At 35.1% G+C, this 72,089-nt stretch overlaps 1 protein-coding gene and 2 long non-coding RNA genes across 3 annotated transcripts; 2 read left to right on the top strand and 1 right to left on the bottom strand.

The window, feature by feature from the left end:
• The first annotated feature begins 11,879 nt into the window (after positions 1-11,879).
• Positions 11,880-32,467, top strand: LOC121036119 (uncharacterized). The gene is made up of 3 exons (XR_005793248.1): positions 11,880-12,199; positions 12,415-12,477; positions 32,422-32,467. It is a non-coding gene; the product is annotated as an uncharacterized LOC121036119 (long non-coding RNA).
• Positions 32,468-44,441: 11,974 nt separating this feature from the next.
• On the top strand, positions 44,442-51,357 carry LOC121036118 (uncharacterized). The gene is made up of 2 exons (XR_005793247.1): positions 44,442-45,572; positions 51,105-51,357. It is a non-coding gene; the product is annotated as an uncharacterized LOC121036118 (long non-coding RNA).
• Positions 51,358-57,540: 6,183 nt separating this feature from the next.
• CSNK2A2IP (casein kinase 2 subunit alpha' interacting protein) lies at positions 57,541-60,880 on the bottom strand. Its single transcript, XM_040484239.1, has one exon. The coding sequence runs from the start codon at positions 60,443-60,445 to the stop codon at positions 58,253-58,255; it is 2,193 nt and encodes a 730-aa protein (XP_040340173.1). The 5' UTR covers positions 60,446-60,880; the 3' UTR covers positions 57,541-58,252.
• Positions 60,881-72,089: the final 11,209 nt, after the last annotated feature.

Here is a 72,089-nt window from a genome sequence, read left to right as displayed (position 1 = left end):
AGACTAAGAAAAAAAAACTCAAGTAAAATCAGAAATGAACTAGAAGATATTACAACTGATACCACAGAAAAACAAAGAATCATATGAGAATACTATGAACAATTATATACCCAAAAATGTGGTAACCTAGAAGAAATAAAGAAATTCCTAGAAACATATAACCTACAAAACTGAATCATGGAGAACTAGAAAATCTGAACAGACAAATAACTAGTAAGGAGAATGAATTAGTAATGAAAAATCTCTCAACAAGGAAAAGTCCAGGCCCAGATGGCTTCACTGGTGAAGTCACCCAAACATTTAAAGAATTAATACCAATCCTTCTCAAATGCTTCCAAAACAAACTGAGGAGGAAGGAACACTTCCAATCTAATTTTATGAGGTCTGCATTATTCTGATACCAAAGCCAGACACAGAAACTACAAGAAAAGAAAATCACAGGCCAATATCCTTGATGAACAGAGATGCAAAAATATTTAACAAAATAGCAAATTAAATTCAAATGCACATTAGAACAAATCATATGCTATTATTAAGTAGGATTTATCACTGGAATGCAAGGATAGTTGAACCTATGCAAATCAATAAACAGGATTCATTCACCACATTAACAAAATGAAGGATAAAATTATTATCATATCAATAGATGCAGAAAAATCATTTGACAAAATTGACAATCTTTTCATGATAAAAACTCAACAAACTGGGTATAAAGGGAACATAACTCTACTTAAAAAGGCCATATGTGACCAACCCACAGCTGACAGCATATTCAATGATTAAAAGCTGAAAGCTTTTCCTCTAAGATCAAAAACAAAAAAAGGATGTTCACTCACCATTTTTATCCAACATAGCACTGGAAGTCCTAAGCAGAAAACAGTTAATCAAGAAAAATAAAATAAAAGGCATTCCAACTGAAAAGGAAGAAGTAGAATCATTTCTGTTTGCTAATGACATGATCTTGTATATAGAAAATCCTAAGGACTCCACCAAAAACTATCAGACCTAATAAACAAATTAAAGAAAGTTTCCAGTTACAAAACCAATATACAAATATGGGTTGCATTTCTATACCCTAACAATGAATTACTGGAAAGAGAAATTAAGAAAAAAAAAACAATCCCATTTACAATAGCATCAAAAAGAATAAAATACCAAGGAATAAATTTAACCATGGAGATAAAATACATGTATACTGAAAACCATAGACATTGATTAAGGAAACTGAAGAAAACACAAATGAATGAAAATATATTCTGTCCACACATTGAGAAGAATTACTGTTGTTAAAATGTTTATACTACCCAAAATAATCTACAGATTCACTGTAAAATAAACACTACAGCCCACTAATTCTGCTCCCACATTATACTTTAACATTTTTTTGTCTGCCTTGTTGAGTAGACAGAGAAAGAATGAGCTTTGCTGCATTATTTGAGTAGTGAAGAGCTGGGATTAGAACAGAGAAGTGTTTATATAAATGTGGGACTTACATATATAAAAACTTGTAAGACAATAAAATAAGAATATATAAGAATAACTATTCATCAGTCTGGAGGAATTTGAAAAACCTAATAATGAAGGAAAAAGATACCGAATATTTAGAATTTATATAAATTTTATTAGGGAGAGAGAAAAATGAGTCCAAAAGTAAAACAAAATAAAAACACAAAAGGAGTAATGTATAGTTAACAGTGTTTCATAAGCTAACCTTTTTCTCATTAATCCTTCTAGAAATATATTGCTCAATATATCATCAGATGATATTTCATATGTTTTGTGACCTTTTTTTTTAGACATCTTATGGATAGCTTCCTCTAACTGAACATAGAGTACCATAGCATTTTTGGTGGGAAGGTATATTGTAATCAATTATATAGATGAATCAAAACTTATTTAATAAATCACCATAATGGTATAAATTGAAATTATTTCAAATTTGTTCCTATTTAAAATAATTGTACTATGACTATTTTATATTTTTGCAAAAATGGTTATAATTTCCCTACTTACATAATTTTAACTGTAGAATCAATGCCTAAACACTGAATTACTGAGTTGAGGATTATGTGAATTTTAATTTTGGAAGACATTACCAAATTCTTCCTTTGGTTTTACATTAAACTCAGAAAGACCTTTCCATTTCAAATTTTTAAACAAAACATTCTATTTTTAACACATTTATGGTTTCTTTTTTATATTTAAATCGCTGAACCATCTGGAATTTATCCTAGCATAAAAAGAAAAGTAGGGATATAGTTTTACTCGGTTAACCAGTGGCTCCAATCCTAGGTATTAAAAAAAAAAAAATCAACATTTTCCCACATTTACTATTAGCCATATCTTTCTTTTTTTAAGTTTATTTATTCATTTTGAGAGGGAGAGGGAGGGAGTCACGAGTGGGGCAGGGGCAGAGAAACAGGGGGAGGGAGAAAATCCCAAGCAGCAGGCTCTGCACTGAGCCCCATGCAGGGCTCAATCCCATGAATATGAGATCATGACCTAAGCCAAAATCAAGAGTCGGACGCTCAACTGACTGAGCCACCCAGGTGCACCCCACATCTTTCTCTCGATTTAAGTCTCTCATTGAACATCCTTTCTTTTCCCCTGACAACACAAAATTTACTACAGCTTTAAACTGTGTTTTTAAATGTGATTGTTCTACTTCCCTCTCAAATATTAATTTGAGTAGTTTACCTTGATATTTTCTTATAGTGGTTTTTCTAGATGAATATAATGTAATTTTATCACATTTGAAAAAAATGTGTTATATTTTTTCTGTGGATTACGTTCCACTAATCCATTACTATATGAAAAATTGAAACTCTAAAAATACTGAGTATTTTTATATAAGAACAATACATATCCTAAATATAATAAGTCTTATTTTACATCCAGGAACATCTATAAAATTTCTTCATATAAATGTTTTAAATTTCTCATCAAGTTTATTATTATATCTTTTATCTATAAACTACTTCAGTATATGACATTGTTCTAAAATATTATTGATTTTTTTTTCATGGCAAAGCATAACCTCTTTGACATCAGCTGTAGCAACTTCTTCCTAGATTTGTCTCCTGAGGGAAGAGAAACAAAAGCAAAAATACACTACTGGGACTTCATCAAAATTAAAAGCTTCTGCACAGCAAAGGAAACTATCATCAAAACTAACAGGCAACCAATGGAATGGGAGAAGATATTTGCAAATGACATATCCAAAAAGGGGTTAGTATCCAAAATATATAAAGGACTTATAACACTCAACACTCAAAACACAAATAATACAGTTAAGAAATGAGCAGAAGACATGAATAGGCATTTTTCCAAAAAAGACATACAATGGCTAGTAGACACATGAAAAGATGCTCAACATCACTCATCATCAGGGAAATACAAATCAAAAGTCCAACGAGATATCACCTCACACCAGTCAGAATGGCTAAAATCAACATGGCAGGAAACAGCAGGTGTTGTTGAGGATGCAGAAAAAGAAGAACTCTCTTACACTGTTGATGGGAATGCAAACTGGTGAAGCCACTCTGGAAAACAGTATGGAGGTTCCTCAAAAAGTTAAAAATCCAATTACTGGATCATACCCTATGATCCAGTAATTGCACTACTAGGTATTTACCCAAAATATACAAAAATATTAATCTGAAGGGATACATGCACCCCAATGTTTATAGAAGCATTATCAATAATAGCCAAATTATGAAAAGAGCCCAAATGCCCATTGATTGATGAATGGATAAAGAAGTGGTATATAGAGAATGGCGGCTTAGGGGGAAGTTGGGCTCACTGCATCCTGCTGATCGCTTAGATTCCATCCACATCTGCCTAAATAACCCAGAAAACTGCCAGAAGACTAGCAGAATGGACTCTCCAGAGCGAAGTGTAGACAAGAGGTCCACGGAAGAAGGTAGAAAGGGCAAAGAGGCGGTGCGCACTACATGGACTGGAGGGAGGGAGCCGGGGAGGTGGCGGGGCAGCCCGTCCAGCAAGGCAGAACCCCCGAATCTGGCTTGCAAAAGTGGAGGGGCCAGACTGTATGAGTTCTGACAGCCAGCAGGACTTACATCTGGAATGTTAAAAGTCAACAGCTTTGCTCTCAGAGAACGGGATGGGCGAGAGGACACAGGGAGGGAGAGTTGTTGAGCCCCGGGACACGGCTCAGCTTGGCAGGGGAACAAAGGCACTGGCAAGCGCCATCTCCCTCTCCCATTCCCCAGCTGAAATTCCAAAGAGAACCAGTTCCCCTCACCCAACGTGCTTGCACCACACAAACACCCAACACTGTGCTTCTGTGGATCCATCCCTCTGATGTGTCTGCCTCCCTCCCAGTGCTGCAGGGCCCCTCATACAGGGGACCACTGCTGGCAAAGCAAGCTGAGCCTGCACCTCCCCCCTCCCCCCCCACCCCCCCAACCCCCCATGCACCTTGTGGATCGACCCTGGCTAATAGGACAGATCCCAATGAAGCAGCACCACAAGCCTAGCAGTGTGCAAATAGCCCAGACAGGGGCGACACCACTCCACACTGTGTCCTGCCCCAGGGATAAGGGAAGATAAGGTATACAATAGTCTGACAGTGGCCCCAGCGGTGGGCCGGGGCAGACATCTGGTCTGACTGCAGCCCCACCCACCAACACAAGTTACTCCTGACAGTACAGGTGTCCTGCAGTTTGGAGCCACCCCAGGGAATACCCAAAATGACAAGATGGAAGAATTCTCTTCAAAAGAAACTCCAGGAAGTAGCAACAGCTAACGAATTGATCTAAAATGATTTAAGTAATATAACGGAACAAGAATTTAGAATAATAGTCATAACATTAATCGCTGGGCTTGAAAAAAGTATAGAGAACAGCAGAGAATCTATTGCTACAGAGATCAAGGGACTAAGAAATAGTTGTGAGGAACTAAAAATGCTATAAATGAGGTGCAAAATAAAATGGAGGCAACCACAGCACGGATTGAAGATGCAGAGGAGAGAATACGTAAGTTAGAAGATAAAATTTTGGAAAAAGAAGAAGCTGAGAAAAAGAGAAATAAAAAAATTCAGGAGTATGAAGGGAGAATTAGAGAACTAAGTGATGCAACCAAACGGAACAATATCCATATAATAGGAATTCCAGGAGAGGAAGACAGAGAGAAAGGGGCTGAAGGTGTCTTGAACAAATCATAGCTGAGAACTTCCCCGATCTGGGGAAGGAAACAGGCATTGAAATCCAAGAGGCACAGAGAACTCCCTTCATGCGTAACTTGAATTGATCTTCTGCATGACATATCATAGTGAAACTGGCAAAATACAAGATAAAGAGAAAATTCTGAAAGCAGCGAGGGATAAACAGGTTCTAACCTACAAAGGGAGACCCATTAGACTAGTGGCAGACCTATCTACTGAAACTTGGCAGGCCAGAAAGGGATGGCAGGAAATCTTCAATGTGATGAACAGGAAAAATATGCAGCTGAGAATCCTTTATCCAGAAAGTCTGTCATTCAGAATAGAAGGAGAAATAAAGGTCTTCCCAAACAAACAAAAACTGAAGGAATTTGTCACCACTAAACCAGCCCTACAAGAGATCGTAAAGGGGGTTCTGTGAGTGAAATGTTGCAAGGACCACAAAGTACCAGAGACATCACTACAAGCATGAAACCTACAGACATCACAATGACTCTAAACCCATATCTTTCAATAATAACACTAAATGTAAATGGACTAAGTGCTCCAACCAAAAGACATAGGGTATCAGAATGGATAAAAAAAAACAAGACCCATCTATTTGCTGTCTACAAGAGACTCATTTTAGACCCGAGGACACCTTCAGATTGAAAGTGAGGGGATGGAGAACTGTCTATCATGCTACTGGAAGTCAAAAGAAAGCTGGAGTAGCCATATTTATATCAAACAAACTAGACTTTAAATTAAAGGTTGTAACAACAGATGAAGAAGGGCATTATATAATAATGAAAGGGACTATCCATCAGTAAGAGCTAACAATTATAAATGTCTATGCGCCAAATACGGGAGCCCCCAAATATATGAAACAATTAATCACAAAAATAAGCAACCTTATTGATAAGAATGTGGTAATTTCAGGGGACTTTACCCCACTTACAATGGATAGATCATCTAGACACAGGATCAATAAAGAAACAAAGGCCCTGAATGATACATTGGATCAGATGGACTTGACAGATATATTTAGAACTCTGCATCCCAAAGCAACAGAATATAATTTCTTCTCGAGTGCACATGGAACATTCTCCAACATAGATCACATACTGGGTCACAAAACAGCCCTTCATAAGTATAAAAGAATTGAGATCATACCATGCACACTTTCAGACCACAATGCTATGAAACTTGAAATCAACCACAGGAAAAGGTCTGGAAAACCTCCAAAAGCACGGAGGTTAAAGAACACCTGACTAAAGAATGAATGGGTAAATCAGGCAATTAGAGAAGAAATTTGAAAATATACAGAAACAAATGAAAATGAAAGTACAACAATCCAAATGCTTTGGGATGCAGTGAAGGCAGTCCTAAGAGGAAAATACATTGCAATGCAGGCCTATCTCAAGAAACAAGAAAGATCCCAAATACAACATCTAACAGCACACCTAAAGAAAATAGAAGCAGAACAGCAAAGACATCCCAAACCCATCAGAAGAGAAACAATAAAGATCAGAGCAGAAATAATATAGAACCTAAAAAAAACTGTAGAGCAGATAAATGAAACCAAGAGTTGTTTTTTTGAAAAAAATAAACAAAATTGATAAACCTCTAGCCAAGCGTCTCAAAAAGAAAAGGGAGATGACCCAAACAGATAAAATCATGATTGAAAATGGAATTATTACAACCAATCCTTCATAAATACAAACAATTATCATGAAATACTATAAAAAACTATATGCCAATAAACTGGACAACCTGGAAGGAATGGAAAAATTCCTAAGCACCCATACACTTCCAAAACTCAAACAGGAAGAAATAGAAAACTTGAACAGACCCATAACCCGAGAGAAATTGAATCAGTTATCAAAAATCTCCCAACAAATAAGAGTCCAGGACCAGATGGCTTCCCTGGGGAATTCTACCAGACATTTAAAGCAGAGATAATACCTATCCTTCTCAAGCTGTTCCAAAAAATAGAAAGGGAAGTAAAACTTCCAGACTCATTCTATGAAGCCAGCATTACTTTGATTCCTAAACCAGACAGAGACACAGCAAAAAAAGAGAACTACAGGTCAATATCCCTGATGAATGTGGATGCAAAAATTCTCAACAAGATAATAGCAAATCGAATTCAACAGCATATAAAAAGAATTATTCACCATGATCAAGTGGGATTCATTCCTCAGATGTAGGGCTGGTTTAATATTGACAAATCAATGTGATACATCACATTAATAATAGAAAAGATAAGAACCATATGATCCTGTCAATCGATGCAGAAAAAGCATTTGACAAATTCAGCATCCTTTCTTTAAAAAAATCCTCAAGAAGGTCGGGATAGAAGGAACATACTTAAACATCATAAAAGCCATTTATGAAAAGCCCATAGCTAATATCATCCTGAATGGGGAAACTGAAAGCTTTCCCCCTGAGATTAGGAACACAACAGGGATGTCCACTCTCACTGCTGTTGTTTAACATAGTGTTGGAAGTTCTAGCATCAGCAATCAGACAACAAAAGGAAATCAAAGGCATCAAAATTGGCAAAGATGAAGTCAAGCTTTCACTTTTTGCTGATGACATGATATTATACACGGAAAACCCGATAGACTCCACCAAAAGTCTACTAGAACTTACACATGAATTCAGCAATGTCGCAGGATACAAAATTCAATGTACAGAAATCAGTTGCATTCTTATACACTAATAATGAATCAACAGAAGGACAAATAAAGAAACTTATTCCATTCAAAATTGCACCAAGAATCATAAAATACCTAGGAATAAACCTAACCAAAGATGTAAAAGATCTGAATGGTGGAAACTATAGAAAGCATATGAAGGAAATTGAAGAAGACACAAAGCAATGGAAAAACATTCCATGCTCATGGATTGGAAGAATAAATATTGTTAAAATGTCAATACTACCCAATGCTATCTACACATTCAAAATTGCACCAGCATTCTTCTCGAAGCTAGAACAAGCAATGCGAGAATTTGTGTGGAACCACAAAAGACTCTGAATAGCCAAAGCAATATTGAAGAAGACCAAAGTGGCAGGCATCACAATCCCAGACTTTAGCCTCTACTACAAAGCTGTCATCATCAAGACAGCATGGTATTGGCACAAAAACAGACACATAGACCAATGGAATAGAGTAGAGACTCCAGAATTGGACCCACAAAAGTATGGTCAACTAGTCTTAGACAAAGCAGGAAAGAATATCCAATGGAAAAAAAGACAATCTCTTTAACAAATGGTGCCGGGAGAACTGAACAGCAACATGCAGAAGAATGAAACTAGACCACTCTTACACCATTCACAAAAGTAAACTCAAAATGGATAAAGGACCTGAATGTGAGACAGGAAACCATCAAAACCCTAGAGGAGAAAGCAGGAAAAGACCTCTCTGACCTCAATTTCTTACTTGACACATCTCCAAAGCCAAGGGAATTAAAAGCAAAAATGAACTATTGGGACCTCATGAAGATAAAAAAACTTCTGCACTGAAAAGGAAACAATCAACAAAACTAAAAGGCAACCGATGGAATGGGAAAAGATATTTGCAAATGACATATTGGACAAAGGGCTAATATCCAAAATCTATAAAGAACTCACCAAACTCCACACCCAAAAAACAAATAATCCAGTGAGGAAATGGGCAGAAAACATGAATAGACACTTCTCTAAAGAAGACATCCGGATGGCCAACAGGCACATGAAAAGATGTTCAATGTCGCTCCTTATCAGGGAAATACAAATCAAAACCACACTCAGATACCACCTCATGCCTGTCAGAGTGGCCAAAATGAACAAATCAGGAGACTATAGATGCTGGCGAGGATGTGGAGAAACGGGAACCCTCTTGCACTGTTGGTGGGAATGCAAATTGGTGCAGCCACTCTGGAAAACAGTGTGGAGATTCCTCAGAAAATTAAAAAAAGACCTACCCTATGACCCAGGAGCAGCACTGCTAGGAATTTACCCAAGGGATACAGGAGTACTGATGCATAGGGGCACTTGTACCCCAATGTTTATAGCAGCACTCTCAACAATAGCCAAATTATGGAAAAAGCCTAAATGTCCATCAACTGATGAATGGATAAAGAAATTGCGGTTTATATACACAACGAATACCAGGTGGCAATGAGAAAGAATGAAACATGGCCTTTTGTAGTAACATGGATGGAACTGGAGAGTGTTATGCTAAGTGAAACAAGTCATACAGAGAAAGACAGATACCATATGGTTTCACTCTTATGTGGATCCTGAGAAACTTAACAGAAGGCCATGGGGGAGGGGAAAGAAAAAAAAATGGTTAGAGAGGGAGGGAGCCAAAACATAAAAGACTCTTAAAAACAGAACAATCTGAGGGTTGATGGGGGGGGGGGGTGGGAGGGAGGGGAGGGTGGGTGATGGGTATTGAGGAGGGCACCTGTTGGGATGAGCACTGCGTGTTATATGGAAAACAATTTGACAATAAATTTCTTTTTTTTTTTAATTTTTTTTAACGTTTATTTATTTTTTTGAGACAGAGAGAGACAGAGCATGAACGGGGGAGGGTCAGAGAGAGGGCGACACAGAATCTGAAACAGGCTCCAGGCTCTGAGCTGTCAGCACAGAGCCCGACGTGGGGCTTGAGCACACGGACTGCGAGATCATGACCTGAGCCGAAGTCGGCGGCTTAACCAACTGAGCCACCCAGGCGCCCCTACAATAAATTTCTTAAAAAATAAATAAATAAATAAATAAAATATAAAACCTAAAAAAAAAAAAAAAAAGAAGTGTGGTGTGGTACACACACACAATGGAATATTACTTAGCCATAAAAAATGAAATCTTGCCATTTGCAATGACGTAGATCTAGAGAGTATTATGCTAAGTAAAATAAGTCAGTCAAAGAAAGAGAAATACCATATGATTTCACTCATATGTGGAATTTAAGAAACAAAGCAAATGAACATGGGGGGGGGAAGGAAGGCAAATCAAGAAACAGACTCTTAACCAAAGAGAACAATCTGAGGGTTACTGGAGGGGAGATGGGAGGGGGAGATGGGTTCAGTGGGTGATGGATATTAAGGAGGGCACTTGCTGTGATAGTACCAGGTGTTGTGTGTAACTGATGAATCACTAAATCTACACCTGAAACTAATATCACACTGTATTTTAAGTATCTCCAATTTAAATAAAAACTCGGAGAAAAAAAATGAAATAAAGCTAACACAAAGCTAACGAATTTTGTATATTAATTTTGAGAACAAGTAGTTTAGCAAATACTTATCATTTCTCTTGAATTTTCCAATCGCAAATTATACCATATTTAATAAGAATGATAATTGTGCATGCCCCTTCCCATTCTAATATGTATTCTTTCTGTTGACAATTTTTATTGGCAAGAATTTTTAAAACAATATTAAGTAATAATGCTGACATGACAGTATTCCAGTTATTTGTTGCTATGTAACAGACCACCCCACACTTTAGTGACTTAAAAAAAAAAAACACCATTTATTTTCTCTTACAATTCTTCAGGTTTTCTGAACTTCCCTGGGAAGTTCTTCTGCTGGTCTTATTTGATGTTTCTCAGGCAGTAGCCCTCAGACACCAGCTGGAGTAAGAGTCATCTGTAAACCTGATTGGGACACTAACAGCGTGGCTTGTCTTGTTTTCATGTATTCTCAGATCTTCCAACATATTCTCTTCTGCACTATAATTATGCTTCTTAAATGCAAGTTCAGAACTCCCCAAAAGTGCAGAAGTGAAAGAAATAAAGATCTGCTTAAGTCTTAAACCTGCAACTAGCTCAGAATTACTTGCCACCTGCTATTGCTTAAGCAGTCACAGAGACAACCCAGATTCAAGGGATAATGAAAATACTTCACTTCTCAATGGAGAAATGAAGAATATGCTGTCATCTTTCATTTCTCACAGCCTTCGTTTGGCCCTCAAACTATTTATACTCCTCTTCCATTTAAAGTACCCTAACACCCTTCCAGGACTCAAACAAATTTCATCCTAAATTTTAAATTCAAGGAATCATCTAAATCAGGTCCAAATGTGGTTCAATTTCCTTAGGAGTAATACTTTTTAACTAAAAATCTTAGAATTAAGAAACAAGTTTTACTTGCACATACTCAGCCTACAATGATAAGATAAGGTAACCTAAACCTATGCTTTCATTCATAAGATTAGGCAAAACAAAAGGCACATAGTAGTCACTAATCCATAGTAATTCTGAAATGTAAGTAGGTGCATGTAACCAATCCCTTGATTACAACCTAATCTTACTCCTTAGGTAGGAGTGGTTCTCTGTTACTAATAGTTCTAATATCAGGACTCTTGGCTTTATTCTAGAGTTTTCCTTTATTTTTACAAGAAATGGCCCAGGGTGTCTGGTGGCTCAGTTGGTTAAGCATCTGACTTTGGCCCAGGTCATAATCTCACAGTTCATGAGTTTGAATCCCACATCAGGGCTGTGCCTCTGACAGGACAGAGCCGGCTTGGGATTCTCTCCCTCTCTCTGCCACTCCTCTGTGCTCTCTCTTTCAAAATAAGTAAGTAATCACAAGAGAGAGAGAGAGAGAGAGAGAGAGAGAGAGAGAGAGAAAGAAAGAAAGAAAGAAAGAAAGAAAGAAAGAAAGAAAGAAAGAAAGAAAGAAAGAAAGAAAAAGAAGTGGCTCATGTAAGCAACTGGCTAGCTTAGTTTTACAGTCTGCTTCCTGCTTGTAAGAAATTTTTGGTCCAAATGCCTCTTTTGTTTTTGTCCCCTTCAGAGCATACAATTAAAATTCCCTTAAAAACTATGCAGGTTTCCTGTGTATCAGTTAAAATCTACTCCAATAGATTAAAGTGACACCCACATATCTTTTCAATTCAGGCCCCTCTCTAACCTTGGACTGAGAACCAAAGGACTATGCAACGATACCTTTAAGAACCTTAGAATCCTGTAGTCTAGCAAAGAGGGTCTAGGAGGCAACATCTTAAATCCATCTGACATCTTAACAGAGAATCTTATAGCTGTAAGTTTCGATATCTTGATCCTCAAGTCATATATACATGTTTTGCAGCATTGTGGATTCAATCTTTATCCTGAGACTATTCCTTACATCAAGAATCTTTTTGTGCCTAGAGAACCTGGGAATAAGAAACAGTATTATTTTCCAAAAAGCAAACCCTAGGTTTAAAATATTTCTTTAAGGTCTGCCTAAAAACTATTTTTCTTTATTATACCTAGGTAAATGAATTAGTCACTACTGACATTCTATCTGGAAATCTCCTTATTCCAGCCCACAGATAGGTATGTACATATAAATCAATTTTCATTATTTGCAGTACTTATGTTCAATAAAGTGCCCATGAATACTGAATTAGCAAATACTGAATCATTGCCTCTAAAGGAAATACAGGGTAGATTCCTATGAGCCTCTGATCACATTTCCATCAGCAGATCAGTCCATAAATTTGATGTATGTATGTTTCTATTTAAGTACAATTTACTATACATTATAATGCATTAACATTGAACTTGCAGCCAACAGTCCTATAACTCATGTCTGAACTAAGTTTATCTAATATACATTTTCCCCATAAAGCATACTGCACGCTTCTTCCACCTAAGGACACTAGGCAACGTGGGAATATAATGCTTCTGACCATTTTAAAATGGTAAAATCACCAACAAGCAAGCAAAAAAATGTGGAAATAGTGGTACTAAATAGACGGCAAAAAGGACACCTGTTTACAATACGAGAGCTGAAACAAAAAGGCAGAATGTTGCTGTGTTCTAACTTCAGTTGGGACCATGTCTGTCCTGGGTGATTCAAAATTTGCACTACTCTGGGTAGGTTCACAAATGATTGCAAAACTGTCATGCTATTTTATATGTAATATATTAAAATACATGCCTAATTTTTCACATTACATTGGGAGATCCCAATGCCAAACTTTCCAGAACTCATATCACAGTTTGCCTTTTCCCAGTTTCCAATGACAATTGTTTCTTTGTCCTTTCCAGCCTTTACTAACAGTCTCCTTGAGACCCTTCTGATTTCTGCTCATGACCAGGGCCCAAAGCCAATGCAACATGTGTTTTTTGTTACAAGAGCAACTTCTAAGTACCAATTGTTTGTCAGCTGTTTTTTGCTGAAAACAGTAGAAGCAGAGTCTAACAACCTACTTCAAATCATAAAGGCTTAAAACAAAGACCATCTTCTATATCTTACATATCTGTCAGTTGCCATGGATCAACTCAGCAGTTCATCTACTGGTTTTGCCAAGGGTCTCTCCTGTAATTGCAGTTAAGATGGCAACAGTGGAGACTGTAGTCATTTGGAGTCTTGCCTGGGATGCTGGGATAATGCCTCCACGCAGTCTCAAAGCCTTTCCTCCAAGTTTCTCCACTTAATCTCTTTATGTGATCTCTTCAGCAGGTTGGTCATATTCTCACAGGACTGCACTTCGCAGCCCAAAAAAGTACAAAACAGAAATTGCCAGACCTTTTTGAAGCCTTATAGTGGAACTAGCATACTGTCACCTCACAGTCTTCTATTAACTAAACAGTCACAGAGCTGGTCCAGAAAAAAAAGAAATAAGCTTTACCTCTTAATGGTGGAGTGAAGAAGAACAAAAATGCAACAATCTTTAATCCAACAAAGAGCATATCCCTGCTTTATTTCTCACTTCAGTAGAAATCTGTTTTTTCAGTATTAAGCAGAATGTTTTCTTTGTTTTGAGTTAAAGAGGTTTTTTTTCTTTTAATCGTGTTAAGAATTATCCAAAGGGAATTATCACATTTTAAAAATAATATATATTTAAATAATATCTTTTCTCTTTTGATGTATTAGAATGGTAAGTTTATAAATGGATGCCCTTAATCTGAACCATCCTTGCATTTCTAGAGTAAAATTCTTATGATTAATAAATAAAATTATTTGGGGTATTATGGATTTTAAAATTGCTTACTTAAGATTTCTAATCAATACCTGAACATGAGGTCACTCTGTAGGTGTGCTGTGGACATGAGTGATCTTTCTCAAGTTTTGGTAGAACTGTTATTCTAGATTTGTGCAAAGTATTTTGGAAAACTTCCTTATTTTTTCCCTCTGATCTCAAAGAATTTAAATTACATTCTGATTATTCCTTGGAATTGTGAAAGAGATCGTCTGTGAACCCATCTGGGCCTGCCTAGTATTTTTTACATACTTAACTGTCAAAAATTTCTCGTTTCATCCCATAGTTCTCTCTCTGACTGGTTTTTTTAATTTGCACTGGATCGATTTGCTCATTTTTATGAAAATATACATATAAACATTAAAAAGTTTATTAAAATGTTTATAGGACTGAGCAAAATTCTTCTAATCTCTCTGCCTTAATAAATTTACCCATTCTAAGCTATAATTTTGTGTATTTTGGCATTCTCCCAATTTTTATTAGATTAGGAAACAATTTATAGGAGAATCTCATCATTTGTGATTTTATAAGGTAAAAATCTGGAATAGGAAATTTTACCCTGGAAAAAGCTTTTGGGAATGTTTCACTGGAAGCCCAATATATCATTTCCCAATAAATACAAGAGATCAAATTTTCCTCAAGCATTGGAAGAAATTTCTTTTCTTTTTTTTTTTTTTTTTTTTTAGTACAAGATGAAATATTGGCTTATATTTAGAGGTCACGCAGTATGGAAAGTGAGTATGTTTAAATCCTAGAATCATAATTACATGCAGTGGACCAAGATGCTCACATTATAAAAGGTAGAAGAGAGGTGTGATTAAGTGAACAAAATTCTTCTAACCCATCCCATGCTCACATCAAGGCATATTCGTGGGCCAGAGTGGAGAAATAGAAACTGTAAACCTTCAAGATTTTGGACTTACAAAAAAGTTTTAGCCTAAGATCCAAAGAGAAGACTGTTTATTCTGGATATTTTTTCTCATTTTGGCTCAAATTTCATGTACTTGGCACATACCCTTCATAGTTTAGGATCAGAGGTTATAGATACTTCTTTGTTTCATTGAAGACTACTCTGTTACTTTTATTTGTTTTCTACTGTCTTTTATGAGTTTTGGAAGACAAAAAATCAAGTTAAAATGCTTTATTCCTTCACATTCAGTCAAGTTTATCATTCAATTTTATTTTTGTTTTAAGATTATCTAACATCTTATTTTACTCTAAAGTATATGGTATTAGTAAATTCAACCTATTGAGGTATAACTCTAGCTCCCTACTGTCCTAATATTAATTTTCCAACTGTTCTTTTACATTTGATTTTTAAAGTTTAATTTATTTCAACTTTAGATATCTGCAATTTAATGAAATTTTGGCTTTTAAAATGTTGGTATATCAAAATAATGAACAAAGTAAATTTCAACTTTACTGTTTTATTTCAAAAATATTAACAATATTTAAAGCATTTAATGCAATACTTGCTAAAACAAGCATGATGATTTAACTACATTAATTAAATAAGAAAAATATGAGAAACCCAGAGTTCAAATACATACATCTGTTCTCAAGTCTATAATCATGCCAAAATCTATTGCTGGTTTTATTTAAATTACTATGGTAGAAACTCTTCCTTCTGTCATATGCAGTCACCCTAACTTAGTTTTCCAATTAATTTCTATATTTACTCATGTTTGTAATGAGGACAAGGATTTGAATATAAAAGAGGAGGACTTATAAAAATACTTTCTTAAAGGTATGTTTATTTGTCATTTAACATTTTCCCTTAGTTTCTTAGAATACTTTTCATTTCTTTATTCATTCAGCTCTTTATGTGTAAATGAGAACTTAGCTTGCGCTAAAATCTGTGCTCATTTGCTGTAAATACAATGTAGAGCAAAATGAATACAGTCTGTCCCTGTAAGGAAATTAAAATATAGTAAGAAAGTTATAATAAGCTAAACTTAAAATTATAATGTAGTTTGATAAAGGGTGTAATAGAGGAAGCACAGTTTCTAAGACATATAGAAAGAGCCTCTACCCAGAGTTGGGGAGTCAGAGACAATAAAAAATAAGGAATAGTTTATGAACAAATTATTTTGTTCATAAGGAATTATTTTAGGTTTTTCTTTTCCATATAGTTCTAAGAATTTAGTGCAATTTCTGTCCTGCCTGGGCAAAGCTTATGCTTTAATTGTGAACCCTGATGAATTGTGAATTTACTGAGTAGCAAACTCTCTATTTCTTTTATTCCCATTATTTTTGTACCTTAAAACAATTGTTTCCTCATAAAACAAAGTTAATGTAAGAGATAAAGCATTAGAATCAGCCAAAGTTGAATGAAGAAACCACAACATTATTAAATATGAAATCACTGTTTCTCCAAATGGGATCCCAGTTTTAAGGTCCATGTCTGTACTCATGGGAATCCACTAGTTTTTTATTTTTTTAATATTGAAAAAAAACCAATGCATGTTTTATTAATAAGACTTTATAGACTAACTCCAACATCAAATTTCTGGCTTTCCATTTCTGGACCTTTTGCAAAATTAGTGCTGGTGTTTTGATTAATGGAAAAGGAGAACAGTAACTCAATTTAAAAAATCTAGGGAGAGGTAGTTTCAAAACACAAGGTTCTATGGTAAATAATAAATGGAATAATAAATAATAAAATAATAACTCTTAATTCATATTCTAATTCAGTTTAACAATCAGATTAATATTCTTAGAATTGCCTAAATTTGAAAAACAATAATCTCTATAGACATAGATATTAGAAATAAATGTAACACATTATTTTCTTTAAATTATACATTCTTTGTAAAAACAACTGTTTTCTAGTTCTCCATGAAGATAAACTTTTTTTTTTTTTTTTTTTGAGAGACAGAGAGGAGCAGAGGGAGAGAGAGAAAGAATCTTTTTTAAAAATTTTTTTAACATTTATTTATTTTTGAGAGACAGACAGAGCATGAATGGGGAGGGGCAGAGAGAGAAAGAGAGAGAAGGAGACACAAAATCTGAAGCAGGCTGCAGGCTGTGAGCAAGATGTCAGCACAGAGCCTGATACGGGGCTTGAACCCATAAACTGTGAGATCATGACCTGAGCCAAAGTCAGATGCTCAACCGACTGAGCCACCCAGGCACCTCATTGGAGAGAGAGAGAATCTTAAGCAGGCTCCATGCTCAGCACGTTGCCCAATGTGGGGCATGATTCCACGACCCTGGAATCATGACCTGAGCCAAAATCAAGAGGTAGGCACTCAGCCAACTGAGCTACCCACGCATCCTGAGGATGAACAATTTAAAGTCAAGTTGTTTATCTCATATATGTGCAATAGGCTAGTTCAATTATTTGTGTCTTTTACATTTTCTAGATAACGTTTCTAGGTAAATAGTTTGTGCTACTAACATAATGTTGCTACTAAGTAAACAATTATGATTCTAAATTTCAGAAATCAAGTAGAATAGCATATATTCACCAACATGCTCACATATCTCAAATATATCTCAAAAGGCCATGATAACAGTCTATGATAAAAACATGTTTTCTCGGGAAGAATTTGACATTTCACAACAGCCTCACCAGCACAAAACTCTACTTAGTGCAGATAACTGGCCCAAAGACATCAAAACTAACCTTATTTTTTATTCTATATACCAACCTACTTTACTAGATTGTTTTGAAGATCAAATGAGAAGACATGTGTAACAGTATTTTTCAAAGTAAAAGTACATGGCAATATAACTGGTTTATTAAAAAGTTTAAATTCATAATATACTAAATATTTTTCTAATTATTGATTTTCTTTTCTTTTTTAAATTTTTTTTAACGTTTATTTATTTTTGAGACAGAGAGAGGCAGAGCATGAACAGGGGAGGGGCAGAGAGAGAGGGAGACACAGAATCAGAAGCAGGCTCCAGGCTCCGAGCCATCAGCCCAGAGCCCTATGCGGGGCTCGAACTCACGGACCGCGAGATCATGACCTGGGCTGAAGTCGGACGTCTAACCGACTGAGCCACCCAGGCGCCCCTTGATTTTCTTTTCTTAACAGAGATATTCTCTTTTGTTTTTTGGGGTTTTTTTTGTTTGTTTTGTTTTGTTTCAGGAGTAGAATTTAATGATTCATCACTTACATATAACACCCAAGGCTTATCACAAGTGCCCTCCTTAGAGCCTTAGAGCTGTCACCCATAGAACCTACGTCCCTACACCCCTCTCCTCCAGCAACCCTCACTTTGTTCTCCATAGTTCTCTTATGGTTTGCCTCCCTCTCTGTTTTTGTTTTATTTTTCCTTCCCTTCCCCTATGTTCATCTGTTTTGTTTCTTAAATTCCACACATGAGTGAAATCATATGGTATTTATCTTTCTCTGACTTATTTTGCTTAGCATAATACAGTCTAGTTCCATCCATGTCATTACAAATGGCAAGATTTCATTCTTTTTTGTGGCTGAGTAATATTATATTCTCTCTCTCTCTCTCTCCCTTCCTCTCTCTCTCTCCTCTCTCTCTCTCTCTCTCCATATATATATATACCACCACTTCTTTATCTATTCGTCAGTTGATGAACATTTGGGCTCTTTCCATAATTTAGCTATTGTTGATAGCATTATCAACAAACATTGGGGTGCATGTGCCCCTTCGAGTCAGTATTTGTATATCCTTTAGATAAATGCCCACTAGTGTAATGGCTGGGTTGTAGGGTACTCCTATTTTTAACTTTCTGAGGAACCTCCACATTGTTTTCTAGAGTGGCTTCACAAGTTTGCATTCCCACCAACAGTGTAAGAGGGTTCACCTTTTTTCTGCATCCTCACCAACATTTGTTGTTTCCTGCATTGTTAACTTAAGCCATTCTGACAAGTGTGAGGTGGTATCTTGTTATGGTTTTGATTTGTATTTCCCTGATGATGAAGGATGTTGAGCATGTTTTCATGTGTCTGCTAGCCATTTGGAGGTCTTCTTCGGAGTAATGGATTATTTATTTTTTGGTTGTTGAGTCTCATAAGTTCTTTACAGACTTTGAATACTAGTCTTTTATCCAATGTATCATTTGCAAATAAAAACTTCTCCCATTCCATAGGTTGCCTTTAGGTTTTGTTGATTGTTTCTTTCACTGTGCAGAAGCTGTTTATCTTGATGAAGTCCCAATAGTTCATTTTTGCTTTTGTTTACCTTACCTCTGGAGAAGTGCCTAGTTAGAAGTTGCTACAGCTGAGGTCAAAGAGATTGCTGACTGTGTTCTCCTCTAGAATTTTAATGGTTTCCTCTTCACATTTAGGTCTTTCGTTCATTTTGAATTTATTTCTTGTATGGTGTAAGAAAGTGGCTCAGTTTCTTTTTTCTGCATGACACTGTCCAGTTTTCCTAATACCATTTGTTGAAGACTATCTTTTTTTACATTGGATATTCTTTCCTGCTTTGTCAAAGATTAGTTGACCATATAGTTGTGGGTCCATTTTTGGGTTCTTTACCCTGTTCTATGGATCTATGTGTCTGTTTTTGTGCCAGTACCATACTGTCTTGGTGATTACAACATTCTAATACAGCTTGAAGTCTGGAATTGTGATGCCTCCAGCTTTGGCTTTCTTTTTCAACATTACTTTGGGTATTTGAGGCCTTTTCTAGTTTCATACAAATTTTAGAATCATTTGTTCTAGCTCTGTGGAGAATGTTGGTGTTATTTTGATAGGGATTGCTATGAATATGTAGATTGATTTGGGTAGTAGTGACATTTTAACAATATTTGCTCTTCCAATCCATGAGCATGGAATGCTTTTCCAATTCTTTGTATATTCTTCAATTTCTTTCGTAAGTGTTTTATAGTTTTCAGAGTATAGATATTTTACCTCTTTGACTAGGTTTAGTCCTAGTTATCTAATCGTTTTTGGTGTAATGGTAAATGGAATTGATTCCTTGATTTCTCTTTCAGCTGCTTCATTATTGATGTATAGAAATGCCATAGATTTCTTTACATTGATTTCATATCTGTGACTTTGATGAATTCATGAATCAGTTCTAGCAGTTTTTTGGTGGACTCTTCTAGGTTTTCCACATACAGTATCATATCGTCTGTGAAGAGTGAAAGCTTGATCTATTTCTTGCCAATTTGTATGCTTTTATTTCTTTTTGTTGTCTGATTGCTGAGGCTAGGACTTCCAGTATTATGTTGAAAAACAGTTGTGACAGTGGACATCCTTGTCTTGTTCCTGACCTTAGGAGAAAAGCTGCAAGACTTTTCCCATTGAGGATGATATTTGCTGTGGGTCTTTCATATATGTCCATTACGATGTTGAGTCATGTTCCTTCTGTCCCTACTTTCTTGAGGGTTTTTTTTTCATCAAGAAAAGATGCTGTATTTTGTCAAATTCTTCTCTGCATCTATTGAGAGGATCATATGGCTCTTGCCCTTTCTTTTATTAATGCAGTGTATCACATTGGTTGATTTGCAGATACTGAACTACCCCTGCATCCCAAGAATAAATCCCACTTGATCGTGGTGAATAATTCTTTTAATGAACTGTTGGATTCAATTTGCTAGTATGTTGTTGAGAATTTGTGTATCCATGTTCATTAGGGATGTTAGTCTGTAATTCTCCTTTTTAGTGGGATCTTTGGAATCTTTAGTGGGACCTTGGAATCAAGGTCATGCTGGCCTCATAGAATGAGTTTGGAAGTTTTCTTTCCATTTCCATTTCCTCTGGAGCACGATTGGGATACAAAACTCCAAATCTTAAAGGATCCAGCTAGGCATGGACCCACTCCTCTCCTCCAGAGGAGAGCCTTGCAGCACTGAGCCTGGCTCCATTCTGTCCCAGAAAAGGGATGGTCATGCAGGTGCCTAGAGTTTATGGTGAAGCATAGCAAAAAGCTCCACCCAAGTTATCCGCCCTCTGCATACACCTCTGTCCCCTGCTGTTGAGAGGCTGCTCAGAGGCACCAGCCAGGTCTTTCGTCCTTGGATAGGCAATATACCCTCTTCCAAATGCACTCCAGGAAGGGGAATGTTCTTTCCCAGTGCAACCCAGGGGATCCCCAAGTCACACTCTCCACGGTGTGCTCCCAGGGTCTCAGCCTCCTTCTCCCCAGGAACATCACTGCCTGTCTGGATTGACTCCTGCAAATGGCACTAATTTCCAAAACTTCCACTGTTTGCAAAAACTTGCAATAGTTCATTCCTCCCAATTCCTCAGTCAGTGGTTTTGGGGGAATGCTTTTTTGTGCAAACCTGACACAAGGCTCTCTCTCCCCATCTCTCCTCCTCTCCATGAAAGGACTCTCTACCCTCCATAGCACTGTAGCTTTTCTGTCTCCTAATTCTCATCCCTGCATTTATCTGATATCTGCCAGATTCTCTCTCTCAAATTATGCAGGTTGCTCTCTTAATCCTCAGATTGATTTCCTAGGTGTTCAAAATGCTTTGATGTTGATCTAGCTGTATTCAAGAGATGAGACAAGCCCAGGGTCCCCTTACTACTCTGCCATCTTAACTCCTCCTTCCAATTATTGATTTTCAACTATGATTGATATTGATATTTTTTTCCTCATTTTTTTCATCTTGAAAATTGTCTACAATACTTTGAGTTCTTAAAGTTATTTAAATTTTAGTCCAGTTTAAAATTTCAATTTCAAACTCAGCTTAAGGCTTGCAATGACTCATAACTGCTTTGATATGGATAGAGTTATCATGATATCACTTGATTCTACCTTCTCCCTTTAAGACTATACTTCCCATAATAACAGGATTATTTTTACCTTCTGTGCTGGTCATTGCTGCTTCTTGAACTCTGACCTGCCCTCTAATACCCTTCGTGGATGTCAGACAACCAAAACAAGGTGGTTGTCCCATTTGTGAGTTATCTGTGAGCAACCCAAATGAGACTCAACCTCTTTGACTCCACTCAGTTGTACATTATCTGCTGGGTTCCCTTTACCCAAGAAGTAGTACTATATTGTGGGGTATAGTTATGGGGAGTCAAGTTGGATATCTTGGTTGTTGTTCCTTGATCCTGAGGGAAGTCTCACATGCTGGCCTCAACAAATGGTGAGGATGTGGGCTCCTCACATGTTTGTCTCTCAGCCCTGCCACCCCTCTCTAATTCTTTTCTCTCCTACTCACATAGCATAATATGATCTTCAGGCCTTTGCCTAAGCAGACATCCAACTGGAGCATGGATGCAAGTCTATAGTTTTGAAAGACATCCTCACTGCTTCTAGTAATTCTCTTGGAGTTTTCCTTTCATTTGGCAAGAGGAAGATTCTGAGTAGATGGGGAACAAATATGGATCTGATCATTGAAGCTACAGACATGGATTGCATTTCTCAAAGACAGCTAATTGATTTTTCATTTACTGAGTAACTCATCAAAGGTCAACTCTGGGTCAATAAAAATACCAGGATCTAAGGGTAAAATAAGTAAAATTAGACATGGTTGCTATCATAAAATCAATAGTATATGGGTGAGTGGATTGCAGATATTGACCAAATCATACAATAAAAGCAAAATTACACCTAGGTCATTTTATTTCTTCTAATGGTGAATTAAATGGTATCATTAAATAAAATAATTTTGTTATATCAACAAAAAGGATAAATGTAATAAACATAATTTTGAGAAAAAATAAAGCCAGACAGAAAAAATATGAACATAGGGAAAACTACCTAAAGCATGAGAAGTAAGATGGTAATTTCCTTTGGGAGGAGAATAGATGGATTGAGAAGAAGCTAAGGGGGCATCTGAGATTCAGGGTAATGTTCTAATTTTCAGCAGGCTTTTGGTTTTCTGGATATACTTCTTTTATCATAGCATGTCAAATTGCCCTCTGCTTCATGCATTATTTAATATGTATGTTTGCATATGGAGAAGTGCTATGGACTAAACTTTGTCCCCTCCCCCCCAAATTCACATATTAAAACTCTAACTCCAATGGGACTATATTTGGAGGTAGGGCCTATAAGGAGGTAATTAAGGTTAAATGAGGCCATAGGGTAGGGTCCTAACCTAATAGGATTAGTGGTATTATAAAAAGAGGAATAGGGAAAAAATTCTCTTTCTATGAGCACACAGTGAGATGGCAACCACCTATAAGGCAAAAAGAAAAGACCTCAGCATGAAATTTACCTTGATAGCACTTTGATCTTGGGCTTTCCAGCGTATAAAATTGTGAAAAATAAATTTCTGTTTTTAAGCCACCCGATCTCTAGTATTTCAGTATAGCAAACAAAGCTGACTAAGATAGATGGTGATCATGAGTTTGGTTTTGCACATATTAAGTTTAGGCTGGCTTTAAACTAAGAAAAGTTTCTAGTAGGAAGTTGAAGGTAGAATTCAGAGATGTTGACATGTACAAATCTATTTAAAAATATATGTTTTTGAGTTAACTTTGACACTGTGGTAGTTGAAGAGATGTTAATAAGATTACAAGGGAAGTAGTAGAAAGTGAGAAATTTACTAAGAAACAAGCCTCCTCAAGAAATGATAACATTTAAAGTTGCATAGAGGCTGAGACTAGAAAAGAGATGAAGAAGCACTTGCCAGAAAGTTCAGTAGACCAAGAAGTGCTAGTTATGTCAAGAAAGAGAAGATACATATGACCTAGTCAAAAGCTAATTTTAGTACAGAGCAATAGCAAGATGTCAGATTAGAACGGGCCAAGAAGTGGCTTGGAAGCAAGGAAATGGAGACACCACACAGAGACAAATATTTCTAGAAAAAAAATTAATATTTAGGAGATTAGCAAGAAAGAGCTGAAGGGAAGAGCCCAATGTATTCTATACAATAAAAAGTGTAATCTTTTGTGTGAATTTCCTGCATCAAAGTTAAGACGCCAAACACCAGTGGAAGCATCACTCTTAGATAAAAGGGGGACATTGCCTTGTCAGTAGCAGGAGAAGCATAGGATACGGACAGACAAAAGTCATTTTTTAATGTTTATTATCATGAGGTTGAAGAAGGTCCCCTCTTTACAAATTCTCTTTTTTGGTGAATCATAGGGGAATCATAACCACTGGGCAGGGAAGATGGAAGGTCAGAAATTTTGGTAGAGTGGAAATGGTTTGAAAAGGGCATTGCTTAAGTAGACGAATGTATGTTTTTCAAAGACATACAGCAAGATTTTTGAGCAGTGTTGAAGGACCCACTAAAGGTCAGTGCCCATGAATTTACAGTGAAACCAGAAGGCCCATTTGGATAATTTCTTGCCATAGTGCATGACTAGCTGTGTTTAGGTGCAGAGATATTGGGTGTTTGGTTTCTTCCAGAACTGGGATTTTGCCAAATGAATGCAAGTAAAACAGAATCAAGAACGTTGATGGTGCTGGAAAAATTATTTTTTGAATAATAACTAATTAATCTAAGCTAAATCACAAGAAAATGAAAAAAGAGAAGGCCAATGTATTAGGGTAAAGAAGAAAAGTCAATGGACTAGCGTTTGACTGCAATAAAAGTTAATTAAATAATTTATTAAATAAATATTTAGATAAACTAAGTATGAGAGAACTTTGTGACCAGAGTGAAATGCTGAAGAAACTTGGAGAGGTAGATGGAGTAGGAGGTTGTAAGGGAATAAATGTGGATGACTCTGGAGATAAGAATGTCAAGAACTACGTATGATGATGGATAAATCACTTGAGTGCTAAAGTGACCTAGAAAGATGACAACTTCTGTTCTTTAGGAGGTCTGTTACATATATGTCCAATTCTTTGAAAGATCAGAAATAATGGTCTGGAAGCCATCAAATGACAACAGGAAGGGATTAAGTGATTTATACTAAAGACTTAAACAATTTTTTATATTTAGTTTTACAAAAAGTTGATGATCTGGGTGGATGGAACAACAAGGAGTAGGAGTAACTCCAATCTTACCTAATGTATGTGACATTTGAAAAAGTTGTTACTTCTTGAAAATATTCTTCTAGACAAATGTTTTCATGAGAGAGGGAGCTTCACTTAAAACAAGGAAATTAAGAAAACACTCATAGAAGGGTTTGCAAAGTGAAGGGAGTTTACTAATTATGAAGCTTGAGTCTAGTGGGTACAATAAAAGGATTTGAAGAGAGGGGCCGTAGGTTGTGTGTGGAGCTGTGTGAGATATGATAAAGATTTTAGGTTATGGTTTTTATTTTTTTTCCACGTTTTTAAATTTTTTTTTTTTTTATTTTTGGGACAGAGAGAGACAGAGCATGAACGGGGGAGGGGCAGAGAGAGAGGGAGACACAGAATCGGAAACAGGCTCCAGGCTCTGAGCCATCAGCCCAGAGCCTGACGCGGGGCTCGAACTCACGGACCGCGAGATCGTGACCTGGCTGAAGTCGGACGCTTAACCGACTGCGCCACCCAGGCGCCCCAGGCTATGGTTTTTAAATAATCGATGATGGAAGGATTAAATGTTTTTGCTGACTGATGAAGACAGAGATAGAGAAAATATATGAATTTAGCCTGGAAAGTTGCTTGAAGGAGAGTGGACACTGAACCTAGAAGCTGGTGAACATGTCATCTGAAATGATAAGGAACACAGGAGCCACATTCCGTCCACCAGCACCCTTGCTGTTCGACCCAGAATTCAGATTCACATTCTAAGTGGACTGGATTGTCAATGGTGAATTCAAACACTATCAACGGCATCAGTATCCATAATATAGCAATCATAAAAAAAGAATGAGATCTTGCTACTAGCAACAGCATGGATGGATCTAGAGGGTATTAAGCTAAGTGAAATAAATCATACTGAGAAAGACAAATACCATATTATTTGACACATATGTGGAATCTAAAAAATGTGGGGCACCTGGATGCCTCAGGCCATTAAGCATAAGAATTCACCACAGGTCATGATCCTTCATGAGCCTGAATATGTGGGACTTGAACCCACAAACCTGGAAGAGTATTTTTGTCCTCCCATCTGGCTCTTGCTACCAGCCTTCAATGCAGCCTAATGACTAGAACTCTAGTGGCCACTTTAGATCAGAAGGTGGTCTTGAGGAACAACATGGAAAAATAGGATTCTAGATCCTCAATGGAATCCTGGAACTGCCATTATTTTAGTATTTTTCTATTAAATGCACTTGATCATCACTTAAAGCCAAGAAAGCACGCTGTCCAGGGGTGCCTGGGTGGCTCAGTCGGTTGAGCATCCCACTTCAGCTCAGGTCATGATCTCACTGGTTGGTGAGTTTGGGCTCCGCATCGGGCTCTGCATTGGGCTCCGCGCTGACAGCTCAGAGCCTGGAGCCTGCTTCCGATTCTGTGTCTCCCTCTCTCTCTGCCCCTCCCCCCCCACATGCTCTGTCTCTCTCTGCCTCTCAAAAATAAAGAAAACTAATAAAAAAATTTTAAGAAAGCATGCTGTCCAGAACCCAGTGAAAGAAATTATTTCACAAGTGAGGGAAATGTTAAGTACTTTCTTAGAGATGAAGTCAGTTGATAACTGACATGTGCTTATTGATTAAGCAAAGCAGGCCATTGATGAACTTAACAAAAGAAGTTTCATGACCAGTGGCACCTAAAGTAAAGATAATAGCAAATTGAAAAGAAATAGAAAATGAGAAAATGCAGACAATCTGAGTATATAATGTAGTAGAAGCTTGTCTCTGAAGAGCAGTATAAGGTTAGGAACAACTGGAGGGAGCATAGCACTCAAATGTGTCGATGTTTTTTGGTTTGTTGGTTTTGTTTTGTTGTAAGAGGGAAATAATTAGAAATGCTTGATTTACTTTATTCATTAAAATCTTGTGTATTTTCCAGAGAACAAACTGAGGGTTGCTGGAGGGGTGTTGCATGGGGAAACGGGCTAAGTGGGTGATGGGCATTAGCAGGGCACTTGTTGGGATGAGCACTGGTTGTTCTATGTAAGTGATCAAACACTGAATTCTACTCTTGAAACTATTATTACACTATGTGTTAACTACCTTGGATTTAAATAAAGTTTTAAAACAAGAGATGAAAAAAAATCTTAGTATTTTCTTTTGGCATTGGGGAATTTTATCTGTCGATATCTATCTATCTATCTATCTATCATCTATCCATCCAGAGATAGAAGCATTTTTTAAATGGTGTGAATTTTTACTTCTGTGTGATGCCATAAGTGAAATTTCTAAATAAATTAAATCAATTTAAGGCAGTTATAAAATAAATAGTCATGGGGATTTAATGTACAGCATGGGGAATATAATTAATAATATTGTAATAACATTGTGTGGTGACAGCTGGTAACTAGACTTACCGTGGGGATCATCTTGTAATGTATAAAAATATTGAATCACTATGATGTACACCTGAAACTAATTGGAAATTTTATGTCATTATACTTCAATAAAACATTTAAGGATCTCTCAAATGAAATAAATAAACGTAACAATTAAACAGAGACAAGTGCCACACTTTATGGCACAGAATATAAAATAAATTTACACCTGTATAGCCTTACTTTATAAACTCTCGATAGTTATTGCTAATTGTATCAGAATATTTTTAACAATAAATATATTTAGCCTTATGATCAGACTCACTTTAAAGTTTCACTTGGAGTCCAGCTTTGAAATGAGAGTTATCCTAAGAGAATATTTTAGTAGTGAAATATCTGAAATTAAAACCGAGACCTTCATGGTGAATTTGAGAAGGAAGATTTCAGGAAGACTTCTATGGCAAATTGTTTATGTGCCAATAAATTCTATAATAGACATTTTCACCAGTCTGCTAAAATTTCATCCAAGAAAAATAGTATAAGGAATGAATTTATCTCATGTTCTGTTCCCTCTCAAAACAGTAATTATATATATATATATATATATATATATATATATATATTTAAAAACCTACAATTTATAACATATGCTTCCCAGACATCTTTATACCTAAGACTCTGGATAAGTATAAAACCATCATTGAGGAGAGACAAACAATCTACACATTAAGGTCTCTGCAGAATTAAATGTATGTATTTGTATTTTGAAATCATGTGAAAAATACATAAACCATTATATATTTAGGCCCTAATGGGCATACCCAGAGGATGATAATAACCAGAAACATGATTTTCTATACTTGAAGATTATGACTAAAATGCTTTAAAGTATGAAATAGTTTGGGAGGAAACAAATCACTCTTCCTTATCACTGATTCTATCAACTTGCAAACAACAAAACCCTTCAATAAAATTGCTGGAGGCCCCTCTAACACTGTAGTATTGTGCATGCGCATGAAGAGAGAATGTGAGACATCAAGCCTATTCTCTGTTATGGCCTTGTTAATGCTCATCCATCTATCCCATTAAACTCACTAAATAAAATAAAAATGGACAAAGAATACACCACAAACAGTGATTTCCAAATTTAGATACAATTTCAATTTTTCTGATATCCACATACATTTCCACTTTCAAAAAAGATTACTCCAAAAATAATGTTTCAGTATGAAGAAAGATTTTATGTGAAATTTTGTGTCATGGATTTTTCCAAAAGGCATTTTCACCCAACTCTAAAACTGTCACATGAACACAGATACTTCTCTTTTTTGTACATTACTAAAATTGTTAATATCTTAAAATTACACCCAATTATCACCAACACATAAGAGCTGAAGTCACATTAGATTTCTAACTAGATATGTATTTACATATTTATTTCAATAGATAATATATGTAATATGATTTCAAAGTAATAGAAATGTTGCAAATGAGACTGTAAGGAAAAGTCTATTTCTCATACCCCAGTCCTTGATTTTCTGAGAGACAATCACTGTTACTCGTTGATTATCTTTCTATAGGTAATTTGTGAAAATATATATTAATCAATATGGATATAGAACCTGATTTTTAATAAATGCAAGTAGCATATTTCTGTGCAAGTTTCTAAAGATATAAGTCTAAGACATATATTCTAGAATATATTCTAGAATATTTAATTTAATATTAAGTTTAAACTAAATATTAAGTTTAAACTAAATACTCTAGAATATTTAGAATATATAGAATATCTAGAATATTTAGAATATATTCTAGAATATTTAATTTAAGTTTAAACTAAATATTAAGTTTAAACTAAATACTCTAGAATATTTAGAATATATAGTCATCTTACTGTACTTAATCAAAATGTTATTCCAAAACTTTAGATAAAACATTTATGCCCACCCCACCTCCCCACTGTACCCTTCCACTCCCTGTCCCCTATCAAAGCAGCACCCATACCCACTTCTGGTTACACTTTACTGAATTTTTCTCTTCTATCTTTTCTACAGAAATTCTCATTATTTGAGATTATCTTCTAAATTAATTGATTTATTTACATTTTTGTTGCTTATCTTCCACTATTAGAATGAAAGCTACTTGAGGGCAGGAACGCTTGCTTTTCAATATTTAAATTCCCTAGTACTGGGAACAGTGCACACCAGATAATAAGGCCTAATGTTTTTCTACCTTGTGCCCCTCACTAAACAATGTCTCAAACATCATTCAGTCCCATAGAAAATACTTTTACTTATACCACATGACATGTCATTGCACAAATATTACCACAGTTTACTTGACTAGCTACCTAATAATGGACATCTAGGTTGTTCACGTTATTTTGATAAGACAAACAATTCTGCAGTGAATATACTGACTACATGTATATATTCATTTTTTGTTCACATATGCAAGTATAACTGTTGGATAAATTTCTAGAGTAGACTTGCTGAACTGAAGGGCACACATATTTTTACATTGATGCATTTTGCCAAATTATACTCTCAAGAGATTGTTCCAATTTAAATTCTCTACAACAATGTATGAGAATGAGTGCTTCCAAAAATTCTCATCAATACGGTGTGGTGTTATTTTAATTTTTTTTCTTATTATGACTGAGTTTGAGCATATTTTTGAGTATATTTTTACATATATAAAAATCAATGCATTTTCTATTGCTAAATTGTCCTCTACACATAATTTTTTCAGGAGTTTGTCGATTTATGGACTTTCATTAATATAAAAGTGAATAAAATAGCTCATGTTTTTTATTTGGACAGGATTTTAGTCTTCTTCTATACATCCACAATTTTAATTTTTGCACACTCCCATCAGTCACTTTTTTCTTTTGACTGTTAAGTTTATTTCTGTGTTTAGAGAACCACTTTAAGACCATAAATAGTATCATATGTTTTCCATTATGTATTTTGTGGCTTCATATTTTTTTTTACTATAATTGTGGGTCATCTGAAATTTATCTCCCTGTAAGAGAAGATGTTAGAATTCAAGTTTTTTTCTCTTACAGGTAGCCCATTATCCCAGTTCTATTTATTACATGATACTTCTTTTCCAATCAATGTGGAATACCATTTTAATTCTGAACTGAACAATTAAGTTCAATACCTAAATTCTCTATTTTGTTCTATTTTTTTGTGTGTCTGCATATAATAAGATGGCCATAGTTACATAATATTTTTCAGTTTCTCATAAAGTTGATCCCCTCTCATACTTTTTTAACATTTTCCTAATGATTTTTGTGATTTTGAAAGTAAGAAACAACTTGTCTGTATCCAAGAATCTTATTGCTATTTAATTTGGATATATTTAAATATACAGATTAATTTCCATAATAAAGCAAATATTACAATAAAGCAAATGTCACAATAAGGTGAGTCAAATGAATTTCTTGGTTTCCCAGTGTATATAAAAGTTTTGTATATACTATACTGTAGTATATTAAGTGTGCAATATTATGTCTAAAAAAGCAATGTACATAATTTAATGTAAAAATACGTTATTGCTAAAAAATGCTAACCATCATCTGAGCTTTCAGCAAGTCAATCTTTTTGCTGGAGGAGGGTCTTGTGTCTGTGTTGATGGCTACTAATTGATCAGAGTGGTGGTTGCTGAAGGCCGCAGTGGCTGTGGCAATTTTTTAAGACAACAACAAAGTTTGCTGCATTGATTGATTTCCTTTCACCAACGATTTCTCTGTAGCATGCCATGCAGTTTGACAGCACTTTACTTACAGTAGAACTTCTTTCATAATCGGAGTCAATCCTCTCAAACTCTGCCACTGCTTTATCGACTAAGTTTACATAATATTTTAAGTCCTCTGTTGTTATTTCAACAATCTTCGCAGCATCTTCACCAGGAGTAGATTCCATCTTAAGAAACCACTTTCCTTTGCTCATCCAAAAGAAGCAACTCCTCATCTGTTCCAGTTTATTGCAGAAATTCAGTCACCTCTTCAGGCTCCTCTTCTAATTCTCATTCTCTCGTTGTTTCCACCACATCTGCAGTTACTTCTTCCACTGAAGCTGAAATCCTTCGAAGTCATCCATGAGGATTAGAAACAACTGTTTCCAACTGCTGTTAAATTAGATGTTTTTACATCTTCCCATGAATTATGAATTTTCTTTCTGGCATCTAGGATGATGAACCATTTAAGGAGGGTGTTCAATTGACTTTGCCCAGATCCCTGGGAGGAATTGCTATCTATGGTAGCCAAAGCCTTACAAAACATATTTCTTAACACAATAAAACTTGAAAGTCAAAATTACCCCTTGATCTATGGGCTGCGGAATGTATGTTGTGTCAATAAGCATGAAAACAACATTAATCTTGTATATTTCCATCAGAGCTCTTGGATAACTGGGTACATTGTCATTAAGCAGTAATATTTTGAAAGGAATCTTTTTTTCTGAGCAGTAGGTCTCAAGAGTGGGCTTAAAATATTCAGTAAACCATGTTGCAAATAGATGCACTGTCATCTAGGATTGTAGAGCACAGAGTAGATTTAGCATAATTCTTAAAGACCCTAGGATTTTTTAAATGGTAAATGAACATTGGCTTCAAATGAAAGTCACCGACTGCATTAATCCTAAGAAGAAAGTGAACTTGTCCTTTGAATATTTGAAGCCAGCCATTGACTTCTCCCCACTAGCTATGAAAGTCCTAGATGGTACCTTCTTCCAATGTAAGGCTATTTTGTGTACACTTGAAATCTGTTTTCTAGCATAGCTGCCTTCACTAATGGTCTTAACTACATCTTCTGGATAACCTGCTGCAGCTTCTACATAAGCATTTGCTGCCTCACTTTGCACTTTTACGTTATAGAGAAGGCTTCTTTCCTTAAACTTTAAGAGTCAACCTCTCCTAGCTTCAAAATTTTCACTTCTCTCACCTTTCATAGCCTTAAAGAGAGTTAGGGCCTTGCTCTAAATTAGGCTTTAGTTTAAGAGAATGTTGTGGTTGGTCTGATCTTCTATCCAGACTATTTAAATTTTCTCCATCTCAGCAATAAGACTGTTTCACTTTCTTTTTTTTTTTTAATGTTTATTTATTTTTGAGAGACAGAGAGACACAGAGTGTGAGCAGGGAGGGGCAGAGAGAGAGTGAGACACAGAATCCGAAGCAGGCTCCAGGTCCTGAGCTATCAGCACAAAGCCCAACGTGGGGCTTGAACCCACGAGCTGTGAGATCATGACCTGAGCCAAAGTCGGACACCCAACCGACTAAGCCACCCAGGTGCCCTGAGACTGTTTCACATTCTTATCATTTATGTGTTCACTGGAGTACCACTTCTAATTTCCTTCAACAACTTTTCCTTTGTATTCATAAGTTAGTTTAACTGTTTGACACAAAAAGCATAGCTTTCAGCCAATCTCAGATTTCAACATGCCTTCCTCCCTTAGGTTTAGTCATTTCTAGCCTTTGATTTCAAGTGAGAGACATGAAACTTTTCGAGTTTCATTTGAATGCTTCTATGCCATTGTAGTGTTATTAACTGGCCTAATTTCAATATTACTGTTAAGTTCACTGTCTTATTCGGGTGCAGTTCATTGTGCCCCAAAACAATTACAATAGTAACATCAAAAAGCACTGATCACAGATCATCATAACAAATATAATAATGATGAAAAAGTTTCAGACATTGTGAGAATTACCAAAATGTGACACAGAGACATTAAATGAGCAAATGTGTGGTTGGAAAAATGGCATCAAATGACTTGCTTGATGCAGGATTGCCATAAACTTTTCAATGTGTAAAAAAAAAAAAAAATTATCTGCAAAGCACAAAAAAAGAGGTATGCTCGTATTTAACCAAATCCCTATTGAACACCGCTAGAGTTAATGGATTAATTCAATTAATACTTGACTCAATGTATGAATGCAGAAGTTTTTATCTACTATTCTCCTGTTGTATATTTAGCTTTTTCTAATATTTTTCTGTTGCTTAAAAAATGTGTTAAATTCTATTAAAAACTAGAATGGATTTTCAAAAATTAGATATGCCCCCATATTTTACTTTGTTTTCTTAAATTTTTCTTATATTCTTCACCTGTAATACCTGCAAAGCACAAGAAAGAACAGTAAAGAAAAAAAAAAAAAGGTATGCCTGTACATAACCAAAGATACAATATATGTTTATGATTTTCATGATTCCATCCTAGTCCAGTATCCACTTGGACAGCCATTTTGGTAGAGTAAGGTAGACAAGAACTGCCTAAATATTTGCATTTATTAACCAAATATATATGCATTTTTGTGATTTTGATCTTATTATCTCTGCCTGGGGTTTGATCTGTAGCAGTTGAATACAAACTTTTATCAATTCCTTTTACCAAAGCTATATTTTTGCTCTCTGCTCAACCAATGACCTATGATAGTGACACACGGTTTTGTTTTGGAAACTTGTTCAGGAAACACTTCATCATTCTGAACCTATAAAAATATTAGGTGGTATTTTCTTTAAAATTCAATGCTAACATCTTGCTTTTTATATTTTAGTATTTAATGACACTAGAATTATTTTGCATATTTATGACATAAGGCAGGAATCTAATTTTATTTTATTTTTCCCATCTGGAGAGCCAACTACATAGCAACATTTATTAACATGTTCATTACTTAAAAACTAATCTGTTTTGGCATGTCTATCATTTGCTAAGTTTTCATAAATATATGTACCTGTTCTTGTCTATAACCCTGCAACAATACTAAACAATATTACTAAATTAATAAACAGGAAATTAAACACAAATACTAAACCCAGCTAAGGTACTGTTCTTTAGAATTAACTTTAAATAAATATTGATACTTCATAAGTGATGCTGCTACAATTTCTTATTTTTCTTCAAAATTTTCATTTATTGTTGACCCTAATTCTTTGATATAAATTTATTAAGTTGATTGCTCCTATAAGTCCTCAAATTAAATTGAATTTCTAGATCCATGTCCTCAAAACTAATATCTGTATGAAGTGCTTCATTTTGTTTGATGTTTTCTTAGGTATCTTTTATGATATTAATGTCCCTTTAATTCTAGTTTGCTAAGGATACATATACATTTCTGCATGATTTAAAAATTTTTTTTCATTAACCCTATTGGTTCTTATTTTAGTTCTGTATTTATTTATTCATTTATTTATTTATTAAATTCAAGTTAGTTAACATACAGTGTAGTATTGGTTTCAGGAGTAAAACCCAGTGATTTATCACTCACATCTAACACCCAGTGCTCATCCCAACAACTGCCCTCCTTAATGCCAATCACCCATTTAGCCCATTCCCCCTTCACCTCTCCTCCAGCAACCCTGTTTGTTCTCTTAATTTAAAAGTCTCTATAGTTTTTTATCCTATTTTTCCTTCCCTTATGTTCATCTGTTTTGTTTCTTAAATTTCACATATGAGTGAAGTCATATGATATTTGTCTCTGATGGACTTATTTCACTTAGCATAATACTCTTTAGTTCCATCCATAATTCTGTATCTTTTCTTTCATGAATTCTTGTTCTATTTCATGGATGTTATTCCTTCAGTCACCACTTCAAACTCTAAACATTCTTATTCTAAAGATATTTTCAAGTTGCTCATTTTTTAAATCCTTTCTAGGGTGAAGTCATATTTTTATGATATGTTTTTACTCATTTTTAAATGATTCATTCTATTCCCATGCTTTAAAATTATACTGGCATACTCATCTTGAATAGCATAATTTTAGCTTTTCTCTGACATGGTTAAAATTTCATTTTGCTGTGAGGGACACCTGGGTGGCTCAGTCAGTTGAGTGTCTAACTCTTAATTTCAGCTCAAGTCACGATCTCAGTGTCATAGGATCAAACCCCACATCAGGCTCCGAGAATGAAACCTGCTTAAGATTCTCCCTCCCTCTCTCTCCCTCCCTCTCTCTCTCTCTCTCTCTCTCTCCCGCCACCCTGCTCCCTCCCCTGCTCACTCTTTTTCTCTCTAAAAAAGAAAAAAAGTAAAATAAATTGCATTTTGCTGTGAATGAAGAAGAAAACAACTGAAACAACTGAAGGGTTTGTTTTTCTCACATAACAAGATGTATGGAGGCAACCACCTCTGGTTTTTAAACCACCACTGGTATAAAGCCCACAATGTCATCTAGAAAGCTGGTTCTATCCATCTTCATGCTCTGTCATCCATGATGTGTGGTTTCATCCTTATGGTTCCTAGACAACAACTGCACCTCCAGATAGCATGGTACTTTTTCAGGGAGAAATAATAGAATTGTCCCAACGATTTTCCTTTAACAAGATTGTTTGGGCCAAAAACCATTCAGCCATAACTAACACTTCCACATCAATGACTAGAAAGGCATCATAATCTAGCTTTAAAGGAGTCTGAAAATTCAAATATTCTTATATAAAATTATACAACTAGTAGAAAAGAAAGTTAAGGAGAAAGGGTTTAGAGTGGCTGTTAAAGAATTCAGCCTAGGGACGCCTGGATGGCACAGTTATTTAAGCATCTGACTCTTGATTTCAGCTCATTATCTCATGGTTCATGACATCAAGCACAACATGGGGCTGCATGCTGACAGCATGGAGCCTGCTTGGAATTCAATCTCTCTCACTTTCTCTCTCTCTCTAATAAGTAAAATTTTTAAAAATAATCTTTTTATCTCTTTTCTCTGCTTCCTTATTTCACTGACTGGATTCATTGCCTTATTCATATGAAGCATTACTCTTTCCCATGACCCTGTGTTAGCCACCTAGACCTATTTCTAGACTCAGAGCTCAGTAGGCCTATGGTTCAGCCCTCTTAACCACTTCTCTTTTCTAGCTTTGATCCAGGAGGAGATTTTTATATTTTGGGAAGTTGATGTTACAATTTGTGTAATTTTTATATTTTACCTCTCATTTTAATAGGCTTAGAGTGATGAGAACGGTTGTTGAATGTTCTTATTGTACCAGCTTAACTAGAAGCACACTGTCTTTTTTTGAGATAATTTAGTCATATATAATACATCCAAAAACAGTATGCCTTTTATCCAGCTTTTCCTTATGTTAATATTGTACAGAATCATAATTATCATCAATAATAAATTAGCCTTGAGGAAATATCATTAAACCATAGAATTTCTTTGAATTTCATCTTTTTGTCACTAATGTCCCTCTTCTGTTCCAAGATTTAAGATTTCACATTGCCTTCTTGTATCTCTTCAGTCTCTTTAAATTTTAACAGTTCTTCAGTCTTTCCCTGTCTTTGACAAGGATATTTGTCAGTTATTTTGTAGAATGGCTCTCAAATTGGGCTTGTCTGGTGTTTTCTTATTTTTAGATTGAAGTCATGTATTATCAGGAAAAATACCACAGAGGTGACGTGCTGTCTTCGGTGCACGATTTCTAGACATACAATGTCCATGGGCATTAGTGGTATTAGCGGTCATGTTAACCTTAATCACATGGTTAAAGTGGTATCTGCCAGAATTATTCCCTGTAAAGTAACTATTTTCCCCGTGCTGATTACTGAAGATTTAGGGAGAGCTACTTCTAGACTATACAAATACCCTTTTTCTGTTTAACTCCTGCCCCCTAATTTTAACATCGGTCAATGGATCTCGTCTGCAGCTACTATGGTGCCTTAGTGGTGATTTTCTATTTCCCTCATTCTATCAACATTTTTGAATTGAAATTCTCTATCAGGAAGAGCTATCTCTACTCCCCACTTGTTTACTCAGTTATTTATAAGTGTATTGATTCTTCTTCTTTTTTTTTTTTTTTTTTAATTTGAGGTTTAATTCAGGACAATAGTTATTCTGTTGCTCAAGTTGTTTCAGTTTTGGCCATTGAGAGCTCTTCCATATGGGATCCTGAACTCCCTTCTCTCTCTCTCTCTCTCTCTCTCTCTCTCTCTCTCTCTCACACACACACACACACACACACACACACACACACACACACACACACACACACATACTGTCTCTCTCTGCCCCCCTCCCCCCCAGCACTTCTTTATTTTCTGGAGCCACGGAAAGCTCCAGTTACATCTTGCACTTTTCCTGTCTCAGTCCTGGGGTCCTTCTAGATCTCTAAGAGCCTTGTGTACTTGCACTGGAGAAAGCTATTCAGAAACCAGGTTCTAGGTGCTAGAAATGCTAATCATTACTTGGGTGTCACTGCTTCTACTTCTTGTTAGTGGGTAGAGCTAGAAAATATGTTTCTGTAGATTAATCCATCCACATGCTCACTCACACACACATGCACACATCTGCAGTTATCTCTGTATCTATTTGTATGTATAATTTTTAAAACAGTCTGTATTAATAGCTCTGACTCTAATCCAGCGCCATAGAGTTTTTTAATAGCCTTTCCCCTTATTTGAAATTTCTTTCTCAGACCATGAAAAACCTGGCTCTCATTATCTATTTGTTGGTTTAACCTTAGGATACAGTCAACGCAGTTTCAGATTTGCCAACACATATCCCTGTGAGAAACAAATTTACCAATTAGAGTACATTATTTGTGTATAATGTCCAGTAGCCTTAGAGTATTCACTGAAAACAATTACAAAGTCACTTAAGTCAGCTTCTTTCTTTCCCATTCCTTTCAGTGTGATTATGTAGTTCATTTCTAATACAGTTAGATTCATTTGGGGCAGTTAGTATTTTACCACTCCTGTATCATCCTAGTTTGTCTCTTTTGAAATTTGTTCAGCACAATCCACTCTTTATGATGTGAAGTTCTATAGAGTTTTGACAAATGCATAGAATTAAATATCTAAAACCACAGTTTCATACAGAACATTTCCAAACCTCCCCCAAACTCTTTTCCTTCATAGGAAATCACTGCCCCAACCTTCATCCCCTGGCAACCTTTTTCCTGTTTTCCAAGTCTACATTTCTGCCTCTTCCAGAGTGTCAGCTAAATGAAATCATAAAATATGTAGCCTGTGGGTTTGGCAAAATGCATTTAAGATTTATTCCTATTGTCGTATAAATCAGTGTTTTATTTCTTTATACTCTGAGTAGTATTCCATTCTATAGATGGAGCACAATTTCTTTACCCATACATCGATTGAATGACATCTGGATTATACCCAATTTGGGGAGTAGGTAAATAAAGGTATTATATTCATACATAGACTTCTGTGTGAACATAGCTTCTTATGTATCTTATGTATATATCCAGAAGAGGGATGGCTAGATATATGATAGATGTAGGTTTATATAAGAAACTGCCAAGCTATTTTTGCAAATAGCTATACCATTAGCTTCCCCTCCAACATAGCAGAGCGTTTTAGATTCTCCATGTCTATCTTCTCCATATCTTAGCCAGTAATGAGTATTAAAAAAATTAATTAATTTATTTTCATTTAAATTAATTTAGTTTTCATTTTTGTTGTTTTTAGTTTTAGCGATGTCAAAAAATGTGCAGTCATATATGTATACCATGAGCTTGGACTTTGGTCTACTATTCCCTGGTGATATGACCTTGAGCAGGTCATGTAGTCTATTTCAGTATCCTGACTGTCAAGAAGGATTAATAATAGCTCATCCCTCATAGATTTTTGCAAATTAAACGAGATAATGAACATAAAGTCCTTAATATTGTCTGATACCTGTGCCACAAAAAATTAATTCTTCCCCTTCCTTTCTCTTCTTAATGTCTTTACATTTACTCTCTAAGTCATCAAGTTTGCCAAACATTTAACATTGGACAAAAATAGCATTTTCAAGTAAATGAAATGATTTTTGTCTGTACTCATAGGTTTTTTAGGCTTTGTACACTTGAAATTGTTGTTTCCTTCTTGCTTAACATCACTATATTTGATATCACTAGATTTGATAGAATCTCTTGTCTTTTTCTAAAATATCTTTTTTTTTTTTGCCTTTCACTCTAATTATAAGTTCCAAGTCCAACTCTACCTCTCCTATTCTGATATATTCCAAGCTTAGATTGTGCCTTTCTCTAAACTATTCTTATTTAGGATCAAAATTGATGGAAATCCTTTCAGAATCATCTTGAGAACCTTTTCAAAATAGATATGCTTACTCCTGATTTCTATTGTAGCCTCTGGTGATCAGTGTAGAGATTTTTTTCAATTAATTAATTTTTTAATGTTTATTTATCTATTTTTGAAAGGGGGGGGGGAAGAGAGAGAGAAAGACAGAGAATCCCAAGCAGGTTCAGAGCCCAGAGTCTAACACGGGGCTTGAACTCCTGAACCACAAGATCATGACCTAAGCCAAAATCAAGAATCAGATGCTTAACCTACTGAGCCACACAGGCACCCCAAGATTTTTTTTTTTAATTTTTGTTTTTGAGAGAGAGAGAGTGAGAGAAGGGGAGGGGCAGAGAGGGTGAGAGAGAATCCCAAGCAGGCTCCATGTTGTCAGCATAGAACCCAATGCAAGACTCAATTTCATGAACCACAAGATCATGACCTGAGCTGAAATCAAGAGTCAGACACTTAACCAACCAAGCCACCCAGACACCCCTAGAGATTTGTTTTAAAAATAACCAATTGACACAATGTCCCTTCCCTTACTTCCCTTTCAACCAACTCACAAACCATGATTTAGGATGTGAATGTCTTAATAAACACTATTCCATTCTAGTTCTTTTCATATATAAACATAAAATGCAGTGACCTTTTTTTTCCTCAAGACTATTTTATGCTAGCTTTAACAATTGTGGAAAATATATTTTCAAGCTGCTTTTTAAAATTCCTAAATGATCTGGAAATTATGACTTTCCATGTGAGTTTGAAATGTATTACTAGAGAGTTTGAAATATATTTCTGGTGGCCTCTAATTTATCTGACCCTGATAAAATTAAGGGGAAGGAAATGTTTACTATCCTATGTAATCTCTTGGAGCAACCCACAAAGCAACAAGATAATTTAAATTTTTTACTTTTTCTTTAAGAAAGATGTATTTAAGGACAAACAAGAGAGTAGGTCCCTTGATTGGATAGTTTTTCTAAGAAATTTGATTCACGTAATTAAATCAACATAAGTGCTTCTAAATTGTCAGCATGGGGCAACTGGGTGGCTCAGTCAGCTAAGCAGTTAAGCATCTAATTTCAGCTCAGATCATGATCTCGTGGTTCATAAGTTGAACCCCTTGTCGGGCTCTGTACTGACAGCTCAGAGCCTGGAGCCTGCTTCTAATTCTGTGTCTCCCTGTCTCTCTGCCCCTCCCCCATTCATGCTCTGTCTCACTCTCTCTCTCTCTCTCTCTGTCTCAAAAATAAATAAAATAAACATTAAAAAATTAAAATAAATAGTCAACAAACAAAATTAGTCTTGACTAAAATTGTTTAAATAATCTTAAGAATAACCTTACACATCATGATTTGAATATAAAATTGGGAAGTTGTTAGCACTCCACAAATAATCTGGAAGAAGAGAGTTGCTCTTTACTGATATGGGGAAGATTTCTGAAGGAACAAGTTTGGGATTACAGCAGAGATATAAGAACAGAGATAAGGAGTTTGGCTTGCAATCCATTAAGTTTTATTTATTTTTTTTTAAATTTATTTTTCAACGTTTATTTATTTTTGCGACAGAGAGAGACAGAGCATGAACGGGGGAGGGGCAGAGAGAGAGGGAGACACAGAATCGGAAACAGGCTCCAGGCTCTGAGCCATCAGCCCAGAGCCTGACGCGGGGCTCGAACTCACGGACCGCGAGATCGTGACCTGGCTGAAGTCGGACGCTTAACCGACTGCGCCACCCAGGCGCCCCAATCCATTAAGTTTTAAATGACTATTACCATTGAATAAGTAGTTTGGAGTTATGATATCTGGAATGGAGTTTCAAGTTCAGAATTATCACCTAATATGTAGTAATGAAAGCCTCTGTGAAAATGAGTGGAGAAAGAAAACAGATCCAAGGACTGAATTTGGGGGCACTATAGTATTTAGATCTAGGATACTGATGTGGAAAGTAACAACTGCAATGAGAAGGAAAGGAAGAAACCCAGGAGCATTTGGTACTGTGAATTCAAATAAGAACATGTTGTAGGAGAGGCACCTGGGTGATTCAGTCAGTTAAGTGTCCAACTCTTGATCTCAGCTTAGATCTTGCTCTCAGGGTCATGAGCTCAAGCCCCACATTGGGTGTGAAGCCTACTTTAAAAAATGAGTTTGAGGGAATATAGGTTAATAAATGTATTAATGAAGTGCTATGGAAAATTTCCTTAAATGAAGATCAGGAATTGTATTTAGCAATATAAAGGGTTATAATTACCTAGACAGTAGTGATTCTCATATAGCAGGGTAAGTGAAACCATGATTAGAGTTGGTAAATAAAAAAAAAAAAAAAAAAAAAAAAAAACAACTTAAAAGAAGTATTTAGAGCAATCATAACTTTAAAAAAATTTTTTTTAACATTTATTTATTTTTGAGACAGAGAAGAGCATGAACAGGGGAGGGTCAGAGAAAGAGGGAGACACAGAATCTGAAACAGGCTCCAGGCTCTGAGCTGTCAGCACAGAGCCCGTCGCCGAGCTCGAACCCACAGACCACGAGATTATGACCTGAGCCGAAGTCGGATGCTTAACCCTCTGAGCCACCCAGGCACCCCAATCATAACTTTTTTTAAATGTGTGAATGGGTAAGTAAAATGGGCTGGAAATGGAGAAAAAATTGTTTCCTTTTTTATGATAATAGAAAATACATTAGTTTGTTTGCTAATAGGACAAAAATTGAGAATGGGAAGAATTGGTCATAGAAGGGACAATTGGTAGATAATTATCCCTTTGCAGCTAAAAGAAGGTAGAATTAAATGTATAAAGGGAAGAGGCCTTAGATCATGACACAGAAACCTGAGACAGAGTGCAGTGCATTTGTTGAGAGTGAGAATTTCCAAGGAGAAGAAAAGGTATCAGTTATCCAGGAGAGGAGAAAAAATGATGGACTTTGGACAGCATTAAAGGCTCCTGTGATGTTTAAAGTGAGACATATCAGCACATTCTCTAACCACATTCACCTGCAGAGATGCAAGTTTAGAGTAGGTAGAACATTTAATTTAACAAGGATTGGAGTTTTGTCAGATAATTACGAGAAAATGAAGATGTGGTGAGAGATGAGGGTATATGTAATGATTTTTATAATGATAGATTATGAAATTTAAGCCAGCTTAGGAAGGCATCAAGGACAAAAAGACAATGAAATGTTTTTAAGAACATTTGATTGTGGTCCCAAAATACAGTTGGAGTGAAAGCACTAAATAATTAGTGGGGTGCTGGAGCCTGAGATTTTATGGAATGTAGTAACAGAAAGATCTAGATCCTGGATGTGCTTTTGAGAGGAAAAGGAGCAGGCACTATGGAGAAATCACAGAGATGAGAACCTCAGGTTATTGCAAGAGTTGTAACAGGAGTATTGAAGGAGATAAAAGTAAGCCAGAATCCAAAAGACACTGATGCCACATTCAGAAAATGACTAGAAAAAAAATGAGATATTGAGGATACAGCCATATGACATGGCGTTTACACCTGGGATGAGGGGATGGGAATTAAAGACAGAAAATGGTTGGAAATACCAATGGGCATCAAAAGTGAAATTTCCCTATTTCAAAAGGAGTGATATAAAACATATTAAAGAACTTACTCAAGGGATGCAGCATCCTCAGAGGAGACCTAGATTTCAACCATTTAGATTACTCAGAAGGAACTGATCAGACAAGAGCTAAATGTGGGTCTAGGAAATTGTTCTGAAGACTGACCATACTGTGGGGCTCAGAGGAAGGGTTTTGATATTTGGGTAGGGGTGAGAAAGAGGGCTAAAACAGGAGGAGAGTGTTGGCCAAGGGTGATTATGACCAAAGTTATGGATTTTTCTCAATGACTGACTGAAAAAGCAATTGAGATGAATCCTTACAGCATCAAGGCAATAGCAGTGAGGTAATATGTCCATTATATGTACAATATAATCCCAAATATTTTTAAAACAAATACAACATGTCTGCATTTGCAAAGGCAAAATATGGAACAATATATTATAATCTTCTGTGAATTGTTTTTAAGAGGGAAACATAATGTTGGATTTCTATAGTATATGTTTGGTTATTTTCTAAATTTTTATAAGCATTCACTACTTCTACAATCAAAATTTATAAAACTATAATAGGAGCACATAACATCAAAGTATGTACACAGTGATGCCAGTTATGGTTTTAAAAATGTGGGAGAATTGGGGCACCTGGGTGGCTCAGTCGGTTAAGCATCTGTCACTTGATTTCTGCTCAGGTCGTGATCTCACGGTTCGTGGGTCTGAGACCCACGTTGGGCTCTGTGCTGGCAGCTCAGAGTCTGGAGCCTGCTTCAGATTCTCAACCTCTCTGACTTATTTATATTCTAGACTATCACTGTCCAATAGAGATAAAAGTGAGCCATATAATTTTAAATTTTCTAGTAGTATTAAAAAGACACTAGTAAAATTAGTATTAATAATATTTTTATTATTTTAATAATATTTTTAACATCATAGATCCAAAATATCATAGTTTCAACATGTCATCAATATAAATACTATTGGAGTGCCTGGGTGGCTCAGTTGATTAACCATCCGACTCTTGATTTCAGTTCAGATCATAATCTCATGATTAGTGAGGTCAACCCTGCCTCGAGCTCTATGATGACAGTGCGGATGGTGCCTGCTTGGGATTCTCTCTCTCTCTCTCTCTCTCTCTCTCCCTCTTTGTCCTCCCCTACTTGCATGCACACGCTCTCTCTCTGTCTCTCAAAATAAATAAATATTTAAATATAAATATATATAAATACAATTAATGAGTTATTTTACAGTTTTTGTGCCATCTTCTATGAAATTTGGTGTATGTTATCCTTACAGCATGTTTCCATTTGGATGATAAGTTTTCATCAGATATATTTGATCTGTATTTAAAGTTGCTAAATGTATAGTTTAAAAAAATACATTTTTATACACAAGTTGTCCTAAACATATGTTCAATGGTTTCAAATAACTGAATCAATTTCTAAAAATTATGTTAGAAATCTTTTTATCTAAATTAATAATCTTTTTATCTAAATTAATAAAACTGGTTCATCTTTTATAGAATAATTTTTTTTTTCCGTTTTGGAGCAAAAGCATACTGGTTCCAAAACTATGTCTGTCCAAGTTAAATATATTTATTAACTCTTATGTCAATTCAGCATTCATGTTCTTCAAATTTTTCTTTTCTATTTTGAGAAGAGTTTACATAATGTTGTCAATTACAATTAAAATCTGCATATTGGTTCATGTTGGAAAATGTTCAATAATTACTATTGGCTTGTATTTTGAAGTTTTCATTTCAGCATAAATTCATGTACCTGTTTGGCTAGATCACAAATAAGCTTTTCTTTGATGCTGCAAGTTTTGTTTGCTTATATGGAATGTTACATCAATGAAATATGTAAATCACACTGCCATTTTTGTCTTATTGAATATTTGGCAAGCATCCTTTTTGTTTCAAAAAAAAATTGAATTAACAATACAGTAATCTTTAAGTCATTTGTCCACAACTCAACAAGGGGAATTGGCAAAGAACACAATATCAGTGAATTCATTCTCTCTCTCAATAGCTTCCATAAACAGGCTGTGATTCATAGTAATTGCATGCATATATTGAATGATTTTAACAACTGCGTACATTATATTTTTAATATAATTGTCTCAAAAACTGGGCACAGACATTTTTAATATATATTACAGAGTGGAATGGAACAATAAAGGAAACATCAGTTTTAATTCCAATCAGTATGGAATTTTGACCTAACATAGGTGGAGAACCATACATCACATAGAAATTAATTTTTCCATAATCTAGCTGAATTTTGTCTTTAACAAAAGAAAAAGTTTGAAAAATAAGCTATAAGGACTATTTTTTACACCACTAAATGACCTTTCTTTGTCAACTTCAATGTCCTGTTAGGAAAAATCCACCCCAAGTATAGATTGGACCACGTGTCTCATATAATGCATGACTTTCAGTCTAAAGAAAACTGTTTGCAATTTTTCAAGTTTTGAATAAGTGTGTTGTGCTTTTTTTTTTTTTTTTGACGTTTTTTACTTTTTCAGAGAGAGAAAGACAGAATGTGAGCATGGGAAGGGCAGAGAGAGAGGGAGACATAGAATCCAAAGCAGGCTCCAGGCTCTGAGCTGTCAGCACCGAGTCCAATGCGGAGCTCCAACCCAGAAACACAAGATCATGACCTGAGCTGAAGTCTGACGCTCAATCGACTAAACCACCCAGGTACCCCTGAAAAAGTACTTTTTGATATTGATAGAAAGGTATTGTATTCTAAGAGTTGTTACTTAGTGACTTCACTGAAGATATTTCACTTTAGAACTGTGTCATTTTGAGTTTTTCCTCATAATTCAGTAATGGAGTTTCTGAAACAAATATTTTTTGTATCCCTGTGTATAAAAATGGTTTTCCTTTTGAGCAAGAATCCAAACCAAATTAGAGTCTGCCAAATTTACAAGTTTAAAACTTTTAAACTTGTAAGTTTACAATTAACTGAATAAATAAAAATAAAGAAATATTGATTCTTTTCATTTTAATTTTCTTACTGGAGATTACTGGAAAACAGTACCCACACTGTTTATTTCCAATTTGACTATATTTAGAATTGCCAAATATATTTATTTAATGTACCTTGTTCTTCATTACCATGTTTGGATTTAGATTCATCACCCTATTTTATGTTTTCTCACTAATCTTCTTTTTAAAAACCAATTTTAAAAAATCCTACCTCTACTGCTTTAAATTTGACAAATTTTCTGTACTCTCAATTTATCTTTTTAATTATTTGAAAGAAATATCCTCAGTTCTATCCTTATTGTAGTTGTCCATAAAACTTCAATGTCATATATCTCCAAGGATATATCACAACATCTTTACTTTCCTTCTAAAAATTACAAAAATGTTAAAATACTTAAAGGGTATTAATTCCACTTTCCAGTCTTGATATTAATGGCCAATATTTTAAATTCACCTTACGTTAGTGCCTCCCAAGGTAGTCATCAGGATGTTTTTATTTGTTTTTTTAATAAATTCTACACTGCTTTAGAAAGCAACTATTAAAAATAGTTTTTAAATGTTTCTTAGACATTTAACTCCACGTTCTGACAACTAATAGTGTTGACACTTTTTTGACTGTTGATAGAAAATGTACTTGCTGAAAATGGTTCCTAAAATTGTCCATTATATTCTATATAATTTTTAACACAATTAACAAATAAATTGTTGTGCTGCTCTCATGAAGCATACCGCAATTGCTGTTCATCATAAATTTTTGACAAACCTGCAACTCTCTTTTTTCCCATTATTTTAGACATAGTGAAAACTTCCACAACTCCATTTCATTCTGGACAGTAGTACGTTTTCATTTTAAATTTAAAATAGACCCATACTTATTTGTAAACTAAAAATGTTTTTTTTTTTTAGTTTTTTTAATGTTTTATTTATTTATTTATTTTTTAAATTTTTTTTTTCAACGTTTATTTATTTTTGGGACAGAGAGAGACAGAGCATGAACGGGCGAGGGGCAGAGAGAGAGGGAGACACAGAATTGGAAACAGGCTCCAGGCTCTGAGCCATCAGCCCAGAGCCCGACGCGGGGCTCGAACTCACGGAGCGCGAGATCGTGACCTGGCTGAAGTCGGACGCTTAACCGACTGCGCCACCCAGGCGCCCCATTAATGTTTTATTTTTGAGAGAGAGAGAGAAACAGAGTGTGAGTGGGGGTGGTACATACAGAGAGAGAGAGAGACTGAGAGAGAGACACAGAATCTGAAGCCGGCTCCAGGCTCCGAGCTGTCAGCACTGAGCCCGACGCTGGGCTCGTACTCACAGACCATGAGATCATGACCTTAGCCCAAGTTGGACACTTAATGGACTGAGCCACCCAGGTGCCCCTGTAAACTAAAAATGTTTTAATTGTACTGTAATCAAAACTTTCACAAGAATTCAATTATCAGTTACATACGCATTACTGTACCTCATGCTGCCCATATAAAATATTCAAGTAAACTCATTACAATATTACACCAGTATAAAGGAAATGTGGTCTTACCAAAACTATAACATTGTGTGTATTTTTAAAAACATTTTATACTGCTTCAGTGTCTAAATTTTAAAGTATGGTACAAACCTCATTTCAAGTGCTCCATAGCTACATGTGGCTTAATGGGCACTAAGAGTGCATGCAGTTCTAGGCAGATGAAAAAACATTTCCTTGACCATTGTGTAAACTTTATTATTAAACTAAGCCCTTCTCTGGATTCCATTTCTCTTTCAGTACATTTGGGGTCATAATATGCTTCAAATTTCACAAGAATATTACAGAGCCCTAGGGAAGATGGCACATTGGGAGTGCTAATCAATAATAATGTTAGTTATCTTTTTAAATCTCCAAAGAATTAGAAATTCTTTAGATGATTTTTCATGTCCATGATAGTGATATGATCCACTCAGAATTATAAAATTTATAGTAAATACATCTAAGTATTTTACATGGGATCAATTTGAAAATACAAAATATAATCCCTCAAACAAATAGGTTCTATTATTATAATTATTAATATTATTGAAAAGTTAAATACAATATTTTTTTCTCTAATGGACATTCAAAGAAATTGCAACTGCTAAGAGAGATGAAGGCTAATTTAAATTTTAGTAATTAATAAGAATATCAAGTACCATATACTATGATTCCACTTATATTACAGATTTCAATAGCCTTCTTTCTATTATGAATAATACGGTATGGTCTCAATCTTTAAAAAATCATTTCCAATGTATTACATATATCTATTACATGTTATACTTTTTGTTTGACTAAGGAGTAGTTATACTTTAATTCATTTTCATAGTCTAAAGTACTGCAATTAACACTTCTTTACTGAAAGATTCTAATACTTCTGTGTTACCTTTTCAAACACTTCTCACTTTGTAGTGTAAGCCTGGCACAAATCCCAGAATGTGATTCTGACACACCATTTCCTCACTGTGGGAACAAGCTTTAGGGAACTCATTTTCTATAAGCAACGAAAATAGCTCTATGCCCATCCCTCTCTACCTCCTATCTAGAACCAAATAGTTATTCAAATATTTATTATCAAGGCATTTACTAGGGGCAAGATACTATATAATGTTAAGAAAAGAATGAAGAAAATATGCTGAAAGGGTTTAGACTTTCAGGCGTTTGGCATCTCAAGGATGAATTGGAAATTGGAAATAAACTGAAAGGATCTATGTATCAATGTAATCAAAGAACATATGCCAGAGGCATAGGAAAGCAAAGAAAGAACAAGTGGTTCACAGAGCAAGCAGGGGTGTTGCTATATCGTTAACAGAGATGAGCTTACCTGATGGATAGGATATTAAAATAGATGAGTGTGGATTTTGGATGTTCTAAATGACCCAAGGAGCATTGAGCAAGGTCTAAGAGACAGAACATACTGAGTATATTTGAGAGATTGTAAGAGAAAAAGATTACATGGAATTGAAATGCATTATGGTTGTAATACATTGTGAAAATAGTAGGTGATGAAAAAGAGATTCATACGGACAAAATAGTGGAAGGCTGAAGAGTTTGGATTTTGCTCCAGGAACAACAAGCAGCCTTGACCTGAGTGGAAATGGTTATAATGAAAAATGCAGATTTAATTGACAAAAGAGGAACTGTTAAGGAGTACTGTAACTGATATTTTGAATATGGTTCTCAGGCCATTTTTATCCTAAGCATCAAAAATGCTTAAGTTCTGTTACCAACTATAATTATTAAAGTACAAAGTGGATGCATAAATGTGAAGGAGGAGGAGGAGGAAAAGGAACAGAAGGAGGAGGAGGAGGGGGAGAGGGGGAAGGGGAAGAGGAGGAAGGAGAAGAGAAGGAAAAGAAGAAGGAAGAGGAGGAGGAGGAGGAGGAGGAGGGGGAGGAGGGGGAGGAAGAAAGGAAGAAGGAGAAGAAGAAAGAGGAGGAGAATTATTTCAAGAAAATAAGAATAAAGGTAGGAATGATACTGTTCATTCAGGGTTACTGTGTGCCAGATGCTTACCATATATCGTCCCTCTTTGATGAGGGAATGTTTTCACAGTGATTGACTAACTTGCCAAAGCTGTGCAGTTAGTGACAGAGCCTGGATCTGAGTGTGTCTGGGACCAAGACTGTGGAATACATGATCTTTATCCCTGAGTGTTAAAGTGGTATTTTCGTTTTTCAACGTGGAGAGAAACACATACTTAGACCAGAAACACAATACAGTTCTATTTCTTTTTCTGGAAAGAATTTAACAGCACAGAGAGTTTAGATGATGTTCCAGATGTTGTCATTTCCTTAGGAAATGACTTCTATAAAATGGACACTCGATGTTGTGCAAATGAATGGAAGAATGAGCCTAGTTCCACCTTCATTCTAATTTTTTCAGCATCTCACATTTCATGATTTTAAATAATATAAAAAATAAATGGTGGCTTACATGGCTCTTATTATACATACACAGGATCAATTAATGTGATGTGACAATCAATTAATTACATATTAATATAACTATATAGTTATTACAGGTGTTTGGAATCCTGTGAACAAAAACGTGATGAAAGAAGTCTGGTACTAAGTGATTAAGTGAGGAACAGTTTAGATTAGATTTACCTATAATTTTGTATTGAAGAACATTATATGCAAGAATTTGGAAGAATTCTAGGAAACATAAACTTTAACTCTTTTGCTTTATAGATGTATGAGAGGGGATTAATAGAGGCTAAATTACTTGCTGATGATCCTATAGTATGTTAATGTGAGAACCACATCCAGTCTCTTGCACAAGAAATTCAACAATTCACTAGTTCTTTCTGTGGCGTTGGAGGACAGGCAGAGGAAGAGGCAGTGGTAGGTGGGAAGGGACTGGAGAAGCCAATGCAATTTGACATTAAACTATAACAGAAAACAAATTGAGGAAAACAGAAGAAGACAATGAAAGAGCTTTAAAGAACTTTGTTTTTTCTTTTCCTTTTTTTTTTTTTTTTTAACGTTTATCTATTTTTGAGACAGAGAGAGACAGAGCATGAACGGGGGAGGGTCAGAGAGAGAGGGAGACACAGAATCTGAAACAGGCTCCAGGATCTGGGCGGTCAGCACAGAGCCCGACGCGGGGCTCGAACTCACGGACCGTGAGATCATGACCTGAGCCAAAGTCGGACGCTTAACCGACCCAGGCGCCCCCCCCCCTTTTTTTTAAGACTCTATTTGACAAAATATTTACATGGTTTGTTTCAGATTAGGAGAAAAAGAATGAGGGAGAGGAAAAGGAAGAGAGAGGATATAAGCAGAGAAGGTGAAGGGGAGGATACTAAAAAGAAGACAGGAAAGAGAAAAACAGGAAAGAGAAAAAAATAATTTTATTATTTCAATAAAATTCAGTAACTTGAATATTGATTTTTGAAGAAGGATCGTCAACCCAGCTGGCATAGACTCAAAACTTAGCAGGCAGCACACAAAGGAGGAAAAGACAGGGAAAGGGAGAATCTGGTCCCAGCTCCATTCCACTCTCATGAAATGTTCTCCCTTCTTCCTTTCTTGAACCCCCCAGGCACCCAACTCTCCATCTTTTCCCTTAGTGATTAATTTTCTTCATCCACGTTAAGCTAAAAATAGGCAAAATGTCATTTTAAAAGTTAATAAAATGAATTTTATAACCATTTATAAATTAAAGAGTAGCATACTTAAGAAAAAAATTCCTTCTTTAACCTACTGGTTTATCCTTTCAAATCTTCTTTAAAGCGACTGAAGATCAAAAGCACTCAAAACTAAGGCTGAACAACTATTACTACTGCAAATATTGTAAATGGACGGGGAAAATCTATCAACGGTTTTCTTTATGATGTATCCTGTCTTTACTTAAGGGACAAATGTCTCTTGTCAGAAAAGCTTTCTCAAACCACCCTATCAAGAACAGGGGTCAGCAAACGATGCACCAGGGGCCAAATCTGATCTGCTACACGTTTTAATAAAGTTTTATTGGAACACAGATGAACCCATTTATTTACATATTGTCTGTGGCTACTTTCATGCTACTGTGCATTGGAGGGCTATAGGGAAAAATGGTTATTAAGGTTTTAATATTATTGTGAAATTAATCTCAAGATATGTCATACCACTTTACATCAACTGATTTGCTGCATCAGCTCCTTTACCAGCCCCAACTCAGAGCTTAGTAATAAGCATTTGAGCTCACACAAAGGACAGATTGTTAGGTCAGCTTCAAATGATCAGAGACCTTGCCTACTACCAAAGTTTACCCAAATATTTACAAACTACACTTTATCAAGGGCATAAACAAAGTAGAAAGAAAATTTGGACATTCTAGAATGTACCTACGCTCTTCTTTTCTGCACCCCAATATATTATCTCTGTTATAGAATAACCTAGGAGGTTTGCAAGAGACATTTTTTAAGGTACCATATCTACATGTCAGACTTGCAGGAAGTCAAACCACTGCTCTCTAGTAACAATCCGTACACAGTGAGGAGCATTTTAAGTTACAAAATATCACTGTCTTATATCCAGGAAATTGTATAGCTTATTTGGCATTCTTTAGTGAGTCTTGCATTATAATTTCATAGATTATTTACAGTAAGTAGTGATTAAACACAGATAGTTTTGCTAAAGGCATTCCACAAATGAGGAGTATTCTTCATATCAAATGCCATTTATCTACTTAAAGGAAATTCCATTACATAAGGAGATAGGATTGAGTCACCTGACTTACTTTCTCCCCAGGCTTGGAAGGAGGTCTTCCCCAAGAAGGATAAATGGATCACGAATCTCAGGCAAGTTACTTTACATTCTTTCCCCCAGGCACTTAAAAGGAATACTTGGTGAATGAATGTATAAAAGGATGATAAGCAGAGTCTTTATAAATACCCTCTAAGTTTGTCCCAGTTCTGAGACCCAAAGTATAGATCAACTAGAAAAACAAACAGATGTTGCACTAATGTATTTTGATATAATTTTATATGGCTAGAGCATATCTACTACCACACATATACATACAGAAAGCTACCAGTGGAGGAGGAATGATAAGAATGGAAGCATGCAAGAAGAAAGCTTCTCTTATTAAAGAAAAATAGAAAAATAAAAAGTGTGGAGTCAGAAATGTGCCGGATCCTGGGCAGCTAGGTTCTCCAACACAGTGTGCAGAGAAAGGAAGAGATGTTCTAGAAATGCCTGTAATAGTGGTTTTCATGTATTTCAATTTTGAGACATGTCAAATAACTATAAATCTTGATATAAATATTTCATGTTCAAAAGTATTAAAAAAGATTTCTAAATGGTTCTGTAAATACCCTGTAAAACATATGAAAGAAAAAAACATCAATCTAAAAACTGAGTGCCACTGAGAAATATTTCTTGGTGATGCTGATTTTTTTTTCTTTTAATTAATGGGAGGAAACTAAAAAAATACAAAAGTAGAATTAAAATTCCAGAGGGAGAAGTCAGGAACACAAATGATAAGAGAGAATAACAGATGTGAAAAAACTACTCAAAATAATATCCCAGAGCTCAGAGAAGAAAAAAATAATGGTGCAATGAAATAAAAGATACTAAAAACAGAGAATGAAAATCCAACCTATAATTAATGAGTGGTCACACACACACACACAAAAGATAACACAACAGATTACATAAAGCAATTTTCAAAGTTAGAGAAGACAGATTTAAAGAGTTTATGTGTACATATTGAAAAAGCATATCTAAAAACACTTGCTGGCAACATTTTAAAATTAAAATGACGAACAAAAATTCCTTAAGAATCCAAGCAGAGAAAAATTGATCCAAAAAATGTCAAATATCAGTAATCTATTTTTTTAATTTTTTTTTAACATTTATTTATTTTAGAGACAGAGTGTGAGTGGGGGGAGCAGCAGAGAGAGAGGGAGACAGAGATCTGAAGCAGGCTCCAAGCTCTGAGCTGTCAGCACAGAGCCCAACATGAGGTTTGAACTCATGAGCCCTGAGATCATGACATGAGCTGAAGTCGAAGGTTTAACCAACTGAGCCATCCAGGTGCCCCTAAATATCAGAGTAATCTAAATTATGAATTACCAAGAAATGTATCCAGAAATTTCTAAGAGTAGTGGAAGGACCAAACAAAAAATTATTGCCTTAAAAATATGGGATACAAATTGTTTAAAACAGTGAAACTATAGGAAAATCTATTCAATTAATTTATAATTCTATAAAAAAAACTATCAAGACTGTATAAGAAAAGGTTAGACAGATCATGCTGATAGACTGAATATACAATGATCATGTATAAACATGAACTCTAACCTATAACCTGCAACTAGCAGCCCAAGAAATCAACTCATGATCTGTAGTAACCATCCAAGGAAGCACACCTTCTATTACTATGTTAGGTTTGTAGAAAGTCAGACCATCATCTCTAGTAATGGTGCAGGAAGTCAAACAATAATACCTGAAACCATTCACCCAAAATGGCCAGGACATGATGAAATAAGTAACAGCTTCACTAAATTTTGTCCCTGCTTCCACTTCCAACTTAGAACCTCTCAGAGAAAGCCAAATGTGCACTATACCAACCAAGTAGGATGACCCTCTTCTAGTAAGTTTGCCCACAGCTTTGCTATGCCAACTGTTTCCATTTAGGGCATACCTGAATCCTCTTGTTTTTTCCTATAAAACTTTCCTATTATCCTGCCTGCTTTTAAATTTCTGCCAAATACAAGTAATGGTGGCTGACTCCCTTGCTATAACAAGCTTTGAATAAATAGCCTTTACTTGTTCTCATTTGGTTGGTCCTCATTTATTTCTACTTTTGAATATAGATGTATAATGATAGTCAGTTTTAGAAAACTGAATGTGGTAGGGTATAATCACAACATATGATGACCAAGTAGCATTTATTGATAGCACAAGGGTCATTTAGTATCAAGCTAAACCAAAGAGCATATGTGTGGAATACACATATACAGAATTGCTACAAAGGGGCGCCTGGGTGGCATCATCAATTAAGCATCCAACTTCGGCTCAGGTCATAATCTCACAGTTTGTGAGTTCGAGCCCCACATCTGACAGTGCAGAGCCTGCCTAGGATTCTCTCTCTCGCTCTTTTTGCCCTCCCCCACTCTCTCTCAAAGTAAATAAATAAACTTAAAAAAAAAAAAAAAAAAGATGTGTTCTCATGTCTATCCCTCTCAATTTAAGGAGAAAAGCATTAATGAGAGCAAACTTTTTCTATTACTTTTCAGATGATCTTTTTTTTTTTTAATGTAGTGATTTTTGAGTCCTTCTGCCTTTTGAAAATCTAGTCTGATCTATATAATATTTGGCAAAATTTTTTTGGCCCTTCAGGAATGACACATGTTTTTCCTCATTTTAAAATTCTATTGGTATCTCAATACAATCTGGGAGAGAGATATGGTTGGATAACCATTGCTTATGCATTTGCCCCATAAGTTTGATGCAATTTTATTTTCAAAGTACAAAACACTGGCTAAAGACTTCTTTTGAAAAAATTTTGAAAGTAGGCACTGTGATAATTAAGAAAATATAAATAACTGCCAATACACTGAAAAGTTAAGAACAACTAAATCATAGTCCAAAAAAAAAAGGAAAGAGTGAAAAGAAACTACAATGAGGTATAAAGTTTAGAAAACAAGCTAAGAGACAGAAAATTAAACATGTAAATTCTATCAATAAATAAAAATCAGTTGAGCTCCTCAGTTTGACTTAATTCCATAAATATTTATTGAATAATTAATACGTGCCAGGTACCACTAAGCCCTGAAGAGTTAGTGGTAAACAAGATTAACGCAGGACCTCTACTCCTGAAGTTTAGTATACTGGAGAGAGTATTAAACAAGAAATGACAAAAGTGATGTGTGTCATCAAAAGAGAAGTTCAGGATGAATAAAACACTTGTCAAGTGTTTTCTAAAGTACTATCATGGTGAAGGCCATGAACACATTATCACATACATTAACTTTTTCTTCATCATCACTGATAAGCTATACATCAGCCAGCATCACATTTCATACTGAAATACTAGAAAGAAGCACTGTTAACATAAGAAATAAGACAAGGATGACTGCTGTCATCAATAACAGTTTTATACATGTTCTCACCAAGATAAAAGGTACAAAGAACAATTCAAACTTATGGGAAAGAAGCAAACTGATGAAATGTTACTTATTTCAAAGAACTAAAAGAAGATGAAGACTTTCAAAAGCATTAATTCAATATCAACACTATTTTAGGGCATGCACTCTATGCCAAGGACTAGGTTAAAAAAATAATAGCACAAGAAGTTTTCAGTATAGTAAGTGAAAACAGATAAGAAACAATTACTTTACAATGTGGTTAAGAGCAGTACAAAGAACTAACACAGTTTTATGATAATAGGGAAGCCAACTAACCCTTATGTAAGTGCATCAGGAAAAGGCTTTCCAGAAGACGTCAAGACAAAACAGAGCCCTGTAGGATAAAACTGCATGTATGGGAAGATCTTTCTGAACAGCAGAATTTTCTCTTTAAGAGTGTAGGATGTGAGGCCAGGGAAATAAAAGCAAAATAAACTGTTGGGACTATATCAAAATAAAAAGTTTATGCACAGCAAAAAAACAATCAACAAAACTAAAAGGCAACCTACTGAATGGGAAAAGATATTTGCAAATGACATTTCTGATAAAGGGTTGATATCCACAATACATAAAGAACTGATACAACTCAAAACCCAAAAAGCAAATAATTCAATTGAAAACTCAGCAGAAAACACGAATAGACATTTCTCCAAAGAAGGCATGTAAATGGCCAACAGACACATGAAAATGTTGCTCATCAGCAGAGAATTCCAAATCAAAACTACAATGAGATATCACCTTATCTGTCAGAATGACTAAAATAGAAAACACAAGAAACAACAATTGTTGGCAAGGATGTGGAGAAAAAGGAATCCTCCTGCACTGTTGGTAGGAATGTAAACTGGCACAACCATTGTAGAAAACAGTATGTATATTTCTCAAAAAATTAAAAATAGAACTACCCTGTGATCTAGTAATCTCACTACTGGGTATTTACCCAAAAAATACAAAAACACTGATTCAAAGGAATATATGCACATATATGTTTATTAGAGCATTACTTGCAATAGCAAAATTATGGAAGCAGCCAAGGTGTCCATCAATGGGTGAATGAATAAAGAAGAGTTGATATATATAATGAAATATTATTCAGCTATGAAAAGAAAGATTGAAATCTTGCCATTTGCAACAACATGTATGGAGCTAGACAGTATAATGCTAAGCAAAGTAAGTCAGAGAAAGTCAAATATCATATGATCTCACTCATATGTGGAATTTAAGAGACAAAAAAAAAAAAAAAGAACAAAGGAAAAAAAAAGAGACAGAGACAAACCAAGAAAAAGACTCTTAAATATAGAGAACAAACTGATGGTTACCAGAGGGGAGGGGAGTGGGCCAATGAAGGAAATAGGGGAGGAAGAACTTAACATAATGAAAAATAAATTAAATCATTTAAAAAAATCAGTTTAAAAACAGAGGCCTTGGTACATTCTGTGCATTTTAAAGCAATTAGTATGGCTGAATCATACTAGTTCAATCATAAAAGAAATTTAGACTTTCCCCAGAAAATACTGGCCAATGATGAAAGGACCCTAAGCAGTGGAGTGGCATTATCACATCTGTGTCTTACAACTGTGTTCAAAAGTTAGAAGTGCATGTTTAGGAGTTATTGCAGTAATCCTGGTGACAAATGGTTGTGACCACCACTAGGATAGTGGCAATGCTGGAATGTAGGAATAATAAGGCCATAGAACTCATAGACGTAGAGAGGAGCAGGCAATGAGAAAAAGAGTTAAACATAACTCTGCGATGAATGGTGGTTCATCCCATTGAAATAGGAACACTGGGGGCAAAGGATTATAAATGTAATGACCCGAACTGTAAATGATAATAAATTCTGGTGGGTCATGTTGAGTTTGGGATGCCTGTGCAAAGTTCCAATTGGAAATTTCCAGTATACAGTCAGAAAGATGTTTGTGGAGCAGCATTGTGAGTCATTAGTGCATGCAAATGATACTAAATTTAGACCCTGGGGATTGAGATGATCACTTAAGGTGAGGAGGTTAAGACACCTCCCTTTTCTTCCCACTACCAGTAGACCCAGTGGCACAAAACCATTTTTAAAACATTTTTATTAACCCATTTTGGATGTATTGATAGAAGTGATGAACAGGCTTTAGAACCTATAATTTAAATATTGGCCCAGACCATAGGTAAAGTTGTTTGTACCAGTTAGTTATTCTCTCCTGAGATTTGTTAACTAGGGTTGAACAGATCGCTGGATTTCAGAGTGTAGGATCTTAGCATAGAAGAATTTTCCCTAGGAACACATAACTAGAAAGAGATTATCATAACTAGAGAAAACATTCCTCTCCATATACATTCTTATCTATTGAACATGATCTGAATTTTCTTTAGAGATAGGGAAACAGATTAGCATGAATTGGCTCACGAATACTGTCATTAGCATATTCTATGAGGAAAGAGAATAACAATGAGCTAGATACTGTTCAGGGCAAGACAAATGAGGTCTTTCTGGTTTATGGCCAATTATGATTAATTCGTGTAACAATGATTATACAGTGGCTACTATAAGCCGGGCATTTGGTTAAAAACCTGGGATTCAGTTTTGTCTCCTAGGAGAGCACAGTCTATTATAACTAGAAAATAGACTTAAGAGTATTAGTTCCCCTTACCTAGGTGCTTCGTCAGCTAAAATATACAATCACACTTAATTATTACTAAGAATTTTAATAAGCATGATAAATCAATCTCTAGTTTCAAAGAACTAAGAGGTCAATTGCTTTCAAAGAAACAAAAGTTAATTTAATCAATATTTCTCTCATTTTGAAACTTTGTCTGAAAAAATTTGAACAGCATCTTTGGTCCCTTTGGCCCTTTTACTGTAGTGCTATTCCTCATAGGCCTTGTTCTGGGAGATGGTGATTGGTTTTGCTGTGGTTTCCCAGTAAGTGGCTGATGATTTTTACTACATACAAACTCAAGCCAGGAGACCCCTGGAGGCAATCGGTGGTAACTAAGCACCTTAGTGAACACACAACCTGAGAGAGTAGATGTGGTAGACTCTTTGGAAGGAGGGGGTAAAGAGGGCACAGTGGAAGAAGAAGAGGAGGAGAAAGATGATGAAGAGGAGGAGGAAGATGTAGAGGATGAAGAGGATGTAAGCAGGGACTGCAGCTCAAAATTATTACTTTTCTTCACATAAAGTAGCCAGTCAATAGCCTGAGGTTGTTGGCTTACAACTCTGTCTTCAGAGGCTGCTGTCAGCCCATTGTTCTTCCTATTTAGCTCCTGGGTGATATCAGGTTCAGATGTAGAGAGAATTTGTATCTTTTCCATTCCTTCAGAGTTGTCTTCAGGGATTTCATCAGGCTGATTTTCTTTCACCGAGGATGGAAGACCAGATGAGGGAGAAGTCTTTGGTATGGAGAGGAGAAAAACTAATTTCACTTCTATTCCCCTCTCAGAACTGAGCTCAGGTGTTGGGATGACAAATAGCGTTGCGCCATGAGGATCTTTCCTTCCCGTAAGATGGTTACATTGAGATTTTATGCAGGAAGCACAAGCTAAACATACTATATAATTTGATGAAAGTCGGGGACCAGGATGAGGATTTGGCCTTCCCCTCATTCTTCGAAAGAGAATCTGCCTACAGAGATCCCTCTGGATTCTGGTCTTGGAGAGGGAATTGACAATTTTATTTACAACATCATCAGGGACACTTCCACCTTTAACAATGCAGGGATGAATATAATCTAAATTCCATGATATTTCTTTATTTGATGCTGTCTTTGCACAAAGATCAAAGCTGCCTTTATTCTGGAATCTGGAGCCCAATGTTGAAGCAGCTATGCTCCTGATAAAGTGTTTAGAGCTTGATAATGATTGACCTGAGACATTTGGTTTATACTGGGGTGAAGATAAATCTGTGGCCCTGTATTTGTCATTTGGTGAAGAGGTATTCTGAAACTTGGAGTGACAAACCAGTGAGCTGAGGGTCCTGATGTCCCGATTAAGTGTAAGCACTGTCTGAGATTTAGGTGGGAACAATGGCAAACTCTTAGTCTGGTGGACAGAATGTGCTAAAGGTGATTTCCTTGGTTTTGAATGGGACAATGGTAAGCTCAGAACAATGGAATTAGAGCTCAATGCAGCTGTTGTCTGAGGTTTGGAGTCAGATAATGGTGAGCTCAGAGCCATTTGATTGGATTCCAATGAACATGATGACTGAAGCAAGTCATGTATTTGAGACGTAGAGTTGAGTGATGGTGAGCTCAAAGATCTTTGATTGCGCTCCAATAAAGATGTCCAAAGGCCATCCAATGAAGATGTTTTCTGAGGCTTGGACTGTGGTAATGCTGTGCCAAGCACTCTTTGATTAGGTCCCAAAGAAGATGATTTCCAGAGGACATCTAGGGAAGGTGTTTCTTGATGTTTGGGGGGAAATAATGATGAACTTGAGACTCTTTGATTAGACTTCTGTGAAGGTGATGTCCAGCAAAAGTCTCGGGAAGATGTAGTCTGAGGTTTGGGGAAGGGTAATCGTGAGCTCAAGTTTGTTTGACTGGACTCCAGTGATGAAGATGTCTTATTAAGATCAAGTGAAGATGTTGCCTGGGATTTATGGTGGATCAAAGGTGAGCTCAAGGCTCTCTGATTAGGCCGCAGTGAAGTTCTCTGGTGGGGGTCTAGTGCAGGTGTGTCCTGACGTTTGGATTGGGATAATGGTGCTTTTGGAGCCTTGTTATAGAAACCCGGTGAAATTGTGTCCTGAGACTTGGCAGAGGGCAATACTGAGCAGCTCTGCACCAACTTCTTAGAGTTAACTGGAGGCGCTGCAAGGTGATTACTATGGGATTGCACTCTGACTACAGGCAGCTTATTGGGTTGATTTAGTTTTTCACCTGTGTATTGATGTGTCAATGAATTGGTTGTGGCCGGTTGGTAAGAGTGTTCTAATGGCACAAATTGTTGATCATAATATGCCAATGGCTCCATCTTGTGCTAGTGGTAGAGGTCTTTTTGAAAGCAGCTGGCTTGTGGGATATTTTAGTAACTGAGTCTTTTAGCTGGATTCCATGGGCAAAGAATATTTTTAAATAAATAGTCTTTGGTAGTTTCCTACTTCTATCTTGTTTCCTCTCTGTTAATTCTCAAATATTACAGAGTGTCTCAAAATTGAGGTATAGATGAGGTTGAAAAAATTATCACCATTTGAGATTCTCCTCTATCTTCTCTTTCATTCCCTAGAGCTTTCTCTCTCTCTCTCTCTTTTGAGGAAATAATGCCTGTTAATAAAATAGTGAAGAGAGTTAAGAAAACATCCTGATAGGGATATTAGTTTTCTCAAACAATTTGTTGTAGTGACTAGAGCATGGGCTTTATGTTAAATCCAAGTCAGCTACTCTATGTGTAACTTTTGAATCAAAGTTTCTAAACCCCATTCGCATATCCATAAAATAAATGTGATATTTAATTTACTGAGCTAAAGACTAAATAAGATGCAAAATGAATAGCATTGTCCAGGATATAATAGATGCTCAAATAAAAGGCAATAGCCATTTCTGGTACTCTTTTATTGATGGCTTAAGTAAAAAAAAAATCTATGATAAGTTTGTTGCATGAAATAAGAAAATCTTAGAGTAAAGTGAAATGGAAGTGCTGAAATGTTGGTTTTCAATTTAGATTCAATTACCTGTTGTTAATCACCTTTTAGCTTATTTCCAAAAGTCCATAATTCTAGTTGAAAGTTTACTGCATACCTTTCATACTGTTCTTATTTGTCACCAATGTGTCTTTTGAAACCATTGCCTACTACCTTTTAAAACGAATGTCTTTGTTCATGTTTATTATTTTTTTTATGCTGGTGATCTCCATTCATTCTCTCATTTCTCTCCAGGCCTTCACTAACTTATTTTCTTTTCCTCTCACCTCAATATAGTGCTCAGTGTTTCATCACCACGTCTCTTCCCTTTTTGTTTTATTCCTATGCAATCACACTAGTTGTTTTTTATTTAAAAATGAACTATAGAAACTTCACAAAAAAACAGAAATATATAGCTAGCCGAAAGTGATGCAAGCTCAGAAAAGATAGATGTGTTGCTTTTTAAAAGATGACACATAATAGAACATGACACTATTTTAGTGCATTTTCATGGCCAAGGGTTTGTTCTTCAGGTTTTAAGGCTAAGACACATGATATGACAAAAAAACTGACAGTGATTGCAACAGACCTTAGGATCATCCAATAAAGTCATTAGCCCTAAGGCCCTTGAAGATGGGAACTGTTCAACTTTGGTTTCATGATCCTTTCTTATGCTTCCATGACTTACCAACCCAATTTCTGATGGACAAATTTATTCTTCATATATGCCACCTTATCCAATTAATTAACTATCAATTCTATTACTGCTAGATGTAGACACCCCTACATCAAGGTGTCTTTTCACTTAATTTTATGTACACCTATTTTAATATACTCTTACCTTATGTACTCTAATCTTATGTACATCTATTTTAAAATATGTCTTGTTGATATCATAATTCACTTGTTTTCAAGTCATGAGTCATTCCTTGTGGAATTCTCCAAGTACCAACAATGTTATTTACATGCCATTGACTTCCTAATCTTTTGTCTCTAGTGTTGGTTTCCTCTTTAGCTTCAAAACTATATTTTCAACTAATAATCAGACTTCTCTACCCCAAATTCCCAAAGACAGTTCAAGCACAAAACACATAAAACTCAATAAAGTTACTTCTTCTTCTGGAGAAATCGTTTTCTATGTCTTCTATCTCAGTGTCTAAAGACTAGTTTTCTAATTCAGAATCCTTGAAATTATCCTGGACAGCTTCACACTCCAGAACAATTTACATACTAATATTGGCTGATCTTACCTCTTCCACAACTTAATTTACCTTTTCCTATCCAAAGTCACTATTTCAGTTTATACAATAGGCATATCTTGTGTAGACAAATTTATTACTAAATTAACTTCTATATATCTTTCCTCCATGACCTCACTCACTCTCTTCCATCTCTTCTTCCGGACACTCAAGAGGAAGTTTTTGCTATTGAAATACAGCTCTTGCTGACCTGAGGATTTCCTTCGCTTTGCTTATATCTGTAGGAGTAATAAGCATTGAATTGAAGTTATTTGTGGTTGCTGGATTTTGTGTGGTGTGATTTGACACCCAGCTTTTTAAAGACAGCGAAAATGGTACATTCCACTGTGTGCTGTTTGGCACCCTAATATGCTTCTAATTGTTAATACAGAATAACTTCATGACCTTGAGGTATGCAAAGATTTCTTAAACAGAACACAAAAAGGAATAACTATTAAAAATTGATAAATTAAAACTAAGAGCTCCCAATTATCAAAATACACATTTAGAAAGAGTAAACGCAAATCAAAGAATGTGAAAAATATTTACGATACATAATATCTGAAAAATAAGGATATGGATATTATCATAGAATATTACATACACGATAACCTCTGCATGTTGCTAAGAAAAAAACACAGTTTGAATCATGTCAAAAACATGGCCAACCACTTCACAAATGAGGATGTCCAAACGCTAGTGCTAAAGCTCAGCCTCACTGGAAACCAGTGAAGCGCATACTTAAAACACAGAGAGGTACTACAACACATTATCAGACTAGGACTAAAGTAAAATAAAATGAAATAAAAGCAGACAAAGTCAAGAATTTGTAACTATGTAGATTAATTAGTATTTATACACGCACACACACAACACACACACACACACAATTATATTTCATACCTAGGTATAATCCAATAGGCATATCATGAGTGAATATTTGCACCAAAATACATGCCATAGGATGTTCAGTGAACATTATTCATAGTAGCTCAAAACTAGAATTAACTGTCAATCAGTAGCAGAATATATAAATAAGATATGATATATTCATTCAATGAAATACCAAACAACAATGAAAATTAGCAGAAAGTCTAGCACCATGCAACTACATGGATGAATTTCACTTACAAAATGTTGAATGAAAAGAATAATATGCACAAAAAATACCTTAAAATTTTACATATGAAAGTAAAAAATAAGGTCATACTAACTATGATCTTAAAAGCCAAGCTAATACATTTGGAGAGGTACAGATTAGGAGAGAACAAAACTTCTAGGGTGGTGGTAATATTCTGTTTCTTGACCTGGATGATGGTTGTATGGGTGAACTCATTTTGTGATAATTGAGCTCTAACACTTACACTATGTGTATTTTTGTATGTTTCTTAACTTCAATAAAAAGTTAAAAAATACATAAGTTGATGCTAATTTGAAAAGACACATCTGAAACAAAATTGCACTGAAAGGTGAAACATTAAAGGATGAACCAAGATCTGGCACCCAGATGTAATGAGAACTTGAGAAAAAAAAAGAAGTAGAAGAATGTGATGTGGAAATCCTGCTATCATATGTAGAGGAATAAAGAAATTCAAAACAAATGGAACTAACAAAAATCTATTTAAGACAAAAACCAGAGAAAAATAGCATTTCTGAATGTTTTCCACTTCACAGCACTAACACAGCAAATGGCACTCTCATTTTAAAGAATGTGTTTTTCTGTAACTATGGAAGAAAATGAATACCACTTAAGAAAAAATTAACCCACAAATAGTCTTTGTGCCCAAATTCTCTTTACAGTTGGGTTCTTTCAAATTTTCAGTGAAATGATTCACATAGTGTTATATAACCCTTTCCAGAATATAATAAATACTGAAATAGTCTAAGTTTGTTCTGTGAAACTGCTGTACATAATTCTAATATTAAACTGTGACAAAAAATTTCAAAGAGAAAAATAAAATGTCACTTATTTCATATGCAAAATTCCTAAATAGAATAAAAAATTTAATTTAACATTACAATAAAGTAACAATAAACTATCACCAACTGGATCTTATTCATACAATGTAATGATTTATTAGTAAACATTATAATTCATCATGTTCATAATTCAAAATAAATACTAATAGATGCTCAAAAAGTCACTTTATAAAATCCAACCTCCCCTCCTCATAAAACCCAGTAAAGGTATTAAGAAAAAACTAGTTATTTAATGAAAACAAACTTCAATCTGAAAGCACAATTAAATCATTCAGTTGATATTGAACTATGAGCTAGTCCCACTATAGGCTGATAATAGACAAGCATATTAATCATGAAGTCACTATTACACTTTAACATTATTTGGGAAGATCTAGCCAATGTAATAAAGAAAAAAAATAGGAAAAAAATCTATTGAAAAGGTGAAAATTATATTATCTATGTATATTATATGATTAAAAATTCTATTTAGAATAAAGAAAACCTGACTGAATTGAGAATATATTAAAATTCAGAAAGTTCAATGAAATCAGTTTACTAAATCTGTATATATGAATCAAGAATTTTTCTAAATGTCAACACTTAACAGGATATATGATGACCATAGACACTTTACATATAATTTGTTCTAATAATTCAATAAAAATACAAATATCCTATTGCAAAAATGAGCAATTACTTGAAAATTTTATAGAGAAGAAATACAAATGCCTAGTAATCAAAGAAAGCCAACAGTTTACTGCATCTGCTTCTTTTGTATCTTTCAATTCTTTTTCCAACGCACAGATGCTCCGTGCTCCTTCATTCTACTTCCTTTTTCAAAACATGTTTCGAATAAATAGAAAAATTACCATTGGAAATTTCAGTAACCTTTTCATTAATGGATAGAAACAAGCAGAAAATCAGTAAGATTTTGTATTTCAAGATTTGAAAAGACACTATCAATTAACTAGACCTAATTGATATTCATAGAACATTTCACTCCAAAACATTCTTCTCAAGTGCACATGGAATATGCACCAAAACTTTGTAGACCATACAACAAATTTCAATAAATTCAAATGGGTTTAATCATACATAATATGTTCTTGAATTTGGCAATGAAAGTAATTATAATCAATAACAAACAATATATGAAAAAATAACCAGAATTTAGTATAAAAGAATATATTTCTAAATAACCCATGGGATAAAGATTTCAAAAAGGAAGTTAAGAATTATTTTGCAATAAATTAAATAAAAATAGGCTATATAAAAATGTGTAGGAGGCTGCTAAAGCAGAACTTATGAGGGGGATATATCTGTAGCCTTAAATAACCATATTAGAAAAGAAGAAAGTTTTCAAACCAAGGACATTAGCTTGCTTGTTAAGCAAAGAGAAAAAAAGAATATTAAGCCAAAATTAAGTAGAAAAAAAAATATTAGAAGAGAAATTAATAATATAGAAACCAGAAAATCAAGGATACCAAAAGCTGGTTGATTTCAATAAAACTGAAAACATTTAGTCAGACATGTCAGGAAGAAAAAAAGAGAGAGAAATAAGTTACAAATACCAGGAATGAGAGGTGATATTACTACCAACTGTACAATATTGAAAAGAATAATAATGTAATACTATGAATATTATGCCAATATATTAGACAAGTCGGATGAAAGAAACATACTCTTGAAAGACACAAACTGCCAACACTCACTCAAAAATAAATTCTAAAACTAAGGATCCCTATATTTATTAAAGACATTGAATTTCAGTTTAAAACCTTCCCACAAAGAAAACTTCAGACTCTGATGGCTTCATTGGTGCACTGTAACAAACATTTAAGGAAGAAATAATTCCAATTCTGTACATACTCTTCTAGAAAATTAAAATGGAAAATTTTCTTCATAACTCATCCTATGAATCAAGTACTACCCTGACACCAAAACCAAACAAAAGCATTACTAGACAAAAAAAAACAAAAACAAACAAACAAAAAAACACTGTATACGTATGTTATTGAGATAAATGCATAAATCCCAAACTTTTACCAAGTCAAATCCAACAACATAAAAAAGATAATCCACTTTCCCCAAATCCACAGTCCCAATCTTATCACAAGAAAACATCAAACAAGCCCAAATTAAGAAAAATTCTATAAGATATTTCACCAATACTCCTTAAAACTGTCAAAGTCATGAAAAAAGGGGGGGGGGTAAGATAGAGAAATTATTACATACTAGAAAAAAATCTAAACATAATAACTAAATGCAATGTGGTATCTTGGATTGGATCCTGGATCAGCAAAAAGACATTAATGGAAAAAATGGTGAAATTCTATTAAAATCTATAGTTCAATTAATAATATTGTACAAATGTTAATGTCTTTGTTTTGATAAATGTGCAATGGTAATGTAAGATGTTAACATTAGGAAAATCTGAATGAAGAGTTAGAATGCAAAACAGCTAGAATAGACAAAACAGCTTTGAAAAAGAAGAAAATTGGAAGGCCAACATTACCTGACTTCAAAACTTATTCAAAAGCAACAACAGTTGGGGCGCCTGGGTGGCTCAGTCAGTGGGGTATCTGGCTTCCACTCAGGTCATGATCTCACGGTTTGTGGGTTTGAGCCCCACATCGGGCTCTGTGCTGACAGCTCGGAGCCTGGAGCCTGCTTCGGATTCTGTGTCCCCTTCACTGTCTGTCCTTCCCCCACTCACACTGTTTCTCTCTCTCTCTCTCCCCCTTCCTCAAAAATAAATTTAAAAAAATTTTTAAAAAAGCAACAACAGTCAAAATGGTCTCTATGGGCATAAAGGTAGACGAGATCAATGGAACATGAATAGGAAGTTCAGAAATACACCCACATATATATGGATAGCTGATTTTTTTAGAAGGTGTAAAAGCAATTCAATGGAAAAGTATCCTTCCAAATGATGCTGTAATCATTGGATTTATATCTGCAAAATGTGTGTATGTATGTGTATATATATATATATATATATATATATATATACACACACACACACATACACACACACACACACACACACACACACACACACACATATATATGAAATTCGACCCATACCTCAAATTATACATGAAAATCAATTCATAATGGGATTACAGATCTAACATAAAACCTCAATTTACAAACATTCTAGAAGAAAAGATTGGAGAAAACCTTTGTGACTTTGAATTGGGGACAGATTTTTAGATGTGACACCAAAAACAATGAATAAAAGAACAAATGAATAAATTGAACTCCACCAAAAATTAAAAACTTCTGCTCTTCATAAGGCCCCTTTGGGAAAATGAACAGGTAAGCTAAAAATGCAGGGAAACATGTGCAAAAATATCTGACAAAGCACACGTTATCAAGAGTATACAGAAAAATCTCAAAACACAAAAAGAAAGCAAGTGATCCAATAAAAAAAAATGGGCAAGATATTTGGACAGCTCTCCAAAGATAATATGTGAACGGGAAACAAACACATGAAAAGATACTCAACATCATTAGTCATTAGGAAATGCAAATTTAAACCACATGAGATACAACTAAATACCTATTAGAGCTGCTAATTTTTTTTAAGTTCACCTACTAAGTGTTGACAAGAATATGGAAGAAATGGAACTCTGATACACTGCTGGTGGGAATTTAAAATAGCCCAAGAGGTACCTGGGTGGCTCAGTCGGTTAAGTGTTTGACTTCAGCTCAGGTCATGATCTCACCATTCATGGGTTCGAGCCCTGCATCAGGCTCTGTGCTGACATCCTAGATTCTCTGTCTCCCCCTCTCTGCCCCTCTCCAGCTTGTGTCCACTCTCTCAAAAATAAATAAACATTAAATAAATAAATAAGTAAATACATACATACACACATACATACATATATACATAAAACAGCCCAAGAAGTTTAGAAAATAGTTTAACCATTTCTTAGAAAGCTAAGTATTACATGTATCATACAATCCAGCCATTCCACTCCTAGTATTTATCCAAAAGAAAAGAAAGTACACATCCATAAAAAGACCTGTAGAAATATGTTCACTGAGCTTTAGTTTAAAAGTCCAAAACTGAAAATTATCCAATGTCCTTCAGCAGGTGAATTAATCAACAATTTACAGTAGCCTCATATAATGGAATACCACTACTTCTAATCTCAGGAATCCCATCTTCAGCTGAGAATTTAGGAGCAAAATTATTGCAAATTGATAGGCAAAAAAAAGTATATGAAACAAAAAGAGTACGACAAACCAACCTCATTTAATATCTCAAATGTAAGACCTCTGAACAAAGACAATTCAATGAGGCAAATGCTTTGTGTTCTCAATAAACCATCAAAATAGAAATATGTGTATGCTCCAAGTTTAAAAAAAATCAAAAAGGCCTCCAGAAAACCCATACAATAAAAATATAAATACATAGATGCCTTAAAAATTGTTAAAGATTGGTTTGGCATTTATAAATAGTATTCTTGGTGTACATATAGATTAATATTCCAGCAATTTCAAATTGAGTTAATAAAGCATGCAATAATTGTTTTAACCTAGCATTATTTGTTTTCATCTGTTTAATTGTTTGGTGTCTCCTGTCTGCCAAACTCTCAACATCTAAAATACCCTTAGGCCTATATCATTTTTATAACTCAAAAGATTTGAATTTAGAGAATTTCTTGGAAGTCAAGTCTTTAGCACTAGAGTCAAAGATTGATCGCTCAAAGAGGATAATCCTCTTTTGGGAGCCCACTGCATAAGATGCACTGGTTCAGGTATACAGAAGACTTCAGAAGAAATCTCTGTAATCCAAGGCTTATCTCTAGCTTGACATGTGTATTTGACATTAGTACCTGACATTTCTACTTTGAGCTCAGACATTCTGTTCTCATCTTTTTCCAAATATAAACCCACAAGAAATCTCTCAGATTCATACTCCAGGGCTATGTTCTCTGAACTCTGTTATACCTGCATATACATGCACAGTCATCTAGACATATTCCTGATTGTAAACAAGTCTCTCCCCCAAGAGAAGTTTCATGAAAACTAAAAATACGACTGTTTCAATGATTCTTAGAAAAGAAACTTGAGCTACTTTCATGCTAGACAATCTTGTAGGCTCTATACTATTTACATTCCCTGTGAGGAGAAGTAATACTGAAAGACTATGTTCTAATGCACAGAAAAATAAATATAATTCCTGGGCTACCATTTCCACAAAGAGCTCTACAACTCTCTATTCAAAGTAAGAGCTTTGAGAAAATTCTGCCATGTTTTACCTGAAATCAAGGTACTTTTTAGGATGAGCATTATACATAAGTGATGAATCACTGGGTTCTACTCCTGAAACCAATACTACGCTGTAAGTTAACTGACTTGAATTTAAATAAATACATTTTTTTAAAAAGCTGTCACCCAAATACACGGAACTGTTAGTGGAGTGGACATTAAGCCACCCTACCATGAGTTCTACAGAAATCTATCCATCACCATGCAGCTGTATTCAACATTGTCTATCCTCTCTGTCGTCATGTTCTGGAAAACTTCAAGAATTATGGGCTTGGTATACAAAGAGTTGAGTCAGCCCAGTCTAGATATGTTTTAGATAATATGCTTTGTAAAAATCCATTAATTTTTATGCTTGTGATTTTTTTTGGTTTCAATTTCAGGAAAACTATTTAAATATTCTGAGGATAAAGGTAATACATATTTATTATAGAAAACTTAGAAAAGAATATGATCAAGAAAATAAAAATCATCCATAATCCCACCACCCAGAGTTATTGTGTGTATATCATTCCAATGTTTCTATGTATCTTCATTTTTACACAAATATAAGGTACTTATTTTCTTTTTTGTTTGGTTAGTGAAATACCACAGATATTTGTATATATTTAACTATTCTTCTCAAATATAATTTTAACTGATGTCCAAAAGTGCATCATTGTATTTCTACTATTTAAAAGCAACGCTTTGAAGATCATTATTCCAGCCAATATTTTTGTACATCTCTGCTTCTTTTAGATTACTTTTTTAATGATAAAATTTTATATGTTAAGACTTTAAAATATTTTGATAAATTTTCCTCCAGTGAATTTGTAAAAAGTAAAAACAAAAATACATTCCCATCAGTAAGAGATAAGTGACATTTACTTACTTTGCAAATTCTGGATCTAGAATATTTCAGACATTTTTCTCTTTGCTGGCCTCTACCCCATGACCACTTATTTAAATATCCATATTTTAAATATCAGCTAAATTTTGACTACCTATATTTCTCTATTTGTTAAGTCCTTGGTCCTTTTATTTACCCATGGTTCAGTAAGTGTGTTCATATGTTTGTTATTGAATGTAAGGGTTGTTTATATATTATGTCTACCTTTTGTCACAAATATTGCAAATACTTCCCCTACATAGTTTGCCTTAAAAAATTAATCATACCTGGGAGATAGGCTCTGATCCACCCAATATGATCATTTCATTCAAGATTTATATTTTTAGGAGTCTTTACTTATGACGTATGTGAGAATATAAACAGGAGCTCCAACAAGTTAGTATGTACAACAAATCCACAAGATGCCAAAGAAAGTGATGTCTTATAATGTCAAATTGATTAATTATAATAATCATCAAGCTGTTCAACATAAAGGCACAATTTAAAAGTTTTGAGGTTCTTTCCATGTTACCTTCAAGTAACAAAAGGCTGTGTGTGTGTGTATGTGGATGTGTGTATTGTCAAATCAAGAATGTTTTACACTTTCATAGTCATGGTTTTATGAAATGTGTGAACTTCTCTGTTCAGATGAGAAGTCCAGTAAAGTTTCAAAGAAGAGAGAAATGAACTGGATTTTTGAATAATCATTTCACCATTGAAAATCAGGGGAAAAGCATCTTAAGAAAAGGCACAAAAGTATGAAAGAACCTAAAACATTCAGGGACAATGAGAAATTCACTATGGCAGTAACACGGGTTACTGGAAGAGGGCAAGTGATGAATCTTGGAAAGATGAGGATGGAAGCAGACGAAAAGGGCTCTGTATGTAGTCCTAAAAACTACAGATCTTATCTTGGAGGTAACTGTTGAGTAGAGGAAACAATCAACTAGAGAAGTGAGACCATTAAGATGAATGTGAATAATGACTGTAGACCCCCTAGGTAGGAACCAAGTAGCACAGTGCCTTGCTAATTGGCTTCTCCTTGCTAATACAAAGTTTATTGACGTCAGCGTGTTTTATCAGAAGTGTATATACTTTAAAAGTCAGTTGTGTAATTTGGTATTAAGGTCACAACATTATTGGCCTATCAGTTTTATTTTAAAATCAACATAGCCTTTGAGATTGAGGTTTAAGATATCTCTTCAAAGCCAATAAATCATCTGTAAATCAATTGCCCTGTAACAATATGCCCTTCTAATAAATGATTGAATGGAACTAGATGCTGGACTATGCCATGCTATACTCTCTGGGCTAAATTTACATAAACATCTCTTCTTTTTTAATGAAGACACACTTTAACAGTATATTGGACAATCCAAATATCTTGACTACAGAAAAATTAAAACTATCAATGATAACGAAACAATGGATCGAGTTTTCATAAGATCAAAGATTTGTACCAGCAACTTTCTTCTTGGAAATAGTCACTAGGTTTAAAATAGCAGTGACAATAATATAAGGGAAATGTGATATACAGGTCTCTAGAAAGCAGCTGTGCAAACAGAGAAGGACCTTATGGAAAACCATGACACATTAAGAGACCTGTTGATTACACTGCATGTCTAATTCAAGATATTTTGCTTATACAAA

This window comes from Herpailurus yagouaroundi, unplaced genomic scaffold (genome assembly GCF_014898765.1).
Source record: "Herpailurus yagouaroundi ecotype Mexico unplaced genomic scaffold, PumYag 162, whole genome shotgun sequence".
NCBI classification, from domain to species: Eukaryota; Metazoa; Chordata; class Mammalia; order Carnivora; family Felidae; genus Herpailurus; species Herpailurus yagouaroundi.
This window is presented reverse-complemented; position numbering and strand designations above follow the sequence as displayed.

Coding starts and splice junctions, on each gene's coding strand:
- CSNK2A2IP (XM_040484239.1), bottom strand. CDS start 60,445: ATGGAGCCATTGGCATATTATGATCAACAATTTGTGCCATTAGAACAC.